This window comes from Silurus aristotelis, assembly GCF_946808225.1.
Source record: "Silurus aristotelis genome assembly, chromosome: 21".
NCBI classification, from domain to species: domain Eukaryota; kingdom Metazoa; phylum Chordata; class Actinopteri; order Siluriformes; family Siluridae; genus Silurus; species Silurus aristotelis.
Window position 1 is genome coordinate 11,258,456 of NC_139594.1, and position 70,008 is coordinate 11,328,463.

A 70,008-nucleotide genomic window follows, 5' to 3' on the forward strand; every position below is an offset into this window, starting at 1 on the left:
TCGTAATTTTATTTGCAATCATTGACAGACATGATTGTCACACGTTAGTATCTGAACAGTAGGTGGCGCTCTTACTGCACCACATTACTGCTACAGAGGCGCACCCATAAAAAGAAAAGCAGCGAGCTTTCTCCATGTATTCACGGTTATTCATAGCACCACACCTCAGCGGCCTCCTTCTCGAATTTCTCGATGGTTCTCTTGTCGATTCCTCCGCATTTGTAGATCAGATGGCCGGTGGTGGTGGATTTGCCGGAGTCGACATGGCCAATAACCACGATGTTGATGTGGATCTTTTCTTTACCCATGTTGGCGATTTACTGTGGACAAACACGGGCATAAGGGGAGAAGTAGTCTGGTGCTACCAAATGACCTGATCCCTTACATCTTGTCAAAATGATCAAGTATTCATACACAGTCCAAACATTGGTATAAAAATCGGTTTAATTTGTGGTCGTTTCCACTATTATAATACAGCTTTTAAAAACCACTACATAGAATTCATAGAGCAGTTTATTTCTGTCGTTTCTAACCACATACTCTGCCAAGATCACACTTTCAGTCAACACTTAAACTCCGGTATTAGTCTAATCGTGAACAGGTTATTTGGCAACCCGTGTCGTGTATAAGCGGTTTTGTGAGGACGGTGACTCAGCCCGATTCCCTCCTCCTCCTCCTGATCCTCCATGTTGAGCCGGTGGAGCGCGTGTGTGCCGGCCATGTTGTTTAAAAAGACCTGACAGCACAGCATGCACGTCTCAATGACAAGAGGGCGTTAATGAGTCACTAAAACTAGACTATAGATAAAGTAGCAAGGAAGGATTTAAAACCCTTTCGACATTAGTAGCTCCTAAAAAATATCCTGAATACCTTCAAGAATCTTTCACCAGGCTTTCCTGCTCTCTAATCAAGAAACATGTACCAACTCATAAAAAGTTAATTAACCTGGACCATGCAACTTACCAACTCCCAGCACTGGCAGAACACCCCTGGATAGTAAAGCTGGATAAAAAGGAACGAAGCAAACCAACCACCCAAATTTATACTGCTTCTGTAGGGGTGGATGCCAGAGTCTGGACATTTGATCTATGATGAATATAAAACTGATGTTCCATTGGTAGGCACCTTTGGCACCCACAGTCATGATTGGATATAAATTTAACCCCACCACACAAGCGGCATAGTAGAAAAGGAGCAGTGACGTACAGCTGTGTGAGCTGCAAACACTGTCTAAAAAAATCAAGCTGACACATACTGCAATTTTTTTAATACCTTTATTAGTTTCTCAGCAGCTTTCTTTCCAATTTAACTGTGGCAACAGGTGCAGGTCTAAACCATTCAACTCAAATAAACAACTGAAAGATGCTATCGGTCACACATGAAGCCACAATTATCCTTTCCTGCGAAAATTTTTTCGATGAGTTTTAATCAGCATTAGCCAGTCCTTAAGTAGAGTGCCCAGATTTAGAGAAATTCCAGGAAATGGGGGAAGATGCCCCACCACCTTTAAAACAGCTGGAATGAGAATTCACTTGGTTTTGGCAGCCTTCTGTGCAGACTTCGTGACCTTGCCAGCACCAGCAGCCTTCTTCTCAACACTCTTGATGACGCCGACAGCAACAGTCTGCCTCATGTCACGCACAGCAAAACGACCTGAACACAGGGAAAACATTGGTTAGGTCTTAAAGCAGACAAATTAAACCAAACCTGGTGGCATGAAACAAGTGCACAATAGAACTTACCAAGAGGAGGATAAGTGGAGAAGCTCTCCACACACATGGGCTTGCCAGGAATCATCTCAACAATGGCAGCATCTCCAGACTTCAGGTTCTTGGGGTTGTCCTCAAGCTTCTTACCAGAACGACGGTCAATCTTCTCCTTGAGCTCAGCAAACTTGCAGGCAATGTGAGCAGTGTGACAATCCAGCACAGGAGCATAGCCCTGGGAGATCTGACCAGGGTGGTTCAGGATAATGACCTGTAGAGCAAAAAGCAATTAGTCTCAAGTGGAAAAGGGCTTTAGCCAAGATATTAAATAGAAATCGCAGCAGTCTTACCTGAGCATTGAAGCTGCCAGCCTCCATGGGTGGGTCGTTTTTGCTGTCTCCAGCCACGTTACCACGGCGGATGTCTTTTACAGACACGTTCTTCACGTTGAAGCCAACGTTGTCACCAGGGGTTGCCTCAGGGAGGGACTCGTGGTGCATTTCAACAGACTTAACCTCAGTGGTTACGTTGACAGGGGCAAAGGTGACAACCATGCCAGGCTTGAGGACACCAGTCTCCACACGGCCCACAGGTACAGTTCCAATACCTGGAGAGATCAAAAGTTACATGAGCAGGGTTTTTTTTTTTTTTTAAATAAAAAAAAAAATTTAAATGGGAGGGGAAAATTGAACAAAGTGCAGCCAACAATGAAAAATACAAACCTCCAATTTTGTAGACATCCTGCAGGGGCAGACGGAGAGGTTTGTCAGTGGGGCGGCTTGGTGGAAGGATAGCATCCAGAGCATCCAAGAGAGTGGTGCCGCTACCATTACCCTCCTTGCGCTCAATCTTCCATCCCTTGAACCAGCCCATCTATAAAGAAAGAAAAGCCCAAGTTAGCACATACATAAACAAAAAGTAAAAAAGTTATAAAAAAAAAAAAAAAAAAAACTCACATTTGTGCTGGGCTCCAGCATGTTGTCCCCATGCCATCCAGAAATTGGGACGAAAGCAACGGCAGCAGGGTTGTAACCAATCTTCTTGATGTAAGCACTGACTTCCTTGGTGATCTCCTCAAAGCGAGCCTGGCTGTATGGGGGCTCGGTGGAGTCCATCTTGTTGACTCCAACGATAAGCTGCTTCACTCCCAGGGTGAAGGCCAGGAGGGCGTGTTCACGGGTCTGGCCGTTCTTGGAGATACCAGCCTCAAACTCACCAACACCACCAGCAACGATCAGCACAGCACAGTCAGCCTACAGAAAGGGTTTTAATAAAAAAAAAAAAAAAAATAAATCACAAATATAAACTTGTTTAATGAGTAAGATAGCAAAGCTAAGCACATACCTGTGAGGTACCAGTGATCATGTTCTTGATGAAGTCTCTGTGTCCAGGGGCATCAATGATGGTGATGTAGTACTTGCTGGTCTCAAACTTCCAGAGGGCAATGTCGATAGTGATACCACGCTCACGCTCGGCCTTCAGTTTGTCCAGCACCCAAGCGTACTTGAAGGAGCCCTTGCCCATCTGAAATAAAAGTAACAGGTTTATTATATAACAATTTTCAATTTAAAAAGCTTAAATTGTTCATTAATCTTGTTTGAAAAGATTGAGTGAAAAAATGCTCTAAATTAAAGCAAATAAATCAATATCAATGTTAGCACAAGAAGCAGTGGGCGCCATTACAGCATTGCTACGTCATTGAAGCTGCGTAAGCCACACCCTCCCCCCCACACCCTACCGGCTCAGAACCCACTAACGCGTGCTTCAGGCGCCATCTTGGCTCGTGTGAGTCAGAACTTCGTTTTTCATGAAAAAAGGCTTAAAGCACTCACCTCAGCGGCCTCCTTCTCGAATTTCTCGATGGTTCTCTTGTCGATTCCTCCGCATTTGTAAATCAGATGACCGGTGGTGGTGGACTTTCCAGAGTCGACGTGGCCGATAACCACGATGTTAATGTGGATCTTTTCCTTTCCCATGATTTCTTAAGTTTCTGTTAAAATAAATTAGATTTTACTTATTGAGTAACATATGACGAACACGTTTGATGTTCAGTGATGATTCAGGAATAACGCCAGAGTAATGGCTGCCGAATGCCGGGGCCTGTAGGCCGGGCCACACGCCAGGGAGCGACACGTGTTTAGGGCCACGTAAGATTAAGGTTTAGAAAATACCCTTTTGAGAAAAGGCGAATTTATATCAACAAAAAGTCTATAAAATAATTACTTTAAATCTAATAGCGATTGGAGGAGTATATACACTGCCACACAGACCTAAGTGCCTTTGTTCTGAACCCCATTTACCGGCTATTGTCCAGATTAATCACATCCATCAGAACCCAACCAATATTTGGTCAGATATATTACCAAGAGTAAAATATTAAACATTACAATACTTTCTTTAAAATGTCAGCTTAGGAAAAGTATTCAACATTCCAGCACTCCATCATTTCATTAAAAAAAAAAAAAAAAAATGAAGCCGATCAACGAAAAAAATAAATATCGACAAATTAATCGCTAATTTTAGTTATGAAACGGAATTTTTTCTTTCAGGTTCTTCCAAAAAAAAAAAAAAGGCCACTTACCAAGATTTGGCGAATAGTCCGCAGCAGCTGCTCCCCTTTGCCAGGTTAACAGAAAGAGACCGAAAAAAGCCTTGAACACGGAATTTATATGAAGTAGGCGGTCGAGTTTCCTCCCTCCTCCCTCAGTGAACCGCAAATCACACGCATTTTCACTGCAAATTCTCCCCGCCTCAGCTCCCTGACGTCATCACTGTGCTTCATGCATTCCGGGCTAGACCATCTGAAACGTTCAATCTTTTCAACTAAACAATCATATAACGTCACTAAGATGTTTTTATTAATCAGTTTTCATATGTAACGACTGACCATGGTGATCAAAATTACTATATTGAATATAACCATGTAAAGAGTTAAACTGTCCTGTGCACTGATCCTATAACATGAGGCCATGAGATTGTGGACTTAAAAAAAGAAGACACCCCATGTATGTTAGAGAACTGTGTATATAAAGATTACATATATATATATATATATATATATATATATATATATATATATATATATATATATATATATATATATATATATATATATATCACACACTGAGCTTTGGCATTAGCAAAGATTAAGGGATAGTAAGTGTTTAACTGTACATTGTATTCACAAGAAGATATTTACATCAGAATCACCTGGCTGATAGTAGAAGATGAAAGACCATTGTTTGCCCCAGACCTCCACCCAATAGCTCACCTATTCACATTCAAACATTACCTATAGACAGGGCACTGTAGGGTTCTCCTCAATCAATACACCTTATTCAATCAAGGCCAAAACCGACTATCCTTTGCTTTAAAACTATATTAGGGCACAGTTAAAATAATATATGTCTTTTTGGATTTTTTGCTTTATAAACACCCAAGATACCAAGCTCCAACATATTAGCCTACTGGTCCCAGATTATGCTGAGGGCCTTGTAGTCTCCATCAGTTTTTAATGGGCCTATATCCAGCAGCTGGCATCCCTTCAGAGCCTCATCTCTACTCCCTTTGCTCCCCCAGTTCAACACACCTGCTTCTTTCAGTCAGACACTGTTTGGGCAGATAGACACACACACACACACACACACACACACACACACACACACACACACACACACACACACACACACACACACACACACACAGATAAAGATACAGATACATATCCAAGGCCTAGACAGAGGCACTATGAAACTAGCAAACATTCCTCCATGGGGCATAGAATACAACATATTTTTTGTTGCTAACAGATGACAAATTATTAATCCACAGACACTTTGGTTACTGTAAAATTTGCTGATAAGGTTGAATTTAAGATTTAAACCAGACATGAAATGCATCTTATTTACAGACCTTAAAAAAATTATGTTGTTTACTTTAAATATTAAAAAAATATGAGTGTTTATCAAAACCAATAGAATTTAAATTGATCGATTTAAACTGAACTAAACTACTAGTTTAATCTAAAATGGCCAACTATGAAACACTCAAGCAACCTTATAATGTCTACAGTTACAGTATGTATGCAAAGTCCTAACTGTGAATATGATTTAAAATGCAAATCTGTGCAAATAAATTTGTTGGTGTGTGTGATCAACTTTAACAATATAAAAGCTTTTCTCGGTTTCCCAAAATGTTGAGAGTGCATAGAGTGCTTCAAGAAAGCCAACAGTTAAAGGCATGTTTGAATTAAATGCTGTTAAAGGAGTTACTTGTCAACTAACCTGAGAAACCAGATTTCTTTATGCTATAATATTGTACTCATAAGAACAGTCATCAACCCTGCAAAGCAAAATGTAATGAAACCCCAAATACAGTAAACACTAAATATTTCCAAACAAACCTGGACAATATTACAGTAAAAGTGTATATAGGAAAGTGTGTGTTCTTACCCAAAGTGTAGTATATATATATATATATATATATATATATATATATATATATATATATATATATATATATATATATATATATATATAACCCAAATATAACTCAAAGGCTGTTTCCATAAACAAAACAATTCCTTGCCCAATATACCTATATTATTTATATATTTGTACATATTTCAACATGACAATATATAATCATTATTTAATTTTTATTGTTTTTCTTATTTTTTAAATTCCATTACCAATCATTTTTTAGTAACATTTATACATCGTTCAATTTGCTTTTGTGCCTGATTTAGACTTGGCTTCTGCAGAGCTTCACTTTTTAGGCATTAAATACAGTGGGTACGGAAAGTATTCAGACCCCCTTAAATTTTTCACTCTTTTTTATTTTGCAGCCATTTGCTAAAATTATTTAAGTTCATTTATTTTCCTCATTAATGTACACATAGCACCCTATATTGACAGAAAAACACAGAATTGTTGACACTGTTGCAGATTTATTAAAAAAGAAAAACTAAAATATCACATGGTCCTAAGTATTCAGACTCTTTGCTCAGTATTTAGTAGAAGCCCCCTTTTGATCTAATACAGCCAGGAGTCTTTTTGGGAAAGATGCAACAAGTCTTTCACACCTGGATTTGGGGATCCTCTGCCATTCCTCCTTGCAGGTCCTCTCCAGTTCTGTCAGATTGGACGGTAAACGTTGGTGGACAGCTATTTTTAGGTCTCTCCAGAGATGCTCAATTGGGTTTAAGTCAGGGCTCTGGCTGGGCCATTCAAGAACAGTCACAGAGTTGTTGTGAAGCCACTCCATCGTTATTTTAGCTGTGTGCTTAGGGTCATTGTCTTGTTGGAAGGTAAACCTTCAGCCCAGTCTGAGGTCCAAAGCACTCTGGAGAAGGTTTTCGTCCAGGATATCCCTGTGCTTGGCCGCATTCATCTTTCCCTTGATTGCAACCAGTCGTCCTGTCCCTGCAGCTGAAAAACACCCCTACAGCATGATGCTGCCACCACCATGCTTCATTGTTGAGACTGTACTGGACAGGTGATGAGAAGTGCCTGGTTTTCTCCACACATACCGCTTAGAATTAAGGCCAAAAAGTTCTATCTTGGTCTCATCAGACCAGAGAATCTTATTTCTCACCATCTTGGAGAACTCCATGCGGGCTTTCATGTGTCTTACACTGAGGGGAGGCTTCCGTCGGGCCACTCTGCCATAAAGCCCCGACTGGTGGAGGGCTGCAGTGATGGTTGACTTTCTACAACTTTCTCCCATCTCCCGACTGCATCTCTGGAGCTCAGCCACAGTGATCTTTGGGTTCTTCTTTACCTCTCTCACCAAGGCTTTTCTCCCCCGATAGCTCAGTTTGGCTGGTCGGCCAGCTCTAGGAAGGGTTCTGGTCATCCCAAACGTCTTCCATTTGAGGATTATGGAGGCCACTGTGCTCTTAGGAACCTTAAGTGCAGCAAAAATTTTTTGGAACCTTGGCCAGATCTGTGCCTTGCCACAATTCTGTCTCTGAGCTCTTCAGGCAGTTCCTTTGACCTTAATGATTCTCATTTGCTCTGACATGCATTGTGATCTGTAAGGTCTTATATAAACAGGTGTGTGGCTTTCCTAATCAAGTCCAATCAGTATAATCAAAAATTTCTGGACTCAAATGAAGGTGTAGAACCATCTCAAGGATGATCAGAAGAAATGGAGAGCACCTGAGTTAAATATATGAGTGTCACAGCAAAGGGTCTGAATACTTAGGACCATGTGATATTTCAGTTTTTCTTTTTTAATAAATCTGCAAAAAGGTCAACAATTCTGTGTTTTTCTGTCAGTATGGGGTGCTATGTGTACATTCATGAGGAAAATAAATGAACTTAAATGATTTTAGCAAATGGCTGCAATATAACAAAAAGTGAAAAATTTAAGGGGGTCTGAATACTTTCCGTACCCACTGTAAATTAATGTTTACTTTAGGGCTTTGTTTCATTGCTAACTAATCTATATGCTAATGTCATGGGGTGGTTGTGAGGCACACACATCAGTGGGACAGACATAAGTATAAACAAAAGAGTTAAATAGTAGGGCAGTCATGTGATGGGCACTGATAAGAATTTATCACAGAAGTGGAGAACAACAGCAGGCTCATAAACGAATAATATATTAGTTTAAAAAGCAGATGAAAAGTTGCTTTCTCTAATTCTCCACTCTCTAATTCTCACCGACAAGTAAGAAAGTGAGCCTACAAGTGCTTCCAGTCTCTTCCCATTCACACACTGTCGCCTTATGCGTCCCACATTCTCTGCTGCTGTGAGATGTCACAGCTTACCTAACCTTTGTCCCATTTGGCTTCCTTTTGCTGCGACTGAAAAATCAGACCTTACTCTTAACCAACTTATCTCAAAAGTTTATGCCCTGTTAATGCATTTAAGGTAGGAAATGTGTTTCTATTCTTTCTGGCTTGGTATACGCCAGTGTAAACTTTGTCCTTTTGACTAGCATGTGGGAGGAGACATGGTATTCTGGATCTGGGTCAAGTGCTAGCAGGGCAGGGCTTCAATGTTGAGTCATGCATTTGGAGAGGAAGGGCCCCAATCTTCTATTTTCCTCCAGGATATACACATTAAGTTGGCTCATTCAAGCTTCTTTGTAAATTTTCTGTTTAGAAGCAACAATCAAATACATTTTTAATCAGTCTAGAACTTGTATTTATTCATAGTAAGTGACAAGAACAATATATAAGTTATGATTAAACTGTATTTATCAAATTAGTTATTCAGTGTGCCCTTCTATCAGTAAAGTAACAAGAAACAAACATGTGACAGTCACAAAACCAGTTATATAGAGAAAGAATTCCCAAAGCTTTTAAATGTAGCATAATTCCAGTTGGCCAACCACACCCTCCCATGCTGCAACAGCTAGAAACCAAATGCTCACACATGCTAATTTATTCACACATTTCATGAGAATTAAGGTGTAATGTTTTAGGGTGTAACACACACCTCCATGTGTGAGCATCCTAGGGTTCTGTCTGAGAACCTTAAGATGCAAATAAGTCTTATTCATGTGTAAAAGCGAGTTATTTCCATGTGTTTCACAACTATAGAGGGGTAAAGCCATTGCACCCCACATGGAAAGTCAAGAGGTACTTAATTACATCACAAAACAAATGCAGATGCATTCATATTAATTTATTCTTTCCAGTATTACATTTTGTTCAAAAGCTGTATTTTTAAATAGAATATAAAAATATAGCAATGTATTTCTTAGATAAAATAGTTTCATAAAGTGAGATTAATTAGTTCTTAAATACAGTACAAATTTTATGATAAAAAAAAAAACCAGAGAAAGGAATATGGTGGTCTAATTATAGACAATGTGTCAACCATATACACAAAGATTACGCAATTAGATAATTTTAGAATTGTAATACTTTATTTAATGCAGTTCATACTATATTGCTAATATAAAAAATACATTGTCTAGTACATACTATTGAGTGTGCATTACATTTTGTGGTTACACACCTCTGCTGAAATTTAACCAAATGGTTTATTTCATTAATAATGTTTAATAAAAGGGATTTATTTTGTATATTAAAAACTCTAATATCATCGAAATAAATCGGCAAAAATTCCAATCATCTCACATCACAAGAGAATACAAAATTCAAAGCAATCATGATTAGCATTCAACTATTAATAGTAACAATAGTCAGTTCTATTAATATGTGCCAGCTTTTTCTTTCAGATAAAAATATAAATAAAGATATTCGCCGATAAAGCAAAAAAATCCAATGTGTGCTTTTTTTTTTTTTTTTTTTAAAGTGACGTAACCACATCCAGAGACAAATTTGCAATAGAAGTGTAACGTCTATAAACATGAGTTTAGTGTTTATTTCAGGTTAGAAGCCCTTCGAAATTAAACTAGTGATGGGTCTATATGAAATACATTATGTATTTGGTTGTACAGGATTTTAACATGTAAATGCTCGGTGTGGATCCCTACAGCAAAAACATTACCATTTCTATAACAGTAGGACCCTTCATTAAGAAAATAAAAGAGATGACAATAATAATAATAATAATAATAATAATAATAATAATAATAATAATAATAATAATAATAATGAAATAAATAAATGAACAATAGTACACATTTCAAAATGTGTGAATTGTGCTATTTTTTAGGATTTAATTGAACTAGAAATAAAAAAGTCGGACATTGCCGGATACGAGAGGTTTTTTTTTTTTTTTTTTTTTTTTTTTTGAGTGACGCGTTTTTCCTGCGACGAGCTTTAGGTCTAGTATGGGAATTTCATCTTTTTTTCAATGAGTCATATCAAGAGTCGACTCTATCGGCCCTCGATATTTATTTTCTCTGACACTAATATCTTATCGTCTTACAAACTACTAAAACAACACGACTTTTCAGTCACACCGGTCCATAAACACATCCAACAGTCATTTGGAATAAATTTAATGTAATAAAAATGACAGTATCCATGTGTTTAACGTGTGAACGAGAAAAAGGCTTAGATATGCGACTCAGCAATCAGCGCTCACCAAAAATATCTGGCTCGAAGAGTCGACTATTCGTGAACGACACGTCATTATTTAGTTCTTGTGTTTAAAACGTTGGCTATACATACATTTATAGAGAGTCAGTGACAACTGCAATAAAAAGAAAATGGATGGAAATTGGAAGGACCTGAAAACGACAAGAGGATGGTTTAAAAACTGAAATAATTTGGGTCATATATAAAATGAAGACCCCATGAAAGGTGGGAAAGTCAGACTGGTCGTATTTCATTATACACGGGGATATGGAGGTTCTGCAATCCCCTTGGCTTTACTGAGTCCTTTAAATCCTTTAGACCTTTCGAGAATAAGTCCAGCAGGTTAGTTGATTACAAATAATTATAAAGCTTCCTTCTGACACGTGTATATACAGATGACTAAGACAAACATCTCAGGCAACAATTTTCTTATTTAATCATAAACTTTCTTTCCATGGTTTCCAGCATTAAACTAGAAGTGAAGACAGTTATAGTGTGAAGGATTTACTTAAAAAGATTATCTTTATTTTGAAATAAACACTTACATTTCAATCATTTGTATAACAAGGTTTGTAATGTGGCAGTCAGTATTTAATTATCATAACTGGACCCCTGAGCAAAGGCCCTTTAAACCTCAACTTCCTTTTTTTTTGTTCAGCGTGTGACTTGTGTAATAATTGCATATATTTTACAGAGGTGAATTTGTTGAGGTAACAGGGGTGGCTCATTATTAAAATCTCCTCACTCACCACCCAATAAAAGTACCACAAGAGAAAAATGAAGCACATGAAAAAGTTTTTCACTGAATTGGATCGAAACTTTGTAGAAAGAGAACGCCTTCATCTCCTGGAGAAGAATCAATATAAAAAGTGCTTATAGAAGGAGGTCATCGGCAACATCACAGCAGCCTTGCACATCTAAAACAACTGTGAACCTGAAACATCCTAAAATGTTGCAAACATCCTATAAACAAAGAAGTGTATAGAATTTGGGCCAGTAGGTCTGGGGGACAGTTGACATACATTAGAAAGAACATCATCTTTTTGCAAATAACAAAAAACTGACTTTATATTGTATGTGTTATAATCCCCTTATTCAGCCTTGCTGTTGAATGCCTGAATTTGATTGGTCAGAACATGTTGATTAATATTTAAAACAGCACAGACTGTATTTATATTAATGTAATCAATGCTGTTTTTATAAAGTAAGAGCTCACAGGGGTATGCACCACATAAATGGAAATTGTCGATATGGTGAAGGGAATCATTTATTTAGCAGTTCTTTTTTTGTCCTTTTTTTTTTTTTAAACAAATTAGCTGTATCATTTTTAACACAGAATTGACTAGGAATGTTTTCTGGACAACATTACAATCTGCATTTTTGTCAATTACTTTAAAAGAAGTAAAAAAAAAAAAAAATACTGGTGACAGAGCAACCTAGAACTGATATGTGATAAGTAGCTAACTTATTGCACTTTTAATAATTATTGTTTTTTGCACTTCTTTATACTTTTTACAGGGTCAGCCACAACAAAATACAGGTGAGAAAAAAAAGACATGCATTTACATTAAGGGTCCCTTTTATATCCCATAAATGCTTGTATTTTTTTATAGCCATGCATTATTAAATATTACTAAACAGAAAATGTCTGTTTAGTTATATTTAATGACAAATAGTATGCAGCTAATGTTCACTTGACAAAACATCTTCAAACTCTTTAGATTTTAGAATACTTAATTTTAGTTCTTGAAACAAACAATCTGCTGTCTTTATGTGGTTACAATACAGATTGTACTACACAATATGTTCTGAACATATTCTCTAAACATCTGCTCTGTAAATTTGACATAGGTTGGAAGTGTACATCAGTGCCAAGTTGCTTGTTTTATTATTATTATTATTATTATTATTATTATTATTATTATTATTATCTTTTGGTTAATATCGCTCTTAAAAATAACAGCACACAAGGAAACTTGTAACAGTACTAAATCTGCAGTAAAAAAATGACTTAAAGGCTAAAAAAACTTTCTACCTTATACAATTTTTCGTTATATGTTTAAGAACAATTCAGCTTAAAAAATGGGCGTATAATTCATGGCTGTTTAACTAAAAAGTGGCAAATAATTGAGATTTGTGAAATAAGTGGATTGTGGATAAGTGGAATGTTTCAAATACCAAAGCTATAGTTGCATGTAATTTTTGTCTACATGTTGTATAAAGAGGCTTAAAAAAAAAAGAAAAAAAAATTTTTATTTATATTTTATATATATATATATATATATATATATATATATATAGAGAGAGAGAGAGAGAGAGAGAGAGAGAGAGAGAGAGAGAGAGAGAGAGAGAAGTGTAAATGTTTTTAGGTATAAACATTGGATCGTAAGAAAAAATTTATATCTCTATAAATTAAAAAATTTTTGAGCACACAAAATGGTTTAAAAAAATGACATTGTGTAAATGCAAGATTTATAACAATGGTGCTGATGTATTGCCAATATCGTATGAGATAACAGTTCTTTCCATGGAATGTTTTAGATAAGCCTTGACTACATAACTGATTTTAAATGATTCTAAAATACTTTTATATACAAGTATATACAAATATAATTTTCCCTTATTTCCTTAATTTGTCTCTATTGAATAAAGAATATAAAATGATAAAAATGCCATAAAAATGTGTGTTCAAATAACTGCTTAGAATTAAGTCCTTTTCACAAGTTTAGGGTTTTCTTTCAGTCTCTGTTCTCCCTTGTGTCTGGTTCTCCCTTAGTGCCCAACTTTGGATCTCTCCATTGCCAAACAATGAGTAGTATAAGGCTCCAAATCCACTCACTCCTGCTGACACATAGAAGACGGTCCTCCAACCCATCAGTGTGTGCTTTAATCAGAAAGGAGCATTGTAAGGAAGGAGTTTTTACTAATGTGGTGCATTATAATTAGGTGTAAAAAATGTATGTACAAACGGCTCACATTGTTGGTAAGGTAACCCACTGCCATTGGTGCAGCTACACCAGGGAGAGTGCCAAAAGTGTTGGTGATCCCAAGTAGTATGCCAGCATACCTGAATACATGAGTTATATTAAGAGAAGAAGGAAGACAACAGCATAATTTTTAAAAGCTTTCCTGTCAATATACAGTAAAACCAACAACAGCACAAACTGTATAAAATCTGTTAATGTTTTGTTTGTAATAACGAATGTGTAATTAATGGCTGTTTAACTGATCAGTGGGATTCATGTAGTAAAATTTGTCCTCGTCATTAGCAAAGTCATCAGAAGATCTTAATGCACATACTGTGGAGCAATATCAAGCTGGTTAATAAAGACTCCAGCTGCACTGAAGCCCCCAAGAGTTGTGGACAAAGTAAGAAAGGTAACAGCTAGGACACCACTACACCCGGCAAATCCAACAGCAACTAAGAGTCCTGCTGGCAAGATCAAACCTGTAAAACAGAAAAAAATCCATTATCATGCTGAAGAGAATGCTTTTGTTCTCCCATGGTTTCTTTCTCATGTTATGTCACAAAATTTGTCCCTTATATTTCACTTACATTGTTGTACATTAGGGATCTAGAACGACATATGTAAAGCTGCATTGTGTGCAATCACTTTCACTAACCTGCAAAAGTAAAGAGTTTACGGATAGTCGTTATACTCATTAACTCCTTCTCCAAAAGTTTGTCCGCTAATGCACCAGAGAGCACAGAAAATAACCAGCCACCCAAGTAGGGTAACGCCGACAGGAAGGAGTTCTGCACGGCAGAGTAAGAGAATGTTAGACGACATCTAGTAGTTTGTCCAATTGTTGTTTAAATATTTATATATAGTGTTTGTATGCATGTATGTATATTGCAGAAAGACACTGGTCAGTGGGGGAAAACCCTTGAAGCTGTCTAACCTGGCGCAGGTCAAAGTGCAGCACTGTGTCCATGTAGGTAGGCAGCGAGGTAAGCAGAGTGTAGTAAGACCAGTTAGAACACATCTGTGTTAAGATGATGGCCCAGAGTGGGCCTGAGCACACCATGGACCTGAGGGGGACTGACCAACCATGGGAGCCTCCCTGTACAATACAGAAATGGGTGCCATACATTACTCTCAGCATCTTATAATAATAATAATAATTATTATTATTAATTATTATTATTTTTATTATTATTTTAGAGTAGGTAGTACTAATGACATTTAGGTCAAAAGACAGTGGTTTGCTGTTAAACAAGCAACTGCATCTACTTTCATTTAAAAGCAATTAGCTTTTAAAAAAGGAGTCAGATTTTAATATCAATCAGTCAGAGAAGTCAAAATTACACACATCCTTCACTCAAGTAGAAGTACAGATACTTATGTTTCAAAAGACTCTGGTAAAAGTTGAAGTTTGGGCTCGGACATGCACATAAGTAAAAAAGTAGCCATTACCACCTGTTTTAGTGTCCGATAGTAACTGGACCTCACATCATATTAATATATAAATACAAAAGAATTTCACATTTTGTTATCTAATGAATGTATCCAGCCTGAACAACCACCATATAGAACACAAGCAGAGCAAAGATGATGACCAGATATGTCTCTGTTCTCAGTCATGTTTACATCGCTGACTCCCTCTGTCTCATCCACTTTAGCCCCATACTTCTTGTGGCCTTCTGCTGTGCTTTTTTTAAATTTCATAGGCTATTCTAAGTTTGTGGTGCGTAATAGCCAGGAGATAACACACCAGTGGTGGGTTGAAAAAGCTGCGCAATGACAAGAAATAGTTTGAGGGGCTGAAAACGGCGTGCAATAAAAAGAAAAAATATCGATCATGTCAAATAGATTAAAACTAAAGTAACGAGCCTGGTTTAAAAATGTTATTAGTGGAAAGTACAGATATTTAAAAAATAGTGTAAAAAAAGTACTAAATTCCAGAATGATCTACTTAAGTACAGTAACAAAGTATTTGTAGTTTATTAATTCCCCACCTATGCACTCAGTAAATAGAATTACAAACATGTGCGGAGTAAAAATACACCACTTTTATAACTTTAGGTCCTATTTGACGAACGCACAATACCTCTGAACCTATAGACGTGATAATGTACTCTTTTTCTCGGTCACTTATTCTTGGATGTGTTCGAGGTTCATCGGACACCATGATGAACCACAGCAGTGCCCAAATACATCCTGCTCCCCCTGGTGGCGAAACAAAAGCATAGAGACCAACTGTTATTTTAGTGATCACGAACCAAAATTGAGTTACTGCACAAATCAATGCCTTGACAAGAAGAGAACATAACTTGTTATTTAAGCAATTGTGTAGTACATTAAAAAAGGAAAAAAAAAAATTGAGTTAAAAATATATTTAAGTTAGCTAATCACCACAGCAGTAGAAGACTGCAGGCCAGCCAAGACTGTGACATATGAAGCCTGTGAGAGGAAAGGCAATGAAAGCACCAAAATTTCCTCCTGCTCCTGAGATAGTAGTCAGACGACCTCGTTCCAATGGAGGAGCCCAGCATGCCCATAAAGCCATCATGGCAGGAAATGTCACACCCTAAACACAAAATAATACTTTGTTTAGGCTTAAAATAAGCTGTAAAAATGAATTGGGAAAATCATTCATTCATTCATTCATTTTCTCCCGCTTATCCGTAATTCGGGTCGCGGGGGCAGCAGTCTAAGCAGGCCCCCGTCTTCGACTGCTGCCCAATCCTCACAGCACCGTCACAGGTGAGCCCACGGGAAGTTGGGAAAATCAATTTATTAAAATAAAAAACATTTGAATGTGTACTCACTTCACCAAAACCCTCCAAAGCCCTCAGAGCATACAGCCAATTGACACCAAGCTGAGCAGCAAAAGGAGTGAGGATGGTGAGGATAGCTGTACCCAGCACTCCTCCTCCAAGGAACTTCCTCCCACCAAAGCGACCTGACAGGTAGCCCCCAGGGATCTGGGTGAAAAGGTACCCAAAAAAGAATGCACTCAGCAGGTATCCCTGAGTCTGAGGATTCCATGGGTATCTTGGCACCTGACAGACATGAGAATGAGTCAAGACAATGCGAAGCCGAACATTTTATAATGCTGCTGAAACCTTAGTGTGGGCTTTTATACAAGAATCAATCACAGACATTTCTTTTCACACATATGCTGTGGCTGGGAGTGTGGACTAAAAGGCTTACTCCATTTGGCTGATCTGTATTTTCACTGCTGCTGTTAGAGGTAGGAGAAGGTGCTGGGCATTCATTTAATTCACTGGCATTGAAAGATGGCAGGATGTCAGTTGTATTGACCATTGCTACCATTGCAACACTGAGATTGACCCGGAGCCCGTACACCACAGCAAAGCCAAAGAACATCATGAAGGCCAGGTTGTATCTCGCAGAGCAGCACTGACGAGGCGCTGTTACACACACACAACTTAAATTTTACATTTGCTGTTTGCAAGATAACAATAATACAATAACTCATCTATTATTGGGTGATATTCCTAATATTTTACAATCTTTGAGACCTTTTATCTTCAAGAAAAGATTTGGCAAAGTGCATCTTGAAATGTTGATATAAAATCAAGCCCACATAGAGTAATCATGTAAGTGACCTTTGGTTAAATAACAGGGCAGCTGATGTTAATCAAATAAAAAATGTGGCAGGGAAAAGTATTTCTGCTTTACCACTTTAGGGTCTCCAGTTCGGTCAAAATGGTAATTTAACTTTAGTACATTTTCACAACTAGCAAAATACTTCACAGAGGACAAGCACTGCAACAGCCCTGCAAAATTAATAGATAGTTTGTAAGCCCAAATGAATACGGTATTCCACATAAACAATCTTTACATAAAGAATACACAAATGAAATAAAAGTACAGACAAAACTTTAAAGGGAACCAACCTGTAAGTTGTTTTGTTTGTTTCTGCAGCAGTGGTGTTTCCTCTTCCTCCTGATTTTCCACAGTGTTAATAGACCATCCATCATGTAGGGCCATTGTAAATATTTAAGGGCAACAATTCTAAGATGTGCTCATTAAACCATAGTGTTCACAGGTCCTGCATGGGGAAACAATCCAGATATACATACAGTTTATTTGTGAACTCTAAACTTCAGGGGGACAAAAATGGAAAAGCGTTTTTCTGCTTGCTTCTAGGTAGGCAGAAACAAAGTATGGACAGTTTAAGACTACAGAGAAAACAGTGTTAAATGCAACGATTTCCTATTTCCTAACTTACCAAATACTGAATCTCCAAGCTGAGGTGCATTGTGGCTAGTCGTAGATCCAAAATGCTTTCAGAAATTTTTCCGTATTTGCTTAGTCACATGTGGAAGGGGAACTTGTGATTGAAATACAAATCACCATAATCCAAAAGTACAACTTTTACTGCTGTCTCCTTATCCAATTCAACATGTAACTGCTGTGCTCAGCACTAAAACTTTAAAGTTTGCACTCATGCTTATGTTTACAATATGGGTATTGAGCATGACTGCACAAGTTAGCACGTGACCAAATAAAGTTTCTCAAGAATTAGGACTCTGGTCAAGTCGGCTCAATTGAAACAATTGTTTTCAATAACTAATGTTGTTATGGTATTCACATAAAATTCATTCATTTTGCTTTTGAAGTAGATCTGCCAATTGATTTCATTATATTATATATAATTTCACTGTTAATTCTATGTAATGTTTAATATTATGTGGATGTTATAATGTACTGAATGCAGCCAATGCATTAAATGTTAATTGTAGCAAAATAAGATGTGGAATAATTCTTAAAACATTTTACTTAAACATGTATATTAATAGTAAAATATTCTGTGACATATTCAACTTGCATTATGCATTAAATGTCAATATTCCCATGTCTCTGGAGTTTCCAAAAAAACACATTTACCAAGCACAGGTACACATACTCATTTATGCAATTATGTAATCAGCCAAATATGTGGAAATTTTGCAGATGTGGGACAGTAGCTTTGGGTAATTGGATATCCATCCTAACCTGAACCTCTTGATGGAGTTCTCTTCAATTAGAGACAACTCTGTGCAGCTGAAGATGGTTCGAATGAACAGCCTGAGTATCCATGAGATTACTGAGCAGCTCAAGAACTATTAGGATGGATTTGGACTGTAATTAATATAAAGTCTAGTACAGTGGCTTTAGACATCCATCACTTAACAGCACCCCTCAACAATGATAAACTATAATGCACATTTGGTGGCACCCAGATGAGGGTGGGTTCATTTTTGAGTCTGGTTCTTCTCAAAGTTTCTTCCTCATACAAACTTAAAGAGGTTTTCCCTGCCGCTGTCACCACTGGCTTGCTCATTAGGCAACTTATAGGCACATATTAATTAATTTTATAAACTGTTTATCTCTGTAAAGCTGTGGGACAATGCATGTTGTTAAAAGCGCTATATAATATTTTTAAATTGAATTTGATTATGTGAATTTCCCACTGGTTGTGAATCTCCCTCCAGAGTAAATAATGTAATCAGTCAATCAATCAGTCTGTCTAACTAATTAAGGGAACAGTTGAAGACAGAAGGGAGATTTAAAATTCACCAAAAATCATAAAGCCATGAACTCAACATGTCGTGTGTTAACAGTCCAGGCTGGTGAAGGTTGTGTAATGCTGTGGGAAATGTTTACCACACACACACACACACACACACACACACACACACACTAGTTTAATCCAAGTTTAAGTGTGACAGTGACAGTATTTTTCAGTGGCTTTCCCCTGTCACCAGTTCTAAATCAATGTGAAAAAATAGAAGACTCCCAGCAATAAATTGTACCTAGAATCTACACAGCATTATGTTTATAGGGTTCCTAATATTACTTAAGGCCTCTATGACAAAATATACACCGCAAAGCTAAATTCAAAGCCATATTTTAAAACTCACAAAGCGATGCTTTATATAATTATTTTCATAGTGCAAATAGTCAAAAGGAAAAAATTACATTTACATCGTATTCTTTTTTTCTTACCATGGTGGATAAGCTGGTGAATAAGATGCTGGCGTAGAACAACACCTTCTAACTAACAAAGTTATTTTCTAATTTCTTATTTCTAAACACATAGTACATTGTGAAATGTCCACTTGGGTCCTGTGAAACCGGTAGTGTTTTTGATCAGTGTTTTGTTTTTTACACCGGTTGTGTGTGTTCGATGTCGCAACTCTTTATGCAGCTCTTGCTGGAAATCAAGGCATAAACAAAGCGAATAAGTAACTAAATGTGCGCAGCCGGTGCAGAGTGTGAACACACCCGTTCCAGCCCTGCTGCGTAGTCGATCATGTGATTAAAGAACCAGGAAGACGCGTCATTTTTAAATGCTTTTGAATGCATTCGAGGCGAAGGTGATATTTTTTTCTGGTTTGTGCGTTTTACTCATTCAGAATATTGATTTACTATTTAAAATTAATATATATATATATATATATATATGTATATATATATATATATTTTTTTTTTTACAGCCAAAGCGAAGGCACACACCGGTTTACCCCAAAACACTGACTCAGTGCTGAAACCAGGAAGTGATTCAGTATATATGGTATGAATAGTATTGCATCTTGAAATGATCATGTCCGCTCTGTGACTTGCCGAGTCACATTATTAATCTCGCTCTCTTATAAAAACCCACAGATCAAGGAGATTTGCTGGATTTAAAATTGCACCTCAATCCAAAGGGAAATCTTCATGACAACATATGACGTCATAACAATCTCCTCCCCCTCTTTGTAGCAGTATCTCTATTCCTTTATAGCGTTTCCTCCTTGAGCAGTCACATGCTTTCTCGTTGCCTCCTTGTGAGCTCAGTTGTTTTGTGTTGTGTTTTAGGGCGCACTCATCATGGCATCGCTGCTGTTTTTTGGATCACTGCTTTTGCTCTTAGGAGCAGTTCAAGGGTCCAATAACACCATCCCTCTGGTCATGTGGCATGGAATGGGTAAGACCACTACTATCTTAATTATTAAACAATATCAACCAGGAACACCTGATTTGCTATGTCAGGTTAGTATTTATATAAGGTGCATATGCATATTGTAACATAATGCAGTAATCTTCAGTAACTACAGTAAAAAGTAATGTATTTGTAAATATAAACCGTATATGCAAACAGAAAACTTATAGATTAAACCACCACAAAACAACTCATGTGTATTCTTGTTTGATTGTTTGTTGTTGACTCAATACTAATATCCTGTGGGGCATGGTGGTTCATCTTTGAGGTGGCACCTTATTCCTCTGGGTTCCCTAGCACAATTATGAGCTTGGGCTGCAGACTGTATGCAGGCTTAGTTTTCTTGCATAGGTTTTCTCTGGCTTTAGTCCACCAACCACAAACTAGCGGTGGACTGGTGATGCTAATCTGTCACTAGGTGAATGGTGCCCTGAGATGTACCAATGTCCCATCATGTCCCAGGGAAAGGTTTTGAATACCTTACCAGGACAAAGTGCTTGTAAACTGAAGTTGAATGAATGATTAAATTATATAAATATGAATGGCATGATTTTAAGAATAAAAAAAATACATTAGACATTAAATAAAACATAATATGACTGGCAGAGAGTCAAATTGAAAACTGAGGTTTGTACTATGTATGATTTAAAAAAACATCACAGAGATGGGAAATTACATTTATTATTATTATTATTATTTAAATTATACATTTAAATACATTTATCCAGAAATATTGATAACAAATCAAGCAAAACTCAGGAACCTTTCTCGAATCTTGCTTAAGTTAACTACAACCAATATATTTTAATAGGTGTTTATTTTACAAATGTTTTGTTAATTTGTTTGCAGGGTATCCATGTAGACATTTATTATTAGCTTTTCTCAATTAAAAAACGTAAAGATAAGTAAAACATACTAGCTATAAATTATCTTTTAATAGTAACAGTGCAATCAAATAAATAACGGACAGATTTTTTTTAATATTGTTTGTATAGGGGATAACTGCTGCAACCCTCTGAGCATGGGTGCTATAAAGAAAATGGTGGAAGAGGAACTGCCTGGTATATACGTGGTGTCGCTCATGATTGGAAAGACTGTAACACAGGTACTCAAGTTAAATAGCATGATACAGTCGTCTTTTATTATTATTTTATTTTATTATTATTTACATTTTTATTAGGTTTTTTTTTTTATATGCCAAAAAAGAAGTGACTGTTTCAAAGGTTTTTTTTAATTCTGTATTTGTATTTCAGGACACAGAAAGTGGATTTTTCATGGATGTTAATACGCAAGTGGCTTTTGCATGTGATAAAATAGCACAAGACCCTAAACTGAAGGGAGGATACAATGCAATGGGCTTTTCTCAGGGTGCACAGTTTCTGTAAGTACTGTGATACAGGAGTCAGTTTTGGATGATTTAAGTAAGAAGAAAACATACTGATTTTATTTCTCTTCTTTTTGCACGTTTGTTTTATTTAGACGTGCTGTGGCACAGAGATGTCCAAACCCTCCAATTAAGAATCTCATCTCAGTTGGTGGACAGCATCAAGGTAGTGAAACCACTGTTCGTTTGTTAACCGAAACATGAAAGTGTTTGACACTGAAATTATATAATAACAACAACAATATTATTATTATTATTATTATTATTATTATTATTATTATACATAAAGTATAAATAAGAGTATCTCTTGAGCTTACATGACACATTTTTAGCTATTTAAACTGTAACAACAGCCTGTATGAAATTTCCAGATAATACTGACTTGAACATATCAGCTTGTTTGTGGTTAATTATCAAGTCGTTTTCAGTTCATGTTCCTTTTCTTGGTTTGTTAGTTTTGTTCTGGTTTTCTGTTACTCAGGAGTTTATGGTTTGCCTCGATGCCCTGGTGAAAGTTCTCATATTTGTGACTGGATACGAAAAGCACTGGATTCTGGGGCTTACACAAATGCAGTGCAGAAACAGTGAGATTGTGATTTTCATTAATTAAATAAAAGTTGTTGCTTAAATATTGGTGTAGGTAAAGAAGAAATAACTTTACAATGCATTGTTGGTGGAAAATTATAAACATTTGTTGTTAATTCACACCACCAAAAGTGTTTAATTTCTTACTTAACTGTGTACATTCTTTTGCTTTAGCTTGGTACAGGCACAGTACTGGCACGATCCACTCAACAATGACCTGTACATACAGCGTAGCCTGTTTCTTGCTGATATAAATCAAGAGCGGGTATGTCTGTGTTATTCATCAAGAGAATTTTTTTCTGTTTTCAAAATAGTCTCATTAATGAATTTAAATTGTTAAAGTTTTTATGTGCTAGGTAATAAACATATCTGAGCATCTCTTTGCAATTTCTTGAAGATGGTGAATGAGACCTACAAGAAGAACCTTATGACTTTAGAGAAGTTTGTAATGGTAAAGTTTCTACAAGACACCATGGTGGACCCTGTGATATCAGAGGTAATTACAGGTCTGGCATTAAAATCTGCTCATCAAAAGCTGAACAGTTGAATATCTTTGCTTACTTTACTTCCTCTTTTAGTGGTTTGGCTTCTTTAAAATTGGTCAGGGTCAGGAGACTGAGACTTTGCAGGAAAGTACCTTATATAAAGAGGTAAGAATTATACAGATGGCTTTTTTCTAGGTAAATATAAACATAATTATATTCAATCCAGGTGAGCTTTTATCCTACTACCGCCTGTTTTGAGTCTTGTGATGTTTCATAGGATCGTCTGGGACTGGCAGAGATGGATAAAGCTGGGAAACTGGTGTTCCTTGAGTGTGATGGAGATCATTTACAGTTTACTCGAGAGTGGTTCAATGCCAAGTTAATCCCCTATTTGCAATAATCCCCCAGCAGGAACAAGAAGAGAGAACCATTATTTGGTATGCTGCAATGCTGAACTACTTATGCCTATTAATCTAATCTAATAATCCAAATGTAAATTAGATCAACTTTATTGCACTGAGGTTTTGTTTTATTAAGATGATCTGAGTTCAGATTTCACCTGATTCACAAGCTCAATTCATAATGCTTGAAAATAAAAATATCAATATCTAGATTGTAAATGTGTTATTACATTTAAATTCGGAAACACTGTGCATGCTAAAATTTTTAACAATAGCTGGAAAACCATTTGAAATATTAAGCAAGAGCTAATGAACCTGATGTAATGAAACTTAACACTCAAAATATTCTAGTCTTACTATAACGAGAGCCTTGTAATCTAAAAAAAACGGAAATTACATGAGCTCCATTTTCACAACCAACTGATTGTGGTTTTATTTTATTGTTGTAAAATCCAAATGTTACATTTTAAAGACGTGAATTCAGATTGACTACATGTAATTATTTTCGATTGTCGTTGAAAAAAATACTTGTTTGTTATTTTAAGCTGTATGAATTGGGTTTCAGGTTCTGGTGTATCTGATTTAGAGAACCAACTGATTTTGCACAGCTATTGGATTCTTTTGTGAATGTGTTTTATGTGAAGGCAACTAATAAAAGGTCAATTTTTACAATGCTCCACCATGCATTTGTTTCAATTCATTCTCTCAGAATGTGGGATTCAGTTCCTTAGATTTATTATTTTGACTATGTTTTTACATGTTATGGTTTCTCTCTCATGTGCATTGTTCATTACCTTGAACTTGAAAAATTGTGAAAGTTAATTTGATGATGATGGTGGCATACCAATGAAAGCACATATTTTTGTAAAGTTTTATTTAGCATTCTTTGACTGCTCCCGCAGCAGCCAGGTACAGAAACGGTGAGACTTGGTTTGATACCAAAGTGAGACAACAGTGCAGATTTGTAGACTTTTTTGTTTTTGTTTTGTGTGTGTGTTTTTGTAACTGTAAACTTTGCCATTCCAATAGCATTGGAGATCATGTGATAAAGAAGGCAGTATATGGGTGTGCACTTTGTGGTCAGGCAGTAAACCAAATGTTTAGGTTATTTACAAGTGTAATGTTTCTATTTCAAGAAACTGGAGAGAAAAAAAAAAGACATGTGACTTGAGAATTCTTTACTACAAAATTCAAAGCAAAGTTATGACAGAACAAAGTGGCATATTCATTGTCCTTATTTAAAAAATTTGATCTTACTAATAATGAGCAGAACTGTTGACCAAACTCTAACCTAAAAAGACAAATTACCAATACAAAGTAAGATTTTACATGGCTGAGTGCTATGAGTGCAAAAGAGTATTGAGTAAAAATGAATGACTGATATCTTAAGGATTATACTGAGCATCATAAGAAATAATTCAATAACTAATTCATAGACTGCCCAATTTGATGATGCCTGCATCTAGAGGCAAGCTGAATTCTGAAGCTGCATTTATGCCTAAACAATTCTTTAAGTAAAAGAAAGAAAAAGTTAAACAAGGATCTTTCTACATAAATATCCACCATCCTTATTGTACCACTTAATTTGTTACATCATGTAATGTTACTTTACAGTGCTTTAGAGAATGTGCTGCATGCTGGCATACATTAAGAAATGGAGGAAATTGGTTTATTACAGTATCTTAACATTACTTTTGTTGAAATAAATGCTAAATCCATCATTTGCTCCAGTTAGTCATCCGATTTCAGTGACACCACAAATCTAGGTTTTATTTGCTCTCAAAATGTCAGATTTTTTTCTAAGTGTTATGTGTGTGCTTTAGGACAGATTTGCATATATAGAACAGAAATTACCAAGACTCCCACACCTGGAAACAACTTAAAGCAAAAAAAAAAAAGGAAAGTCAACTCAAGGCCAAAAAATAGATAAAAATAACTAAAATATAAAGAAAATATGCATAATTTTGGCTGTTTGTTTTATTTTCCTTGGAATGCTTGAAAACAGCAAAACAACTTGATTGTTGGCAACGACGGAATTGCTATTAAACATCAAATGGAATGAAATGTTTCATTAATCTGCAGAAAGCAAACAGCCGTCTCACTGGTTTAAGGAATGTTCAGCCACCCCTTTGATTGGCTAATGGGAAGTGTGTTTATACAATTAGCATTTCAGGTTCATTTGTGATTGGCTGGTTGGTCAGTCAGTCAGGTAGGCATTGGCAAAGGGGGGTGAATTATCACAGGTGACACTTTTATCCGGCAATCTCCGTGGCTGAAGTGACCAGCTTTTTTCCATCCCATACGGTTTTAAATTGCTCAGGGACTGGGATCTCAGTCTGAAAGAAAATGAAAAAAGAAAAGAACAATACAATGAAACTATCAACAACTTACTTATTTGTATTTTTGGGGCATTTCTCTTATTGATCATATAATTAACTCAATCACTCACAAAGTCTCCATCTTTGCCAGGCACCAGCACATTCATCTCTGAGCTCTTGGCACTGACGATCTCGCACGACAGGGAGTCCTTACTCAGGTACACATGGCAACCATCAGTCTTATTGATGGAAATGGTTGGAACCTTGCCCAGAACCTGCATATATGGAAGACATTATGAAGAATATGCAACTATGAGAAAAGGTGTGCCAATGTCATGTAAAGTCTTATAAAATGTGAAATCTTGCATTCAAATAAATTTCAAATGTAACATAATTCTATATGTTCAGATAAAAAAAATATATTTTTGTTGCTATGTAGCTACAATATGCTATGTTTATGTAAGAAACCATTAAAAGGAAAAAGTTATGCCTTGCCCCAAAAGAGAGTTAAAAAAAAAAAAAAGATATGAACATGTAACTTAAAATTAATTTGGTTTCTACACAGAAATGTTTTCCTGTCAGTTACTAAATCGCAGCAAATCTCCAACAAATGCATGACGGAAAAAGTATATTTCCCCACATAAAAACTAACATATTGCCTATGTCTGTTTTGAAATAAAAAAATAAAGAAATAAAAAAAAGCATCTCACGATTTCACAAAGTTGAGAGGAATAAATGTGATTTGTTATACCCCATTCAGAATTCTTTTCTTACAAACAACAAAACACATTTGTGAAAGATAAGTTTAGAAATTGAGTTGTATAGTGTAGTGAGGGAAAGTATGACATAAGACAGCCCTAATCACGTGTTCCCTTCTTTGTGTCGCATTTATACACATGTACTCACCTGAATTTTCACATCCTTGCAGTTGATAAATTCCACAATACCCACAACATCATCAAAAACAAGGCCCAACTTCTTGCAGTTGTCTGTAGAGAAAGTGACATGGTAAAAACCAAGAAGCAAAAATAACTTTGTTGCACATTCAACTTTTCAAAAAATAAAACATCCCTTGTGAGGTGGGTGCAATGTTTCATCCGTACCTACAGTGATTGAGTTGATCTTTCCCTTTATCTGTAGTGTGCTGTTGCTGCACTTGAATGCATACACCACCTGTTTGAGCTCTGTCTCACTGATCACGAGACCCTGAGCACCATCGTGGTTCTCCTATAATTACAATGAAAAGCAAACAAAGTGTGAATTTGGAAGCAGGGAAGATAAACATTATGACCTTAACAGCAAAATTAATTTGCACCTACCACTCTCCATTTTTTGCCTTCTAGCTCCATCACTGGAGGCAGAGAGCGAGCCTGGGCAGCACTGGCAGTTGGTCGAGCAGATGAGAAAGGTTTAGGTCCAGAGTGCAGAGGGCCAGTCTGAGATTTTAGCTGAGGGTTCTTATGGGTCTTCTGGGTATCAGACACATGCTTCAACCCTGAATATGTATTAAACAGATAGGTGTTTAAGGCAATGACTATAACCATGTCTTTCTTTTTTTTTTTATTTAAAAGTTGCCTCTCATATCTGATGGTTCTAGCATTGATTAGCTAATGAATGTGTACATTGTACTTGTACAGCTGGGTTCATCTGCTCCATAAATATTTCTATGATTGCTACAGCTTCAAAGTACATGCTGATTAAGGTGACATTCAGAACCAAGGAGACTTTTTATAATCTAACATTATTACAACCACACAACAGTCTAACCTGTAGTTTTAATATTGCTGTAAACTTTGACATGTACCATTTGATTTTTTAACAATTTACTTAACTAAATTTCATAACAGCTAGAAAACAATTCATTCAGAATATGGTACAGTAAAAGCTTTATCTAATTTTACCTTTAGTTATATCAGCTCCTTTGTTAAGGGAGGCAAAGAGGGCATTACGACTGGTGTCTCCTGCATCTCCACCTCCTGCCTTGTCCAGAGCAGCAGGTGGAGGAGGGGGGCCAGGAGGAGGAGGAGGAGCACCTCCTCCACTTGGAGCAGAAGAAGCTCCAGATGCTGAGGCAACTGGACCCTGTGAAAGACACAAAACAATAAATTATTGTACCTAATATAATTAGTAAAAGACCATAAGTCAACACAGCAACAATCCCAACAATAAAGACTGTTAAAACTAAGCCCACAACTCACACTCTTGCTCCAGACCAGCCCAGTGGTGTGGTGCTGCTTTATGTATGCTTGCAGCTCAGTCCAGATTGACAAATAGGCCTTAACCCAGTCAACATGAGTTTTGTCCCTATAAAATAAAGTACAGTTAAGACAGTTAACAAATGGTTATAAGGAAAAAAAAATTGGAGCAATTAATTAAATAAATAAACCGTACTTGTCTTTGTAATCTTTCAGCACACGGTTTGTATAGAACATGGCAGCATCCTGCATTTCCTTGACATAAGGACCAGGCTTAGGGGCCTAACAAAATGAAAGAGGCGGCATTTAGCTTTTCCACCCAGATTTCTTTCTATGGAAATCTCAACAGCCAGTTTATTGGAAAATAACTAAGAACAAAAACACACAATGTTATAATAATAATAATAATAATAAAAAAATACCTGTAGTTTAGCCTATTACTGTTCAGAAAATTTTCAAGATACAAATGTCTGAAGTTGCTAGGCTAAAACACTGAGCCATTGTCATTAGATCACAAAAAAAAGCCATGCCACACTGCCACTGTACAGTAATTTTTTTCCGCCATGAATGAATGTTTTGTTTTAAACAAATACACACAGAGATTTAGTAAATGACCATTCATGCACACAAATACTGTGCTGATGGCACTCACCATGGCAACCCAGCCGAGTGCGGGCACACTTTCACTGACTGCAGAGAGGTGGTTGAAGAGAGGAGAGGAACGGTTCTGCTCTCTGAACGCCTGCACTTGCTGGATCACTTTAGACACTGGAGCCAGCAGAGATGTCAGAATGGCCTAAGACCCCCCACATACACAGAACAGAAGAGTTAAATTGCAATTAATCTTTATTTAATAAAACTCATAGTTGAGCTCTTGCTAGGATCTATAATTTACTTACATCAGAGGGTTTCTGAGAGCAGGAGGCAGTCACCAAAAGTTGCCTCTGACAGGTAAAAGCTTGCTTCATCATATCAGCCTGCAAGAAAATAAAATCAGATCAGTACAGCAAAAGAAACACAGCTACAATTCACAGAAATTTAATATGAAGGGTTAATTTAATTATTAGGGTTTTATTTTATGTATTTCTCTTTACATACATGCTTCAGAACATCACCACCTATCTTCTGACTCAGGGTAATGTACTCAGCAACAGAGCCTGAGATCAGGCCATCGAAAGCCTCCACATATGCAGATACAGCTGAAGACAAAACAAGGGTATGAGCTCATTACAAAAAAAACTGCACATGCAATGTTTTCACAATGTGTTTATTATTCAAAAACAGCCTGGTTCTGCCAAACAGTTGGCTGTTGCACTTCAGCAAAAAATATGGTTAGCACTAGATCAGTAATAAGGAATGAGGAAATGTTTAATTCCCAGTACCTCCACCAGCTACAGGACAGCCACCTGCACCTCCACTGCTGGAAATGGCCTCCAGACGACCAACCGCGACCTCCAACCTCTGCACCAGATTCGCCAGCTCTGCCATGCCTATCAGAAACACACAATGTTAGTAGTGATAACTAATCTAATGACTAACTAGAATAGACAAAACTTTACTCAAATATTCTAGTACATTTAATCTAAAGTCTGTATCATATACTGTTAATAATGAAAACTACTTCTTTATCCAAAAATGCAAAGAAATAATCAAAAAGGCACAGAAGATCAAACGTACAGTTCAGTCTACAACAATGTAATGAAGGACTCCTGAACAAGAGACTGGATAAGTCACAACCTGTCCCCCCCCCCCCCCCCCACACACACACACACACAAAATATGCATACCTCCCAGTCTCAGAACAACAATTGCTAAAATATTCTATTTTCAAAATAAAGAAATGTAGCCTTATTAACAAACAGGAAGAAAGAGAACATGGAGACAACAGTCAGCTACCTTGAGAAATAATTGGAGATTTTTAAGCAGAATTTTTACTTGCTCCCCCCACACACACACGTAAACCTTACAGCCTTATGCAAGAGAAACCTGATCCACAAATCCATGCTACTGACTCATTGTGTTCACCTGAGTGGTTCTCCAAGGAGAAAACACGTAACCCAGGTGTGTCACCAACCACCTGATTCTAATGATGCCCTGTGTATGGAAAACGTATATAGAAATAATATCTGCCAGCTAAAGTACATTACGTTTATTTCTGCATGCACACAAGACATTTAGAGTGTGGAGCTCTATTATCTTACGAGACCTCTCCTACCGATCAGGTACATACAAAGTGAGAAGGAGAGGGAAATTGGGAGAATTTGAATTTCAACGCAAATAACCTGCAGGCGTCCTTTTTGTCCATCCTCACCTGTTCCAACAGCAACTAACCCAAACCATTGCAATCCTTTTGATTCTCGGTCTGAGTAAACTGATAAATGTGCTGACATTGCATTATGCAAAGCTCATTTTGAGTTGATGTTTTAAACATTGCATAAACACAGAAATAAATATGTATTCTTTTAACTTAGTGTGATAAATGTCAATGTCACTGTTCTGACAATGACCATTGTGAAAAATAAACTCTGTGATAATTCGATCATGAAGATTCTAAACTGGTATTTTTTTTTTAAACCGATTTCTTTGTCTCAGTTGTTTGCATATGGGCAAGGCTTAACTCAAATGTGGTTCCTGTTTATATCATTCCCCTGCAAAAATGTTGCAGGCAGACAGCAAACTTTTAAAAGCGGTTGTAGAAAGCACACAGGACTCCACTTTCAGTATTGTAATCCTGAAGCTCTTTCCTAAAGATCTCTGCCATGGCCTGAAGAAAACTCTCACTGTAGACAGCTCAGGCATGTTATGAACGGTTGCACCCACCAACATCCTTGTTGGATATGTTTTCGTCTGACTTCAGTGTGTTGTTTAAGTTGCAAATATTACATTTCATCAGATCACATAAATTCCAATGAACTTTATAATGAACTGACAGATCAGATTTAAGAGCTTAAATGGGAGACATGGCCTGTAATCAAACATGGAATAACCCTGTCAAGTATTTAAAATTTTTGTAACAATTTGCAACCTGTGACAGAAATTGCCAGGATTAGTCGCTAATGTGAATCCAGCCTTGAAGGTCTAAAACCGCTAGGCTGTAATGTTCAGTAGGAAACAGTTCATAACTATGTGGTCATGGTTAAACAGCCTCAGGGTTTGAGCACATTTGCAAAAGACAGGAAGGGATCGCTCTTGAGCACAGCTAGTATAGACAAAAACAGGTCATCTCTGCTTTAGTCTTGGGAGAAGTAGGCCAGATTACATCCATTCTTAGAGCAGGCTGTGTGAACACTGCCACATTTAATGCAGTTGTAAAAAAAAAAAAAAAAAAAAATTCGAGATGCAGAAAATATATTATATTATATAATAATATACTGATATTAGGCAATTTTTAAAACATGATTAAACTATTCATTTAAGAAAGCAAATGTGAAAAAGGTACAGAAAGTGAAGGCTGAGGCTCTTCTGCTATTTCCTGGAGCTGCACACTGCACAAACAGCAGACGTGCAACACCAACAACTGGATTTAGTGAAACACTCAGATTTCTGCCTGCACACTGTGAAAAGAAACCGATCATTTCCAACTATTTCAGGAATCAGATCGGATAAGCTTAAAAAAACAACAACAAATTTGATAATTAAAATACGCTGAACTGAGCCGCTCTTCATGCCGTGTCATCATCACTAACTGTAAACTCAGGGCTGAAAGCCGCACCGCCGCTTTGTCATAATCAGAGTAACACCGCCGGTGTGCTCTGCTACAGCAATGACAAACGCGTTTCAAACTCAATTCCTTACCTTCACCTTCTGACAAACCCCAATATGTTTCAAGCGAGCTTTTTTTCCTCCCTCTCTCCAGTCTAGCTCAGTGGGTGTGTTTGGTCTCTCGGTTCCGTGTCTCTGGTCTTCCTGTATGTAAAAGTTCCCATCAGCCCCCGCGCCCCATTTCCGCCTCGGCTGAAGAACGCACCATTCGACTTCCTTATAAGGGCAGAGGAGAGGAGTGATAAAGTAAAGAAAGAAGAATTGTGGAGAAACAGGAAGCACGAAAAAAGAGGGACGCTAGCATAAAAAAAAAAAAAAAAAAAAACTATTTGGAGATAAGAAGGCAACATTCTTCCTGGCTTCTACAAAAGCATATTTGGGCTGGAGAACTATATTTAACGGCTTTGGTGTGAAACCTTGAACATCAGACAATCATATACATGTCATACAAAAGAAATGAACGCAGTGCACAACACATAGTCAACATGATGGAATTTGCTTCCTAGTTATAATATATTAATCCTTGAAATTATTATTTACATTCCCAAGCACACGTTAATTCCAGAAAAAAAATGGTAGAGATCTGTACTGTTGACTCACATGGGTGTGGCCGCGTGGGTGGCGCAGGTGTCCATGTCCACCTTTGAAACAAATCTGTCGACCCTGATTCTGTCTGAAAAGTCCACTACATCGATTCAGCAAAGAAATAATGACTTATATCTAGCTTTTGCTAAACATAATTGTTGTAGCATAGAAATCATGCAAGCAAACCACCATTTATGTATTTGAATCTACTGCAGAATTCTGATACTAGTACAGTATTCATTTGGCACTTATTTTGCACAAAAAAACAAACAAACCAGACACTGCTTAAATACACGTGTGTGTACATACACTATCTAATATTGGTACACCTGAAATTCCAGTTTTGTTGCTACAAAGGAGACCCAAACCTGTTCCAGCATAACAAAGCCAATATGCAAGTCAGATCCAGCAAGATATTAGTTGGAGTGGCCTGCTATAAAGCTCTGATCTCAACCCTATTGAACCCCTTTGGGATGAATTGGAATGCTGACTGCACCCCAGGCCTCCTCACCTCACCTTCAATACCTTCAGTACCTACTAATGCCCTTGTGGCTAAAAAAAAAAAAAGCAAAAAAAAAGCACAAATCTCCACACTCTAAAATCTGGTGGAACATCCTTCCAGAAGAATGGAAGTGATCACATTACATGTGGACTAAATGTGGAATGGGATGTTCAAAAAGCACATAGAATCTTATGGTCAAGTGTTCACAAACATTACCCTTTTAAAGACACAGCAATTTTGCAAAATATGGTGCACCAAATGACATTGCTGAGTGACAGGGTTACTGTTTGTAATATCAATTGCAAGTACAAAAATCCTGGTGGTGCCTTTTGTTGTTAGCCAATTTATAATGGTAGTCATGAAGTGATTGTGAAATCTAGTAGTGTAATCTTTGCTAGTTTGGGAGATCTAAACCGGGTGCATTATAAATTTAATTACTTTACAATATCTAATTCTTAAAAGCCTGATTAAAATTTAATTCTGCAAAATTAAATTAATATTTTACACACTCTGATAGTCCCACACCATTAAAACCACACTTTTCTTAGAATTACATGAATTTAATTAAGATAATCCAGTTTCGTTTGAGTATATCACATGACATAGGGAATCCTTCACTATAATATTGATTTTAACTGATTAAGTAAACCTCTTTGTTTTTCTTTTCCCTGCTTTAAATGGGGTCTAGATTTCCCATTTATACATTTGTAAGAACAGCATCAATAGAATTAGTGTACATGGATAAAATATCACAGTTCTTTTAGTATTTACCATGTGAACACTGAATTCAAGTAGTCCAGTTAATATATACATCATCACTAAGAGCAACACAAAAATAGGGGTGTGCTGAACACAAAAATATCACAGAAGCCTTTATCAAAAACATTCTTAATCTGAACAGTGAGCATTAACATCATCTAGAAAGAAACCTGTGAAAGGAGAGTAACAGGCAGATTGTGTGTAATGCAAATTGCACGAGAATTAAGTGACCAGATAAAAGAAATGAAAAAATTCGACAAGACGTACAGTAGTCATTCATGATCACATGGTCTATATCTTGAGCTGAGTACCAAGCTGTTTATTTGGACAAGCTTAGATGCGAAGCTGAAGGCGAGGTCCAGAGTTATATTCAGTCTATTTTCATTTTTACATTTTATTTTGCCTTTAGCTCTCTTTACTCAAGCAGATTGCAGACTTCATTGTTGTTTGCTGGTGATTTACGTGAGAGATTACACGCTGCCAAAAAGGCTAGACAATCCAATATAATACATGCAGTGTTTTCAATAAAATAAATCTTTCACCACACAGTCATACATGCAGTCATACAACTTGGCAAATACAGGTGCAGCACTGAGGACAAACTCTCTTGTTTGTAGTTACTCTGCAGTATTGCCACCAGTGTAGGAAAACCGTCTAGTTAATGGATGTTCAAGGCAGTGTTTAGAGAGGTTAGATCAGCAGTTTATCAAAGCATGATGGATGAAGAGACTGTCAGACAGGCTCAGGACAGGGATGGAGTGTCTCTCTCAGAGAGATACTTCATTTAGCTCAAGTTTCAAGTCTTTTAAGCAGCTTTCCCTTTTACATATTTAATGTCTCCTTCTAAAATATATTCTTGTTTACCCTTGGGGGGTGAATGGCTCTACACATCAAATTTCTTTTTTTGACAAGATAGAGACAGCAGCAAAAGAAGTGAATGCCCTAGTTACTAAATCAACATGTCTTCTGGCTCAGATTGGGCAAAGATTTAGCGTGGGGTGGCAGTTGAAGAGGCTACATTTGTTTCTGGTTTCTTTAACACCCAGCTATGAGGCTTCAAAGTGACATATCATTGTTGCATTCAAGGTCCATATCAGTGATGCTGAGTCACTATATAAACTCCTCCCTCTGTTTTTTGGTTCTCTGGGGCCCTTGGCCATTGCGTAAGGAGCCGTTTTGAGGGCGAAGCAGATGACCACGCTCTCGATCAGTCCAGGGAACACCTGCTTGTCCATCATCACTGTCTAGGTCTGAATCTGAGTGCATGAGGGCAGATGAAGAGGGTGCAAGTACAGGTTTCATCCGGGCTAATGGAGAGAAAATGAATACCTTTAATGATAATTATATTTTATTAGATTATTTCCAGAAAAATTTCTTGTAGCAGCTTTACCTGCCCTAGGTTGGTGCAGCTCCACACTGTCTTGATCTTCTCCCTCAAGCATTTTGTATCGACTTTTCCGTCTGACTTTTCCCTTACGTCTGCTCAAATCATGCATACAGGCAGGCACAGATATATTAATGTTTCTAAAAAATTTTTTTACAGTAAACATAATATAAAAATGCCCTTTTTAAATAACAGAAAAAAAATGTCTAATGTTGTATGAAATACACATATATGGTAGAAACAGTAGACATACGAACAGACAGGCGGACGGACGCACAGACAGACAGACAGACATGTTTTGGAAGAATGCAATTCACCCCTCTAGTATTAGTTCCAGAGACATTCAGATTCTGTGCAAGATGCACTGAAGCTGCTAAGGTGGCTCAAGAAATGTCCTCAAATCACTTGTCTGTGAGCTTTTGTACGTGTTCTTATGTGCCTTGTCAGGATACCGTATTTGTTGTTGGAAAAATAAGCATTTATCTGAGATTTAAATGTTGACCAATAATATATTTTTTAAATTATTTGTACTACTTAAACTATTCATTGGTATAATTAATGTATTTTGTGTGTAAGAACATGCTGTGTGTGTGTGTGTGAGCTTTGAAATTAAGGGTGATGAGAAGAATTATACTTCAATATGTGTAGCTTGATATGGAACGATGTTCATTGTAGGGTTATTAGCCATTTTAACTGGAATATAAACTTTTTGCCCATCCTAGTGACGAGTGGTGGTGTATTGTGTATGTACACACATCTCTCTGGGCTGCAAAATTGCAATAAAGCTTGAATTATTTGGCATATATTGGGTCTTGTGAATATTAATCTACTGAAGCTCTTCAACATTGCCCATAAAGAAAACAGTATCGGGTCCTATTTTTTAGGGTCCTAATATTTTAATTTTATAATCATATACCTGTTATTTGAAAAGGTTATTATATCAACATTTATTTCAGGATAAATGTTTCTCTGTAGAGTGACCTCATTAGATAAAGCCACAAAAAACCTACAATATCTGAGTGACCAAACAGAAAAAAATACATCCTTTCACTCCTCGTTTCTTGCTACTTAATCACAAAGTTAGAAAGCTACTCCCACTTTCCAGAAAGACCATGAATAATTTCAAGGTTTGTCTCATAAGCAAGTCTTATGTAACGGAAATCATTAGTCTCATGGTTATCCCATCTTTTACCTCTTACAACAGCAGACAAGGCCCCATACAATGGTTGCAATGGCAACCACTATCATGAACGATGTTATGGTCACATACAACACACTCCATTCTGAAATAGAAAAGAAAACCAGCACAGTTAACTAAATAAATATTTAAAATGTGTTGTTTATATTACATGATCTGTATCTCTTTACTTCAATGCTATCATATTCTCAGTATGTGTTCCTTACCGCAGTTGCTCTCGCCATCACCAAGCTGGGATCTGATGAAGTTTTCCATCCAGAAAGGGTGACACACACAGCGACGCGTAAACGAGTCACAATCTCCATGGCTTGAGCAGTTCAGCTGGCAAACTAAATACATAATCCACAAGCACAATAAAACATTTAGAGCCAATGGCATAAAGCTTTAACAAATGCAAAGCAAGAGCACACTACTACTAGCCAATGGCATAGAGCCTTCACAAATTGTATGCAAGAGCACACTACTACTAACCAACTGTGTCCACACTCCAGGCCTTAAAGATGAGGAAGTCGTTTTTTTGTTTACGCAGTTTGTTACGGAGTCCTGTGGCAACACTGTGACCAGACAGTGGTGAACGCCCGGGTCCTCCAGACACCAGAAATACTAAACGAGTGCTGAGGAAAGTCACATACATACACATGATCAGTAAATGGCACAAATTCGAGTTTTTTATTATTGCTGCAGAAACTAAATTAAAATTACAGAAATTTGTCTTAACCAGACAAACTCAAAATAATCTGAAAATAAGCTTATGGCCAGAAAAGTATCATATTAGATGCTCATTAGATTAGTTTTTTGTGACATTTATGCAGCATGACATATATATATATATATATGGTGTCTAGACAGACCTGTGTTCATTGAAGGCACTGATTTCCCGTACAGTGATGTCGCTGTCTAGTATGCCCAGAAGAACAGCTACTTGTCTTAACAGCATGTCTCTTTGCCTGTGAGAAACCTGAGACACAGCCACCTCCAGCACCAGCTCCACTAGGTCTCGCTCCCACACATCTATAAACAAGCAGTGCAGGAGAACTGAAAATAAATACTCTAGTCTTTTTTAACTTACTCTCTATTGCCTGTAAACAAATGAGGAATTAGTGTGGAATCATCATTTTGATGTTTCTAGTACCAGGTAAGAAAGGATTAAAAAGTCTAAGGGTAGAAACTTAATACAATATACAACACAATTTGCAAGTGTAATACAATAAATGTGTCAGTTCCAGAGTGGTACAACAGAAAAGATTATAGATCAAATCAAACGTTGACTTTAAATTTATGCCCAATATGGCTGTGCTGCATAACCACAACTTTGCCCTAGGATTTAAAAAAACTAATGATACAGATTTAGACATTAATTTATAAATCTCACTAAACATAACATAAAATCAACAACAACTGCCCATATATTAAAAATATTAGTGCTTTTCAATGAAATGGGTTTCCGCATCTTTTCTCAGTAGAAAAACAGTTAACAGCGCATACATTTTATGCATTAGCATTTTATTATTATCACTGAGATAATTAATTAAATACAAGTAAATATTTTAAAGTAATTGAACAAACTCTTGCATGCCCACAAACTCAAATACCCTAACACGCACATCCTTACACACACAAATCCTTACAGACACACTAACCTGGATGCACCTCCACAGTGCCTGTGCTGAAGTCACTTTGGCCCTTACTATCTGTGACAGTCAGAGTGAAGCTATACTTCCCTGCTACCAAGTTGCCAAGGAACAGCACCGCCTGGTGGTCAGAGTTGTTCAGGGCATCCTTTCAAATCAATCATATATATATATATAAAAAAGAGAAAACAAAAGAATTAATTTTTTTTTTAACTGGGGAAAAAACTAGCCTAAATAAAATTGTTTACTGCCACATAAAACAGTAGACAATTAAGCATGCTTTACCGGAAACAAAAAAATAATTATATATTATTATTATTATATAATTAATACCAGAAGAGTGCAATAACTAAACACTTTTACTCTTTCCCAATAAACATAACTGGTATAAGTGACATAATTAATGATTCATTTATAATTTTCTTCTCCAATGAGTAGAGCTTACCCCAGCTGCAGGACTGCTGTCGTCTCGCTTCCAGATGTAACTGCTTATTCCTTTGTCATCAAAGGACTGGGAGCCATCCAATATTGCTGTACGAACAGGTAGAGTGACCGGGAGGCTGGACTGCACTTTGGCCACAGGTGGCTTGTCAATCTCTGATACCAAGGAAAAGTAAAAGACTTTAGAATAGTGTATTTCATACTAAAACTGTGCTGTATATGCTTTCAGAAACTGGAGACAGATGGCCAGCAGGTGGTGTGGTTTTATCATACAAGCTACATACCTTCACGAGCAATCACAGTAACCGTGTCTGAACCTTGCAGATCCCGTTCATCTGTCACAGTCAATTTAAAAGTGTAAGTTCCCACCTGAAGCCCTGTTACTGTGGCAACGGTGTCATCTGCATTCTCGATCTTCACTCCATCTGGACCTCTGTGTCATCACATAGTTACATAATGAAGTCACATGAAGTACTGATTGAAATGCTGTATTTACATTAACACCCGTATCTATTGCTGTGATGTGTTTCTACATATGGATGAATAAGAAAAGGACAATTATTATGGTACTGACTCAGTTTTTTCCCAATGGTATTTGACAATTTTCTGGTCATCACTACTCTTGCTGCCATTGAGGGTGGTGTGATCCACAGGAAGTGTCAGCTCCTTGTCTGGCCCTGCATCTGCTACTGGTGGCTTGTTATTCTCTAAGGACAGATAATCCACAGCGCACATGATTAGGGATAAACACTGTAACTGGCTGAGCCTTGGTTTTAAAAAAATCTATAGTGTTCAGGATGTTATGAGAACTCACCTGGTTGCACAATGACCGTGACCTTTGCTGTGTTCTGCTGTCCAGATGAATCCGTGACAGTGAGCTGGAACGTATAATCTCCCTCCTGCATAGCAGATAGCTGAAGAGTAGGCGTTCGTACTCCCTAGATGAAGGCAAAAAATATTTATTAAAATTATTTACACAAATCAGATCTAAATACATTTGAAGATATTCACACACGTATCTGTTAATTAATTACTTTATAGCAAGATTTATTTTTATTAGTACATCATCCCTTTCCATTAAAGTTACTGAGTAAATATCTATACAAGGATTGTTACCTAAGGCAATATGTGTGTACGTGTGTGCACACAAGTAGATTGAGTGTATAAATAGCTCATAGGGTGAGCATAAGTGTATTTATTTAATCACAGCAGGTTGTATTCCATTCCTCTCCGGCTTATAATATAAAAGGTGTGTCTATGTAATACATTCAAAATAAAAGATAAGCTTCAAACTAATATTATTGTCACCATAGAATTTTTTATATTTTGTTACATGCATTTTTATAGTAAACATCATTGGCAGGATAAATGATTAATGTAATGAATTTGATTATTTGCAAGTTTCACAAAAATAATCAAATGGGAATGGGAGTTTTGCAAGTTGAATAGGTCATAAATGCATTATAATATGTATTATTATTATTATTATGCATTGTTAATCTGTTTATAAGTTACTAACCTTTTACTGTTTAAATTTAATAGATAAGTAAAACATATTGTGTTTTTTTTAAGTTAATAAGTGCACTGCTATCTAAATACTATGCATGTATTGCATCATATAGTGTGTGCGTACTGTGTTGCTTTTCTCTCACACTGTGTGTGTCTTAACCTACAGTGCTAATATCCTATAGAATTTACTATTGTGGTAAAGTGAATTGTTTTAAACTATGGGGCCTATCGATATTTCACTGTCATGGGAGTTAGGGATGCAGGTCGACTGTACATTACTTTTGTGAGGTAATGGCACACAGTAAAAAAACAAACAAACAAACAAACAAAAAAAAACATCCTTTTGTGTACCTGCATCTCCACCACTTTGCCCTTGCTCTCTGGGCTAAGAGACCATTCGTAAGCCAGAGGCTCATGATCGTCTGTGCTTTGGTTGCCATAGAGAGTGATGGAGTTGCGTGGGAGGGTGATAACCTGGTTGGGTCCAGCGTTGGCCACAGGCCGGTAGTCCGTTGCCTTGTTGACCGACAACATGGCCTGGGTTGAGTTTTGAGCACCATCCGAGTCAGTCACTGTGAGGCTGTAAACATGTACAAGTAAAGCAGTGCAATAAAAAGTGCAAGGAGCTTTTAAGGAGAAATATTTAACAAAGGTATATTACAAAGCTAAATTCTGCTCTAAATTACTCCCTTCAGCAAAAAGACAGCATTTTAGACAAGTGTCTAAAATGACAGTTGGGTGGGTTTTAATCTGGTGTACTATAAACCCAAGCACATTGGGTTACTCTCCTTTATAGTGTAAGCAGGTAAGTGATATAGCAAATGGCTTAAATTTCCTTACGTCTGGCATCAAATTTACAGAGTAACTCCACGTATCAGATGTGATGCTTTAAGACATATACTTTTGAAGACTCTTTAAATGCCACTTCTATTATAATTTAAGACGATGATGATATGGCAACAAAAAAAAAAAAAATTACATTTACACATATTTACAAAAACAACAGAAGATACGTTACCGTAAATAACGCTATTAAAAATAGAAGATGCTTGTCTTTGCTTTAACACCAGCAAGGTGGTGCACATTTTTTAATATATGCCCCATTTCAATAATATGGTCTGTTGTTGCACCTCCAAAATGACATATCTCCAGTGATTCCAGTGATTCCACTAAATGCAAGAAAAAAGCTTTTTTTGTACATATCTCATTAGAATGAAGACAGAAGTTTTACCTGAAGGTGTAGTTGCCAGGGACAAGGCTTGTAAGCGTGAGAATAGCTGTATCTGCTGAGACTTTCTCTTCTCTGAGTGGCCCCTTCACCTCTTCCCAGTGATATGTCACTATCTTATCATCATCAGTACTATCTGGAGGATGTATATGCACACAGTATAAACTATTCAACTTAAAAAATAAAATAATAAATGTTATATTTTTTTATAAATATAATAAACACTTTTGGTGGATTTTACAGCTGAAGAAAATTAGGCAAACAATAGTGCATTTGATTTGGTTTCATTTCTACCAGAAAAGGTAAAAATTGTATATTGTTTAGTTTTACAATGAAAAAGTGTCCAAAAGCTTTTTCCACTGTAACCTAAAACACCTTGAATAAATCTGTATAAAATATTGTTTATTGTTTAAGGACATTGGAACAATGATAATTGTAATATCTGTATTCAATTATTAATGCATCTGTATAGAATATAATATAAAAGCTGTATTACTTCTGGTCCAGATGTTTTTTGGTGCCTTGGAAGAAGGTGCCACAGTTTTTCAATTATTAAACTACATATGTTTAAAGCAGTTTATAACAGATTTACCATTTATTACATCATTATATTAAGGTTACACAAAAAAGTTTGGCATGTGACTAGATACACACATGAAGTCTGAAATCTAAATTATTCAGTAACCAGTTTTTGTTTAGGTTGTTTAGGTTGTGACAACCAGACAAAATGCTTTCAAAATGCTTTCAGGTCTCACTTTTCATGTAAAATCTAAATCAGCGACAGACCTTTGGCTCACAAACATATAAAAAGCAATACAGAAACATTCCAGCTTAATGTAAAGTATCTACATCCTGCATCTAGGAAGATCCTCATTACACACTGTTTTTAGATTCAGGACACCATCTTTCTATTAGTGTATTTTTCAAAAGAGCATAACTGTTACTCACGACTTCCATCAATCACAGTGGAGCTTGTAGGTAAGGAGATCTCCTGGTACTTTGGTAAAACTATAGCAACTGGTGGTTTATTGACTCTTGGTTCTGTGGAAAGAGGTTTCACAACATAAGATTGTAAGTGGCTTAATTGAAAGTGAAGTCGAATTCTATCAAAATAATTTTACGTAATAACCTGTAGAAACTGATTTCTAAAGTTCTCACACACACCACATTCATGGTGTCAGTCTCTAGAGAGTGATATCTGTAATAAAATGCCCCTCTAAAATGCTCTAATCAAGGCAGTGTTTCCTGTTGGGCGATCACTATCAGCAATTACTCTTCAGACTAGCTGTGGATATTATTATGACAAACATTTTAGTAAGAAGGCACTCGTTAGTTTTCTTTTTTCCTAATGGGATTAAAATGTATACAATGAAGGTGATGTAACCATAGAAACTAAATTTGAAAGACTTTCTAAGCATCCATCATGATTTTAGACACAAATGAATATACAATGTAATAAAAAAAACTTTTCAATTACCTCCCCTGACATAAAATAAAAATGCTTCTGAAACACTGTGGGTGTAAATTGGCCTGTTCTCTCACTGATCATTACAATTTGTATTATTGACACATTTTTGTATTATTTGTATTATTGACATTATTGTTGCTTTATCCTCAATAAGTTGCATTTCTCAACTAAATAAACAGTAAAAGCAGTCACCTGGTTTAACTGTGACATTGACATAGCCTTCACCATGTGCACCATCACCATCCACAATCACCTCAAACTCATACAGACCCACAGTAAGCTGAGGAGAAAAATCAATAATTCAGCCTCTGCTCTACAACCTTTGTACTGGAATAATGCTGGCATACTTCTTTTTTTTTTTTTTTTTTACCTTGCTCAGTTTGAGTGTGCCACTATGTTTCCCTTCCATTTCTCCACTGTAGTCTTTAGGGTGAGTCCTCAAACGCCAGTCAAAGGCATAGCTACTATCTAAAAGCAGAACAAAAAACAAACAATAGTCATCCAAATATTTAATAAAAAGGACATCATCCCAAGGAGCACACAATTGACTTAATTGCAGTAAGTTACCTTTAGGGGGTGCTGGCAGTACAAAAACATTCAGCTCCACCTCATTTCTTGGAAGAGTGACTTCCACATTTTTGCCAGCAGATACCACCAGCTCCTTCACTGTTGTGGAAACAAATCAGAATCTCTATATACTAATAAAACAAGTAAGATGCATTGCAAATATAAAACATTTTACCTAAGTTCGATGAATGAAACTAAAACACTAATTTGTATGAAGCCAGTGTCTGGGTACAGAATATGACAAAAATGTGAGATTTTCCACTGTATTTGTGATTACTTTTATATAATGTAATTGTTGTGTGATGCTGTCTAATAAAACAGTTGTCTTATCAGGCAGAGCTTTGACAGATATGAATACCGGTATTCCTTTAAATAAACAGGTTTTCAGTTTGAGGTGGGCTTTCAAGGCAATACATAGTATAACACTGCCATTACAAATACAGTATGTTTAAAGAAAGTACAAATAACTACATAAACTCTATGGACAAACCTATTGGGACAGCTGACTTATTTAGCCATTTGTTTGTTCCCTGAGATGTTACCAAAAAAATTACGCTATCTATTCCAGCATTACAATGAGCCTGTGCACATTTTCTTTTAGAACACAACATTTTGTGTCCTTAGTTTGTGACCAGTACAGATCCTGACACAATAAAGCCCCAGTACAATTTTTTTTTTTACCTTAATAGCTAAACTATTAACAAAAAAACTTGATTTAACAGTGTCTCTCATACCTGGTGGAGTTCCCGCTGGGGTGGAAGAATAAGTTGCACTTGTTGGTGACCCAGAACTGCTATTGGAAGATGAATGATCCATACTGTCTTCTGACAATGTTGAATTCTGCCAAGATGATGAAGCTGCTTCCTCTCCACTACCATTGACAGGCTCATTAATTTCTTTACTGGCTGACTCAGAGGATAGAATACCACTGACTGCACTTGCTGATGTTGTACTGATGGGCTGAGATCCCGAATCATCCTAGGTTAACAAAACAAAGAAAAACAGAATTCATGCACAAACATAAATATAAATATATAAATATATACTGTATATATAAAAAATACATACATAATTGCTGGACTTATGCTCAGGTCTATCATTAACATCAGTAAGCCATGTTTGCCGTGGGATTCTTCCTTTCTTGGATTTGTTCTTGTCCAGCAGCTGTAAGATGCCCAGAGAATTGATGTGAGCCAGCGGCAGAGAAGAGATTTCACAGCCGTTGGGCCGAGCGCACTTCAGCAGGACACAGTAGCCCCCGAGACTCCACACTGCACTGCACGAGGGCTCCAAACAGCATGATTCCCAACAACGAGTGCCACCCTGGTCCACGGCCAGCGGCTGCCAGCCTAGCCCAATAACACTACTGCAGGGGATCCCCAACACACCACCTGACACTCTGCACATACTCGCTACCACCCCTAAAAGAGGGAAAGTAAAGCAGAAAAAATGTATCCAGTCAAAAAAAAAACAAATGCTGGAATTATTGGCACCATTAATACATACATTATGAACAAAAGGCCATGTCTTTGTTGCTGCTGTTCTTAAAAAGCCAGTCTTCATCCATGTTCATGTTAATTGTTGAACTAATAGTTTAAATATTAATTTTTTAAGTATACCTCTTTTGTATACAATTGTATAATAACTTTTCACATCATTTTGTTTACTTTTTTCCACATGCATATTCTTCACCATGTTTCTGGATGACTAACCTCTTATTTTATCATACAGTAAGTAACAGGAAGGTGCTGGTCATTAAATTAAACATGGGTGGAGGTCAAGCAAGTTAATACATTAATAAATAAAAAAATTTATTATAAATAAATACAATTTGCATGGCAAGGAATAGTTTTCTAAATAGTCTGAAAATGATTTCGCTGAAGAGTGATTACTTAACAAAAATGAGTAAAATTTTTCAGAACAATAGAAGTCATGGATGGAGTAAGATATGGCAAAAAACAGCAGAACTCTAAACACTGAAGGCCAAGAAAGGGGAAATGAGGATTTTCCTTTTCATAACAGGACATGCTTATATTCATTACAGAACATTAACAACTGAATTTCTCTTCATTTAACTGGAGTTTGTAGCTAGTTCTAAAAATCACATGATGGGACTCTGCAGCATGTTTTCCAACTTCTTTATTTATCTAAACACACTTCTTACTCACAGTGCAGTCTAGCTAAACAAGCTCCAAGCAGCATATTATGGGATTGCTATTAAAGACGCACTGATGGCACTTAAGGGCCCCGGGGATTTTTTTTTAGAGATGGGACACACTGCAGGTCTGTTTTCCAATACCCCCTCTGTGCGAAAGCTTCCTTCTCATACACAAAGAGACTATTGTCCTTCCTGCATTGAACTCCTTAGTCCTTGTACCATCAGTCACTGTGACTGTAACAGCCAATCAAGTTAACAATGTAATAATACACAATGAAAGCTGATAGTGCAATATTTTAGGCAACACAGTAACAAATAAATAAAGAATTGAGCAGAACGGTGAGATTCCAGAAATACAAAGGCATTTTAATTACTTGCAAAAAACCTGTTTGGTCTGATTGTATTGCAAGTTTTGTGAGCAGTGGTATACATGTCTACAGAAGCCACTGGTTAGCATAGTTTCACATTTATTAAAAAAAACCATTTAATTGTTGAAATGATTGTAGATTACTACAACTGCCACAACCTTTAAAGCAAGTGGAGTCTCTGCTGGTGAATGGAAACACAGATAGCACATCTTTCTTATTCTCAGACATATTGCATTGAATTCATTTAAAGAGTAGAGCAGATGGAGATCTCACGTCAGATCAGCCGTCTGTTTGTTGTGGAGAGTTTTTTACTAACTAAAGGATGAACCATAGTTTTCCAGCTAGTGTTAGTTATTGTAAATTTATGTTAGCAGGTCAGCGATCTCTAATGACTACCTGTCACATTATTACACCAGAAACTGAGCTGCTTTATAGTCCCTGCCACACATACAGTACAAAAACAATTATTTTGTCTAGGTTTATTCATTAAATTACCAAGTAAATGACATGGCTTACAAAAAAATCTGAACATGAAAAACCACCGAAGAAATGTAAACAATACACTATGTTACTTGTGTATAAAAAAATATGTATACTGTTTAAAAAAAAAAAAAAAACATAAAAAAATAAAACTTATATTTGAAATGCCCCCCACCTCTTTTTTTATTTTACTGGTTCAAAGTCACAGAAAACGAGTCTAGGATGTCTATTTATTGCAACATATGGCATTATACGAGTCAAAGCTTTAGAAAATCTTAAAGTTTAAAGGCTGCATAAACCATGTTAACACCAGAGAGATGAGATCAGCTGCATATAAAATGTACAATAATTTGAATATAGCTTACCAGCAGGAGGGCAAAGGCAAAACAAACAGCCTAAAGCCAGAAGAAAGCGCTGACTGGATCTAATCCACTGTGGCAAACCACAGCTGTGTGTTCTTTCTATCGCTTGCAGCATCTTGACACTAAAACCAAGGAGGATAAAATCAATTTCAAAAGGACAAATGCAATGCAAAGGAAAATGTTTTAAGTGCAACTAGTAAATACAATACAAAAGTACTGATGGAAAAAAAACCCTCATGAGGCTGAAAATACCTTTTTCAAAATGGAAGACAAAAAGAGGAGGATGGTGGGAGGAACAGGGTGAGAGGTGAAGAGGCGTCCACACCAGCACCTTGAGGGACCACAGCAGCATTGCACTTTGCAGCTTGACAAATATCTGAAACAACAATCCATCAGAAGTTCATGAGAATATGCATATGAGGTAAAATGCCCCTGTAGATCATAATGCTGAGATCTAGGAGAATAGAAACTGCTGTGTCTAATAAAGTCCCAGTTAGTTAAATGATGACCAAGTTGAGCTTGTTTACCCAGTGCAGCTTCTGCAGCTCTATAAAGTCCTACAACCTCTTTTGTATCTTGGTTGAAAATGTCAAGTTTTAAAAGACACCAAACAAACATCAGGTAACATCAGGATAATACAATGACCAATTCAGTCTCATGGTAACATATGTATGTATTAATGGTAACACAACATGGAACAGGAAAATTGAACATTAAAAAAAAATACACAACGAACAAATGAAGAAAATGGAACAAATTGAGAAATAACTGCTACTTGTTTACTTCCTACACAACAGGATGTGGCTGTGTTATTAGATTACAATTTAATCTTCCCCCACCACACACACACACACACACACACACACACACACACACACACACACCAAAAAAACTTAATATTCTTATAAATCTTAATGAAAAATAGTTAATATTGTTTTAAGGCAACTTACAAAATCTGAAACTAATATTGATGATCTTATTGCTAACTTTTGAAACACATCAAATGTTTTTTTTTTTTTTTTTGTAATGCCATGCCAGCATCGGTGGCTATTTCCATGGCAAGATCAAGGTATTTTGACATTTTCAAAGTTTTGACTATGGTAGAGTTTAGTAGTTATATGGAGTCCTTCAGTTTAATGTTCCGTAAGTATTCTAGCATTTTCTTTGTTGATATATTTTGGAAGACTCCTATATATGAACTTTCTGAGTAGAAAGGCTGTCTTTTATTTTTAAGTGTAATGCAGTCCATTAATGTGTGTTTTAGTCATCTTTGTTTTACAGGAATTGCATGTTGGGGGTTCTTTTCCGTTTATTAGAAAAGGGTTTATGATACTGGAGTGTCCAATATGGTATCTTGTATATATGATCTGGTGGTGTCTGGATTAAAAATTAAAGTTGATTTGTCTTTAGTTTATAATTAAGTTGATTTGATGTAGCTTGTCATATGTGCACTGGTCTTATTCTATTTGCCTTTTTTTTTTTTTTTTGATTTACTTTTTGATGGTGGGATTTTGCAATCTGTGACTCATTTCTAAAAGCTTTCTTAGCAGTACTGTCTGTCTGTTCAACAATATGTTTTTTTTTTATAGTTTTGTCTCTATCGGGAGTCCACTTTGAGTAGGATGTTGGCAATTATGGGATGTTTCGTTTTTCGGGATTCGAGTGTTTGGGGGATGATTTTGAGTCTGTGCAGATTAGAAAATGCCGTCCTTGAAACTCATGATATCAAACCACAGCAAAGTTGGTTTCTCAAGTAGAGAAGACACGGATTAATTTTAATAACAGCACCATAGATCATGCTTAAATATAAATGACTAGTTAACATGAATGTAATAATTCTAATATATTCCAATAAAGGAAGAGAACATTTGTCAATAATTGCTATAACATTTGTAAAAATAGGAAGAACCTTGTTTCACTGATGTTCCATATTATTAAATATAACAATAAATGGTAACGATCATTTATAAGTTGACAAAAATGTCAAATTCTGTGAAAATTGTGGTGATTTAAGAAGAATTAAATACCTTTTCTATGTAACTGTATCCCACCATCTGACAAGGATATTTTTCTGTAATGGACTGGCCCATTTTAGTTAAAACAATATACAGTTTCAATGGAAGCTTAATTATACACTAAATCTACACTGCATTACATTAATGTTTCTCATATAACCAAAAGTAAATACACTAAGCCAATTGGTAAGCTAAGTTGTTAAGCCAATTTTGCATAAGTAAGCAAAATCCAAATTTGCATAAGTAAAAACAGAACGAGGAATTTACAAGGTTGTATACTTTTACAGTTACAAATAAAAGCTCATGTTCACATACACTATATGGCAAACGTTTCTGGACACCTAACCACATTTCATTCCAGATTTAGTCTTCTCTTTGCTGTAAATAAAATACAGTTGAGTTCCTGTAGAGATATCTAGACCATAAAAAAGACATACTGTACAATTATATGCTTTCCAACTTTGTGATAAACGTTTGCATAAGGTCCACATTTTTGGATGTGATGATCGAGAACCCACATATTTTTGGCCCTATAGAGTAGATTTATTAGAATAGGGTTTGGACCCACCATAACCCTGGTAGTGCAGTCACAGAAGATGTGTGAATGAACTAAATTGAATTCTACTAAAGCTGTTGTAGTCTCAGAAGGTTTTCCTCATGGTACATATTTTCTCAGTTGTGCCTCATTTTTGCATTACCCTTGTAAGAAAACCACTGTGGAAATGCACCATCTGGGAGCGTAAACTACCCCACATCTGAATATGTACTCCTGACAAAAACAGACAACAACAGTGCCTTTTAAACCTACCACATTCACTGTCAAGGTGGCATTATATTGTCTAATATCTAAATGTTTATAGGTGACACCATGTGAGCTACATCCATATAACTAAAATCTCCATGTACAAGACACTTCAGGTGCATGCATATGTAAACAAGGTTTTTCTTAAACCTGAAGTCCAACAGTCAGTTATGCTTCAGGGGAGACACTGCGTACAGAATAACTGGCTTAGACAACTGAGCGTAAAAACTAAAAACAACAGCGGGTTAAGGACAACACTAATGATGTATAACAGATCTGTCATGGGTGGATAGGCCAATCCCTTCCCTGCTGCAGGATAAGTTAAAAAGTCCACATCCTGCTCTTTTGGGGGACTGAGTGATCTAAGAGCTCCACACCACTCTAATGTAGATCTAGACTAATGAACACTTTGTTAATCACTGATCAGGACTGAGCAAGTCTGGGTTTTGCTTGGACAATATAAGAACAATGACAGCGTGAGACAGTCAGTTATACAGTATTATTATTTTTATATTTTATTTTATAATCATTAGTTTGATTATTATTATTATTATTATTATTATTATTATTATTAATTATATTAAATGTATAACAAATTCAGTGTGTTAAAATGGTTGATGTTTATATGATCATGTAAATACAACCTGCATATACAGGTGCTTATGGAAAGTTACAGAGAAAAATATATAACCTTATGTTAAAACGTCACTGACAACACAGAGCATATGATCAGTCGTTATTACACAACATCCCGAGGGACATACATGATCTGGCACAACAATAATCCGATCAGATTATGGGTACAACAGCTGTTTTGGTGCATGGCAATAAAACACCTCACTGCGCAGATACAGGTGATAAAACATCATCATTCACCATGTACAAATCACACTACTTCTCATCATGACCTGGTAAAAGAGTGTCACTTACCTCCTCGACGAGATCCCTGCTACCGGTTACGCTCCAGTGCCATTTGTGCTGCAGGTTTTCTCGACGCCAGTATACGCGTTCTGAGGTCACGCGTTTCTCCTGCCTGCACCTTCACACGGAAATGCACACATTCCGGAGAGGAAGCTACTTCCGCCCTCACTTCGACCTGCTGTAACACCCACAGTTTAACTTATACGTCTTAACAAATTGCTAGCGATGGGAAGCAATTTTGGGGAAAAAATTATCACGCTATTTAATATTAATTAACATTTATATATTAAAAGAAAAAACATTAATTTAAATAGATTTTACAAGATCGGGGGACGACTTTGCCCATGACAAACATGGCGCCGTGAGTCTTGCTTGTCTGTTTTTTTTTTTTTTTTTTTAAGTCATATTATTATATTATTATAATATATATATATATTATTATTATTTTACGCCGTAAACAGTATAATTTTCAGTTGTATATATCAGTATAATGTTTCTGATATAATATTCTTAAAATTTTTTACATAGTTACATTTTAAGCTAAATAAAACGTTTGCAGTGAATTGCGCTCACAGAACTCGTTTTCTGGGTCTTTTGTGCCCCCTAATGGAATGTGCTCATAAATGCACATCATCATCATTATCATCATCATCATCATCATTATTATTATTATTATTATTATTATTATTATTATTATTATTATTATTATTATTATTATTATTCAGAAGAGATGGCAGTGGAGTTTTTAACAAGATTGTTTAGCAGGATTTTGGAAGGTGAGAGGATGCCTAAGGAATGGAGAAGGAGTGTGCTGGTACCGATTTTTAAGAATAAGGGAGATGTGCAGACCTGCAGTAACTACACGGGAATTAAGTTGATCAGACACACCATAAAGTTATGGGAAAGAGTAGTGGAAGCCAGGCTGAGAGAAGAGGTGACCATCTGTGAGCAACAGTATGGTTTTATGCCGCAGAAGAGCACCTCAGACACATTATTTGCTTTGAGAATGTTGATGGAAAAGTATAGAGAAGATCAGAAGGAGTTGCATTGTGTGATTGTGGATTTAGAGAAAGTGTATGACAGGGTGCCTAGAGAGGAATTGTGGTACTGTATGAGAAAGTCAGGTGTGTCAGAGAAGTATGTGAGGGTGGTGCAGGACATGTATGAGGGCAGTGTGACAGCAGTAAAGAGTGTAGAACCGACACACTGGTTCAAGATGGAGGTCGGACTGCATCAAGGATCGGCTCTAGACCCTTTCGTGTTTGCAGTGGTGATGGACAGGTGGGCGGATAAGGTCAGACAGGAGTCTCCATGGACTATGATGTTTGCGGATGATATTGTTATTTGTGGTGAGAGTAGGAAGCAGGTTGAGAAGAGCCTGGAGAGGTGGAGGGACATGGGGTATATTGGTAGGAGAATGCTGAGGATGGAGCCACCAGGAAGGAGAAAAAGAGGAAGGCCAAGGAGGCAGTTTATGGATGTGGTGAGGGAAGACATGCAGGTGGTTGGGTTGAAAGAGGCAGATGTAGAGGACAGGGGAGTATGGAGACAGATGATCCGCTGTGGCGACCCCTAATGGGAGAAGCCGAAAGAAGAAGAAGAAGAAGAAGAAGAAGAGGATTATTATTATTATTATTATTATTATTATTATTATTATTATTATTATTATTATTATTATTATTATGTATAAAGACATTTTACCAACATAACCCTATACATGCTCAAACCATTTTTAAGATAAACCCTATTCTCAACTTTGTAGAAAAAGATGAAACTGACATTAGCTCTCAGATTAGGACTGGATCATATAATTCAACAAAGCAGTAACTCGGATTTACAACTGTAATAAATAAACAATAATTATACAAAAATATATTATATTGATTATATAAAGAAGTCATTATAAACAATAAAATTACAGAAATTAGAGAAGGATGTATATATGTGTGTGTATACTGTCTTTGTGTGTGTGTGTGTGTGTGTGTGTGTGTGTGTGTGTGTGTGTGTGTGTGTGTGTGTGTGTGTGTGTGTGTGTAAAACATACAGTGTGCGCTCTCTGTCGTCTCTGTTTCTGTCATCTCTCTTTACAGACACATTATTAAAACAACCTAAATCTAAAAAAAAAATACTTGCCTCATTGACATAATAAATACACCAATAGAAAGCTTGAAATGTCTATTTTTTAAATAATCCACAAAACGAATGTTCTCTAAACATGTAATCTGTATGATCCATAGGTATGGACTAAGAACAACACATTTTATATAAAAAAAATCTAACAGGTGTTAACTTGGAGGTACACATGGAAGCAGTGCTTTTGGCACCATTAGAAAGTGAATTTGAGCTATGTTTCTATCAATATCTCAACATTTTAGCAATACGCTCGAATAGACTGAGCTAAATGTATAGTGTTGTTATGTATGTCTGTACGTTTCAGAGTCACTAACAGCTGGAACCAAATTTAATATGTGTGTCAACACACTTTGCCAATAAACCTGATTCTGAATATGAGGGAAATAGCGCCACTGTGTGGTGTTTATCCTTTTCAATAATGTACAATATGTTCCCCAGTAAATTTTCTTAGAGACATTTTTAAATTGTAAAGTTTCCTTTTCAACTGATTGCTGTGAACGTATGCATTTATTAGTATTGTCTGCTAGTATTTTTAGGGTCCCTGGTTCAAGGGGAACAGGCTCAGATGAATGTGTTTGTGCATTTTATTGTGCTCTCCTTATGTACTCAAGGGTTTTTGTTAGGGTGCTCATCTTCCATCCCACCTACAGGTATGTTTTGAATTGGCTATTCTAAATTCCATGAATGTGTAAGAAAGTATGAATAAACATGGAGCCCAGGGTTAGAGTGGCATCCCATTCAGTATTCACATCCATTGTGACCATGAGCAGGATAAAGCAATTTATTTAAATAAAAACATGCTATGTTTCTTTGTCAGAATAAAAATGTCTGTCAGAAGATGACTTTAATAAGAAAACCTACAAAGAAAAATTATTGAAAACTTGGTCCTGTCACTTTTTATAGTGACAATTGTAGTAACATAATTCAATTAAATAGAGTATAATATGACTAATAGAAAGTGTTGTAGTGTAGTTTTGCAACATTGATAATGTTTATTAAAGCTGGGGACTTTTACATCCTAAATCCAAGCTTAGCTCATTTGGTATAAATAACTGTCACAAAACAAAATAAAGCTCCATAGAATATCCCATATGTTTACTACATTCTTCTCTCACTTTGGTTATCTGCCAATTCCCTCCAGCCAGTACCCTGTCACACAACAAGTAAGGAAGGTCAAGTCTGTCATGTAATTCCTCTGAGACACATGAATCCTTTCACAATGCATCTTTTCCAGCTGCTGCTTAAATATAACACTGAGAGGAAAGCAGTAACTTCCTAAAGCTATATGCACCACATCCGCGTACTTGAGCTCACACTGTAGGGTAAGAGAATAATAGCAGTTCTCTCATTCTGAAAGCACAACCACTTATTGTCTTTAGCACTCAAACTTCTGTCATCATTGGCATGTAAACCTGAAACTTTGATCATAGTGTGAACACTATCATTGATATCATTTACAAATCTCATAAACCTATATTTTATTCACAATAGACTAGAGATAAAATATCAAATGTTGAAAGTGAGACATTTTAAAATGTCATGCCAAATATTGGCTCATTTTGGATTTCATAAGAATATTGGCTCATTTTGGATTTCAAAAAAGTTGGGACAGGTAGCAATAAGAGGCCGGAAAAGTAAAATGTACATATAAGGAACAGCTGGAGGACCAATTTGAAACTTATTAGGTCAATTGGCAACATGATTGGGTATAAAAAGAGCCTCTCAGAGTGGCAGTGTCTCTCAAAAGTCAAGATGGGCAAAGGATCCCCATCCCCAATGCTGCAGCGAAAAATAGTGGAGCAATATCAGAAAGAAGTTTCTCATAGAAAAAATGCAAAGAGTTTGAGGTTATCATCATCATTATTATCTACAGTGCATAATATCATCTGAAGATTTAAAGTATCTCGAACAATCTCTGCGTGCAATCTGCAATCTGTGCGTAAGGGTCAAGGCCGAAAAACCATACTGGATGCCCGTAATCTTCAGGCCCTTAGACGGCACTGCATCACATACAGGAATGCTACTGTAATGGAAATCACAACATGGGCTCAGGAATACTTCCAGAAAACATTGTCGGTGAACACAATCCACCGTGCCATTCGCTGTTGCCTGCTAAAACTCTATAGGTCAAAAAAGAAGCCATATCTAAACATGATCCAGAAGCGCAGGCGTTTTCTCTTAAAATGGACTGTGGCAAAGTGGAAAACTGCTCTGTGGTCAGACGAATCAAAACTTTAAGTTCTTTTTGAAGTAGTTTTTAAGAAGTAGATGCCAAACTCGCAAACATCCTGAACCATCTAGAGACGTACCAGTGCCAATTGGATCCCACTGCATGTGTGGAGTTTGACATTGGACCTCCTGGAGTGTTTAAAGTCTCTGGCATGGAGAAGCTGATGCTGGATCTGTGATGATCACAAATGTTGAGCTCAGTAGCTTCTACTTTTATACCAAAGACTGTAGAAAGGACATTTACTTATAATCTTATACTCCAGTGCTCATGTTAGTTCTCACTCTCCTGTGTTCTGTATTGTTGAAAGATTTATGATCAAACTCTTGATGTCACCCAAATGAGGATGGGTTCCCCTTTTGAGTCTGGTTCCTCTCAAGGTTTCTTCCTCATATCATCTAAGGGAGTTTTTCCTTGCCACAAGCTTGCTTATCAGGGATAAATGCACACCATTCACCTTGACTGTTGATTTCTGTAAAGCTGCTTTGAGACAATGTCTGTTGTGAAAAGCACTATACAAATAAACTTGACTTGACTTGACTTTTTGGAAAACTGGGACGCCATGTCATCCAGACTAAAGAGGATAAGGACAAACCAAATTTTTATCAGCGCTCAGGTTAGAAGCCTGCATCTCTTATGGTATGTGGTTGCATGAGTGCGTGTGGCATGGGCAGCTGACAGATCTGGAAAATCACCATCAATGCTGAACGGTATATCCAAGTTCTATACAACATATGCTCCCATCCAGACGTCGTCTCTTTCAGTTGGATGTTTCTAACATGACAATGCCAGACCAAATACTGCATCAATTACAACATCATGGCTGCATAGAAGAAGGATCCGGGTACTGAAATGGCCAGCCTGCAGTCCCGATCTTTCACCCATAGAAAACATTTGGCGCATCATAAAGAGGAAGATGCGACAAAGAGACCTAAGACAGATGAGCAACTAGAAGCCTTTATTAGACAAGAATGGGACAAAATTCCTATCCCCAAACTTGAGCAACTTGTCTCCTCAGTCCTCAGATGTTTGGAGACTTATAAAAAGAAGAGTGGATGCCACAAAGTGATAAACATGGCCTTGTCACAACTTTTTTTTAAATGTGTTGATGCCATGAAATTTAAAATCAACTTGTTCTTCCCTTAAAATTATACATTTTCTCAGTTTTAACATTTGATATATCATCTATGTTGTATTCTGAATAAAGTATTCATTGCAATCTGTTTTTATTCACTGTGTCACTCTGTTGGTGTGTAGTTTTGACATATTACTTGAATTTGTTATAATACATACAAAGTCAGAGCAGTTAACACTTTAATTCCATTGACTAATTACTGCATTCTTCTCTGATGTGCCTTAGAGGACCTGTTGTACCTGTCCCCTCATAATGAACAGATCTAAAACAATGTACAATTCTTAACATCACCTTTAGAGGCATTTCTGCACTGGCCACCTGTTGTAGTGTGTTATTGTGTTTAGACTGCTAAACAACAGGAAAAACAGGGATTAAGACACTCCTGCCAATGTAATGTGACAGTGAAAAGAGTGAAATGAGGGACATAAAGGCAGGTTTAACTGGTTAGCAGTTAAATCATTATTATTTTAATAATAATATTTTATATGTAAACCCATTTGAACCCACAATTATTAATGACTAATTTGGGGAAAAAGCCTAATCTTACCAAATGCACCCTTAAGGACAGGTTTTGGGCCAGATAAGTTTATGTTATTGATTTGTTTGCAGCGCCAACTAATCTATTTTTGCCATCTTTGCTTGCAGACTTGACAACATACTGTTTTACATATACAGTGAGGAAAATAAATTTTGCAAGTTCACCCACTTAGAAATCATGGAAGGGTCTGAAATTGTCATCGTAGGTGCATGTCCACTGTGAGAGACATAATCTAAAAAAAAAATAAAAATCCAGAAATCACAATATATGATTTTTAAACTATTTATTTGTATGATACAGCTGCAAATGAGTATTTGAACACCTGTCTATCAGCTAGAATTTTGACCCTTTAGAGACCTGTTAGTCTGCCTTTAAAATGTCCACCTCCACTACATTTATTATCCTAAATTAGATGCACCTGTTTGAGGTTGTTAGCTGCATAAATACACCTGTCCACCCCATACAATCAGTAAGAATCCAACTACTAACATGGCCAAGACCAAAGAGCTGTCCAAAGACACTAGAGACAAAATTGTACACCTCCACAAGGCTGGAAAGGGCTACGGGGAAATTGCCAAGCAGCTTGGTGAAAAAAGGTCCACTGTTGGAGCAATCATTAAAAAATGGAAGAAGCTAAACATGACTGTCAATCTCCCTCGGACTGGGGCTCCATGCAGGATCTCACCTCGTGGGGTCTAAATGATCCTAAGGAAGGTGAGAAATAAGCCCAGAACTACACGGGAGGAGCTGGTCAATGACCTGAAAAGAGCTGGGACCACCGTTTCCAAGGTTACTGTTGGTAATACACTAAGACGTCATGGTTTGAAATCATGCATGGCACGGAAGGTTCCCCTGCTTAAACCAGCACATGTCCAGGCACGTCTTAAGTTTGCCAATGACCATTTGGATGATCCAGAGGAGTCATGGGAGAAAGTCATGTGGTCAGATGAGACCAAAATAGAACTTTTGGGTCATAATTCCACTAAACGTGTTTGGAGGAAGAAGATTGATGAGTACCATCCCAAGAACACCATCCCTACTGTGAAGCATGGGGGTGATTGCATCATGCTTTGGGGTGTTTTTCTGCACATGGGACAGGGCGACTGCACTGTATTAAGGAGAGGATATCCGGGGCCATGTATTGTAAGATTTTGGGGAACAACCTACTTCCCTCAATTAGAGCTTTGAAGATGGGTCGAGGCTGGGTCTTCCAACATGACAATGACCCGAAGCACACAGCCAGGATAACCAAGGAGTGGCTCTGTAAGAAGCATATCAAGGTTCTGGCATGGCCTAGCCAGTCTCCAGACCTAAACCCAATAGAGAATCTTTGAAGGGAGCTCAAACTCTGTGTTTCTCAGCGACAGGCCAGAAACCTGACTGATCTAGAGAAGATCTGTGTGGAGGAGTGGGCCAAAATCCCTCCTGCAGTGTGTGCAAAACCTGGTGAAAAACTACAGGAAACGTTTGACCTCTGTAATTGCAAACAAAGGCTACTGTACCAAATATTAACATTGACTTTCTCAGGTGTTCAAATACTTATTTGCAGCTGTATCATACAAATAAATAGTTAAAAAAATCATACATTGTGATTTCTGGATTTTTTTTTTTTAGATTATGTCTCTCACAGTGGACATGCACCTACGATGACAATTTCAGACCCCTCCATGATTTCTAAGTGGGAGAACTTGCTAAATAGCAGGGTGTTCAAATACTTATTTTCCTCACTGTATATAAAAAAAAACCTTGAAGCTTGTAAATGAGCATTAAATAAACCCCATACAACAGCATCTACTGAGTTTAATATGCATTAGGAAGAATTTGGATTAGGGTATTAAAACAGGCAACATCGCAACCCCTTGCTTTTCATTTACCATAAGCATGGTAATTACTTAATTATTCATTATTTACTGAGTAATTAGAGCTTGTTACAAAACCTGAGCCAGGCAGAACAATTGAACAAAGTTTTTTTTTTGCTGTAAAATCATTTCTGGCCATCATAATGCATCCTGTTCTACATGATTTTTGATTGTTTTTTATTTCATCTTTCCATGGTTTGAGTTAATATAATCAGTTATTATTATCTGCATAATAATGAACTGTGTAACATAATGAGTGCCCTGGCACAACTGCAGTTTCTTTTTTTTTAGTGCCTACAGTATGTGTAATCGCGTTTTGTGTTGTGTTTCCAGTCTGAAGGCACCTGATTTTGGCAAATGCTCCCAGTACACAAACAAGCACAAGACATCTGTGTATATGGACAATATATTTATATATATTTCTTAAAGGGATGTATTTACCAGCCTCTTAAATCATAACCTTAACAAAAAAACACACAGCAGTGACACAAGCATCCAAAGGAACTAAGATAACTAAGACAACTAGGGCCCTTCTAAGCTTTGCATTCAGATAAAAAGTGCCAGACTGTTTAAGAGAGAGTGACCTGCATGTCACATGAGACACAGGTGTACTATTACCGCAGGAAGAGGTGTGTGCATAGAAACACTGCATCAAGTCTATGACAAAAAACAGGGAGGGCACATTTTCAGCCCTACCAGAGTTCCAAACTTAAATCGATCACTCCAAAAAAACAAAAAAGGAAACAGATTAAAGCTACAATCTCCTAAGGCTTTGTTTTACACCTCTGGAACTTATTAATACCCTGTATTTATATATAATTTTCATTACGAGTCAGGTTTAAACGCATAAAGCCCATATACGCTTTAAGACATTCACTGTTACTTTTAAATCTGTATACAAATCTGCTTAAAAGAAGAAGTTAACTTCTAATTTCTTCCAACTGCACTGGCGTAGACACACACACACACACACACACACACACACACACACACACACACAGGCACCAAACAAACAGCACATTCAATCTCATTTGTTCTATCAAAGGTTCTGTCCTCAGGCTGGAATTTTTATTTCCTGGCTGTCAAGTCTAGGCTCATGTTTTCAGCACAGTCCATTTCACAATCACAAAATATTAAAAAAAACAACTCATAAATGTGTAACCATGTCTATGTTTGCATGTGTGTGAACACCACAGCTGCATACATATACATACAGAGTCAGTATAATGATTTTGGGACATTTCAGAATGTGAATGTTTCATCTGACAGTTTTGTGTACATAAAATAAAGTTAGTCTGTGAGTAAGCAGAGAATGAGTGAGCGCTGGGTGTGGTGTGTGTGTGTGTGTAACTCCTTTACTTGCACTGGCACATTCCTTCAAAGGCCGCACCCTTCCTCCCCCTCTTTACCTGCTAGATGTTACTAAGTGTGCTGACACCAGCGCGCGCGCACGCGCACACACACACACAATGCATTAGTATTTGGAATACATTACGGACGTGACGAAATAAGCTTCAAAAAGTAATCCGAGTGTATCCAGGGAGTGCATGAGTACTGATACCGAATGATATATGTGTAGAGAATGTGTAAAAAACGAATGGCTTTTCTGGGTCAGGGTGTGACCGAGGGTCCTGTAATACTCCACCCACATACATAAGAGCAACCAGCATGACTTATTGTATTGTATTGTATCAACACATTAGCATACACAGAAGCAAATGTGGCACAGGGTGTGTATTTATAGAGTAATAAAAGTATAGCACACGTTCTAATAGGGTGTAGAGGCGTAAATTAAGGAATTGGATATATTTATAAAGCGGTTGTGTCACATTTATTACTCTGATCTAACTTATATATCCAATATATTAAATGCATTGTAATTATTAGCACTAAAATGAATAATAGACATTTTCATAAGGCTGTCTGTTTTTTTTTTTTGACAGTATCACAAAGGAAGTTAGAAAGCAGTGCAGTCTGGGATATGGAGTGCTTCTTTTGAAACACACACTATTTGCTTACTTTGAAGATAATCTCGAACCTGGCCCAGTGGGTGGAAAAACAAAAGAAGCTTTGCATGTTGTTTGAGTTTTTTTCGGCTTGGGGATTCATTATGGATTTGTCTGTTGAACGCCAGGTTGAACGTTGAGGCTCTGGGAAAGTTGGGAGGAGTTAAATGGTGGAGAAAAAAACCTGGAAGGAGGCAGTAGTTCCTTTTTCAGTGAGTGAGCACTGTTGGCTGTACACAGCGAGCTGAACGGAGCTCGAACAGGTTTTGCCGGGGCTGGTTTTGGCCTTAGATCTGAACAGGGAAGGGTGGAGACCAGGAATGTGACGCGGCGCCATACCACACTCGGTGGACTGGGGGAAAACGAGTCTTCCCGGCCGGAACATCAAGTTATCTTAGCGGCGACTCCATAGAAGCGCCCTGATAAAGACCCAAAGGTAAGATACAAAGTAAAGACCTCCAGCGCTCGATCACCTTCCAAGTTTGTTCATAAAGAATATTGGAAACAACTTTTCCGGTTGGAATGACACTATTCTGTGTACTGGTTTTGGCAGCAGCAGCCATTACACTAATTAGTAGTCAAGATGATGTCGGGTTGTGCTCTTTATACATTTATTTGAAAGCATATTAAAACAGCGAGCACACATAAACAAGACTAACAATAGGGGAAACAATTTTGCCCATGTTTTCCTGCATAGCTAAAGGTATGGATCGTCATTATATTTCATTCATAGATTGAATTTATTTCTTTATTTCATTTGAAATTCAAGCCACGTAATATCATTTGATGCAATGGTTAAAATGCTTCAACTTCTCTTATAGGAACAAAAATGGATGCACATTTCACATCCCACACCCAGTTTGTTCAGATATTTCAGTCTAGGAATCATCTTATCTAAGACATTACTTACATGTTGCATTACAGAATTTCATGCCTAGTCTTGTCTTATCTGTTAGGACTTTGGTTGACACTTAGTCCTAATAGTCTGTTCATGCAGTTCTAATGCGTCATAACTAACACAGAAAAAAGCAATTAGATTGAATAGAAATATTTAGAAATACTGAGAGTTAGGGTTCAGGTATAACTATAGTTTAACATTGTGTGGTGACTGTATTTTGTGTGACTGTGAGCTCTTGTATTATATTTTGCGTATTTCTGATATAGCCGGACATTGTTATGTAAAAATCTGAAAAGTAAATCTTACAAAAGTGACACAGAACTGCACCTTCTGCAACTGTAATTTCTGATGGTTGGAGAAAAGTTAAATAAAACAAGGAAGGTATTTAGAAATAACAGGCCTTGGCCTGACTTCACCCAAGGCAATGTAAGGCTATCAAGTCTCTGAGATGTCGGTGTGTGTTAACCTGGAAAACATAAAAAAGACTTGGACCTGGAAGACTGCTTTACCTTATCTTGAAGTAATACTTTAAATAAAGAAAAACAAAACAAAACAAAAAACCCTGTAAAAATGTGTGTGAAGATCATTAGTTTTACACCATGTAATGTTATTCAGCACACAATTTTGTAATTGTAAATTCAAGGTTTTTTTTGGTTTTATAGTATTACATTAGTTTTTTCCACACTGGTGAGACACTGAGTGGACTCTTGAGGTTAGAATTGACTGGTGTTTTAACATCTTATTTTGAGCTGCAAAGTAGAAACAATTCATTAACATACATTTTTATTTAGCGTTCAAAAGGGAAATGATTCAAAGAGTAGCAATAATAATGAACCTTGAAAAAATGTTAGGCACATTATTACAATATATACATTTTATACAACGGATATAAGAAGTGTGCTATTGTAAATAAAATGTAAAAAAAAAAATTGAAAATAAAAAGAAGGATCCCAGATAAATCATGCTGGAATGTTTTCCCCCTTCAATGTAAAATGGAAACATAAAAAATGTAAAAAAAAAAAACAATAAGAAACACTCTGTTAGGGGAAAAGGAACAATAAACTTATAATATCTTATAAAATCCTAGTTACATAAATTTAAACAACCCATAGACTGAAGCATCGTTTGATTTGATTACACTGCTCAGTCTTTTCTGTTAAGGCATCTGTGCACAGCAGCCTTCAGGTCAGATTTTTCAAAGGTCTCTGGCGAGGCCATTCTTCTGGTTAAACCATTACTTTGTTGTTGTGAATATGTGCTTTGGGTCATTGTCATGATGAAAAAGCTGAAATTATTTTTCATATTCAGTTTACTAGCAGACAGGTTGTTAAATAAAAGTTGATAATCCCAGTTCTGGCTGAAAAAAGCACTGCTAAAGCCTGGTGGCAATGGCATTGTTTTTACCCGGTCAAAACATATTTGGCCACATGATTTGTAGTATTTTAGTTGAGCTTGGGTGGTTTTTTTTTTTTTGTAAGAAAGAGCTTCTGTCTACCACCTTACCCCACAGTTCAGACATGAAGAATAAAGCAAGATGCAGAAAGTAATCCGTACTCGTCAGATATTTCTGTAGCTCCCACATTGTTGCCAGAGGTCTTTAGGAAGCCTCCAAAGTAAGCTGTTAATATTTATTGTAATAGTAATTTATCTTATCCTTTTATACATTTGGTGGGACGTCCTGGTTATATCAGTGGCGCTCCATTTTCTCTTTTTGTTGATAATAGCCTTTAGTGGCCTAAACAGTGTCATGATACTTTTAATAATGCTTTGGAAATTCTTTTATCACCCTCTCCTGATTACTACCTTTTAGCTGATCCATAGCTTATCATCACTTGGGCTCAATGAAATTAATTGAATTGATGACAGCTGATTAACACTTTTGAACGCAAGATTGATTGTGGTTCATTCTAAACCCATCCCCAGTAACTTACACTATGTTACTGTAAACTATGTTACTGTAATTTGTTTATGTATCCCTGAAAAAAGTCTTTTTTATTAAAAGTGTGTAGTGGAAATTATTATTGTTATTATTATTATTCAGAAACTTTGGATGTATAAAAGGAAATGCAAATAAAATAGACTAATTTCACAATCCGATTCATTTTATATATCTGTATTGCAGATCCGCAGATATCTGTAATGCATGACTGTCATATTAACACATGGAAAAACCAGATAAAAAAAAAAGTGAAAGCAGCTGCAAAACCTTAAGTGTAATACATTTCTCTGAAATGAATTCTTTAACAGGTAAACATACCTCGAATGCCAAGTCAAAATATTTTTTGTTAATGGTAAAAGTAATACCTAAAAAAAAAAAAGGCATGTATAAACTTAAATGACTTAATTACCACAAAATAAATGTTATATCAGTGTAGGGCACCTCACAAAGCAATGTCAGTAAAGAATTTGTACCAGAAAAACAGAACAGTCTAACAGAGATGGACTTGTTCATACAAGGAACAAACAATGTTACTTAAAGTTCCTGAAATAAAAAAAGGTGTTTCCATGTTTTTGTGCTTTCCATTAGCGTTATGGACACCAGAATGATTCTAGATATTTTAGAAATAGGAAATGTTCTTATTTTAATTGCAGGACAGAAATTTTTGATTATTCATATTTAGGCAAAACTCTATGATTTGTAAATACTTTGTAGAGACTTTCTATGCCCAGAGGCAGGCTTTTCTCTTGCTGTAGCATCTTGTTAGCAATAAAGATGGTTCTTCAGTGTCAATTAGTCTGTGTCTTCCAACACACTATTCACTTCCAATTGCTGTGTTGAGAAAAATAAACCACAGTTGATTCAGTTTGAGAATTGTGAAGTTTATACGAGGTGGCAGTTTTGCTACAGATACTACTCAGAGGTGTTTTCCCAACTTCAGTTGTGGAATACGTTGCTTTTGCAGACCGAAGGAAAACTCCTTGATTAACCCTTTTGGGCTTTTCAGTAAAAAAAAAAAGGTCCTTTCCTGTTCTCTGTGTTTAACTATCTCGCTAAGCTATGATCAGATTTGTGATGTCCTATATTTTGGACAATAATGGCTGTTGTTTAATTCAGTCAAGCACGTCGGCACATCTCTCTGACCTCCTTTTTCAATAGGAAAAACTCCTAAAACACATCTATGGATTCAATTCACAGATAAGAAGCCATTTCACAGAGACTTAAATGACAGCATGAAAATATGTATTTAAATTAGAAGCTAAGTTTATTTAGCAAATTAGTATTGATAAAGTTTGTAAAGAATGTAATCAATTTAATGTTCTTATAAAAAATATATCACCATGCAAGTTTCTTACTATACATGGAATTTAAGACTATTTTTATATAGGGATTCCATCAGCTTCATCTCTTGATCGGTAATTACACTAGAAGCTTGAGGTGGTCGTAGGTATTATGAGTATTGCATGTAAGAAATAATATTGTAAGTAATAATATGATCCTTGGGTATTACATTTAATAAACCCTCAGGGCCTTAGCAGTAACCTTTCACTCAGTGTTTCCCAACACCCTGCACTGCGCAATGTGATGGGTCAGGCCATTCATTTTCGAGTTATTTGAGACTTATTATTATTATTATTATTATTGTTATTGTTATTTTACATGACTTAAAGTCTTAAATATTAAGTTCAATAAACCGCTTCACAATTAAAATGATATTGTATTTATAAAATAAAACTATTACAACATATAAATAAAATGCAGTGTTGTAATAGGCTTATTATATTTAGTTAGGATACTGCTGTGTGTAAGTATTGCGTTAAAGCTCCTTTTTTTTGTTTTTATCAGTATTGACATATACATTTCATTTGAGTGACACTTTTATCCAAAGCAGAATAGAAGTCAGAATAGAAAAACAATCTTAGTGAACTGACAGTGATAAAAGTACAACACGAGTTTACGAGTAGACTACAAACCCGTGAAAGGTATCATTAGGCAGAGCAGAAAGCAAAACAGCTACAGTATACAAACAAGTGGCTTTATTCAGGAGTGACATCTTTTGAACAGTGTTAATAGATGTTGCAGCTATATCTGGAAATGTTTCATGCCTCGAAAGAAGCATGAGTTTTTGTTTGTATATTTAATTTAAACTCTATTCATTTGAAGGGTGCGTTTTACAGCATCGGGTCAAGCAAACAGGTTTCAGAAGCTATGGTGAAGCTCAGGAGCCAATGCATTGTAGTACACTGAGACCGGTTTGCTTTGTATTAATCTGTATTCATTGTATTGTAGTCGCTATATTGTTAGTTTGGTATGATTAAAATGATCAAGATGGAAGAGATTTAGCAAACAGAGTTCAGCTTATCAACAGAAGTGGTGATAATCAGCATGAAGATGAATTTAAGTAAGATCTTGAACGATAACAACAAAATCAGTTACAAAACCCTTCTCTTTTCGCTTATGGTAAACACTGCAGCATGCCTAAACCTCAGTGGTGAAACATTAGGAAATATCAATGCCTCATGCCCAGACTTGCACATGCTTGCTGAGACATTTTTATGTAGAAAATTTGCTATTGAGATCATTAGGTTTAAACATCTTTAACACACTGAAACAAAACGTGTCTGCTTAAATTAAAAAGGCATGAATGCAAATTTTAAAGTAACAAGTATTAATGTCCATGTGAATGAAGCTAAAAAATGACGGGTATATGAAAAGAATGTTAAGACATTCTTCTTTACTGGTATGTGAAAATCTTTTAACACTGAATCTGTTAAACTTGATAGTTGTGTATTCAAAAACAGACAATCTGTTGATGACGATCTACTCTAAATAACACAGAATTTCTACAAAAAACTGCCTTTGTGTCAAAAACTTTTCCTTCTCTTTGCCACCCTCTTTCCTTTACCCACGATGACTCATTCAAAAACCCTCAGACTATGTTTCCATGGTGACAAAGAGTACAAATAAATGCACGCACTCGAAGGCAAGCCACAAATAACATATTGGAACTATAACTGGCAAATTGCACCACCAATAGGAATTTCTATTCAGACCCAGTCCTTTCCTAAATAAAAGCCTATATGTTTATAGTTAAGTTTTTCAGTATGAAACTAAAGACAGTAAACAAAACATTCAATATTATTTTGTGTGTAATTTGTTTTCTTTACTCAGATTGTGCCCCCTGCTACATCATGGCCCACCGCTCCCAGTGTTCGTCAGTGGGAGATAACCCTCTGGATCCTAACTATCTGCCACCACATTATCGGGAAGAGTACAGACTGGCAATAGATGCTCTGGTGGAAAATGATCTTGACGGATACTGTAGCTTTTTGCAAAATGCTAATGTCGTTGATTTTCTATCGAGGCCAGAGATTGAGCACATTAAAAATACTGTGCAGTTGCCACAAAGTTTTGCAACTGTACCAGAAATGACATATCACGACATGGATCCGGATGGTTCATCAGACACATACTGGCCACTGCACTCTGACTTGGATGCACCAGGTTTGGATCTTGGTTGGCCATTGCAACAACACAGTTTTGTAGGACCCACTGAAGTTACAACACTGGTAAATCCCTCAGACCCTGAAATGCCCAGTATCAAGGAACAGGCCAGAAGGCTCATTAAAAATGCACAGCAGGTTAGTACCTAAGAATACAGTAATAAATTAATTGAAATAAAAAAGTGATCAAAGACAAATAGCATAAAATCCAACACATGGTCTTGATTAACTGCGCAACTAGCAGATAAGGATTTATGATTGAACTAATATCCAAATTATAATTCTTTTTACCCACTAGGTCATTGCAGTGGTAATGGATATGTTCACAGATGTTGATATATTTGCTGATCTGCTTGATGCTGCTCAACGGCATGTCCCTGTGTATATTCTACTGGATGAACAAAATGCCTCTCACTTTGTTGCCATGGTGACAAGCTGCAAAGTTAACCTGGATATGTTTCATGTAAGGCCTTCCTGTTATAAGTGACTACTTCTACAAAAATGGAATGTTCTTGGTTTTTTTTTTGTGTTATTCAGTGGCTTCCTATTGAATATGTTACAGATGATGCGGGTGAGGACTGTTTCTGGCATTACATATTTCTGTCGCACAGGAAAGTCATTTAAAGGACAGGTGATGGACCGCTTTCTTCTAGTTGACTGCAGAGCAGTGCTCAGTGGGAATTATAGGTGGGTTTAAGCCACTCTACACTTTAACAAACAGGCATTTAAAATAGTCTAACAGTAGTAGCCCAAATCAATAATGATCACTTTTCTAATTTCTGAAATGTTTTCTTCAGTTTTATGTGGTCGTTTGAGAAGATACACCGCTGCATAGCTCATCTGTTTTTGGGAGAACTTGTGGCCACTTTTGATGAGGAATTTCGTATTCTCTTCGCTCAATCCCAGCCCCTTGTTGTTGAAAATTCTTTGGTACCTATGCCACCTGACAGCACTAGTGGCTACTTAAGCAACCAGTTTGGATTAAAAAGATCGCAGTCTATGAGGAATCCTCGAGGATTTCTTCAACACACTGAGCTTTTGGGATTCCCATTTAGAGGAGAACGCCATGATACTGCTCTGTCCTTCAGAAGGGATGAACCATTCCGTCACTCTCTTGAGCCAGCAGGTGCTGCTTTGCAGGCTAGCAAGTTCACTTCACATCAGATGAGAATGCAACAATCCTTTTTGGAGCAAGGCAGGCCAATAATTGCTTCACGTCAGCTAGAAATGAACACATATAAAAGGCATAGCTATGCTGAAGGTACACGTGAGAGCTACTCTTCATCTCGACAGTACATGAAACATCGCGTAATGAACAATCTGGATGAGATGGAGGCACACTATCAGAGAGACCAACAATTCTATCAAGAAGGTGCAGGATCAGAAACTGGACGCTTTGACCCTCTCCGGAGCTCTGGTCTTTACCAGCTAGATCAATACTCTGACCCTATTTATCAGCTTGAATTAGAGGAACCAGAAAGTCAAAATGTCTTATCTTCAGATGATCTTGGCCATGATCCAGAAAACAGGCTTCATCCGGGCGTGGCTCATTTTGGTCAACCAACCCAAAAACGACCAACTCTTAGTCATGCATATGCCTGTCAAAGCTCACCCACCCAAATTCATCCTCCAGACCATAAGGAGGTGTTCCCTGCTGGAGAACAGGGAAGACAGACCGAAGACCCAAGTGTTAAACAGGGATTGCGGAGCTGGAGGATCAGCTCCTATCTTAATACCTATGAAAATGCTGGGGAGGAGGGCTTGCAACAACCTTTGGGACCAGATGCTTTTGATGAGCCACAACAACCTGAAATTAGACAGTACAACCCTGAGGCTCCAGGCCTTCGCTTTAACACAGTAGAACCACCTACCATACCAAGTAAACCAAAACTTGATATACGTCCTCGCTATGGTAAACCTATTTTACCAGACAGGAAGCAAGTAAAAGATGTAATCACTGATCAGGCTTCTGCAGGAACAGATTCCCAAAAGAGATCAGCTAATACAGCTACAGCACTCACATCAGCAGAGACAGACAGTGAAAAGGAGATGGAGTTAAAGGATTCTAAAAATTCAAAGGAGATTAGCATCACCAAACACGAGTCTTTCCGGAGCCGAATCAACCCAGTGCTGCAAAGGAGCTCACGGTTACGCTCCTCCCTCATCTTCAGCTCCTCTAAGGTAGAGCAACACAGTTCTGCAGTTTCTGGAGAAAAGCTACAAGAGGATGATGAGGACAATGCAATTAAAACCTCCTCAATTGTAGCAGAGATTTTAGAAAAGAGGAGGTCATTTTCTAGGGAGCCTTTTATATGGAATAAACATAAAAAGGCAGATGATAAAGAAAGTACGGAGATGGTACAAGAAGAGGTAACATCTACACAAGGGGACCCTGCTAAAAACACTAAAGAAATTGAAGAGGAATCTAAGAATCCTGTTAAAGAAAAAGACATTATAAAACAAACAGAGTCTTCATTGCCAAAACTGAAAACCCCCTTTTTTGACATGAACGACCCATTGAGTCGTCTGCAGTACTTTAAAGAACTGTCTGTAAAGAGAAAGAACATAAAAGCAGAGGAAGCTTTAAATAAAAGTCAAGAGCCACTTTCAAAAAAGCCAGATGCATCTGATACTCAACATAGCACAATGGCAGCCACAATTCCATCTGTTTCAGTTAGCCCTGCATTGCCCTCCACAGCATCAGCAATATCAACATCAGCCGCAGCATCAGCCGCAGCATCAGCCGCAGCATCAGCGACATCAGCCACAACATCAGCGACATCAGCCACAACATCAGCCACAACATCAGCCACAACATCAGTGACATCAGCCACAACATCAGCCACAGCACAAGTAGCAACAACATCAGTGCAAGAAGATTCTGCTGTACCCTCTGTGATCACATCAAAGTCAAAGAAATGTGAAGAGAAAATACAAATTGATAGCCCTGTGATAATGGAGGAGTTCACAGATGCAGTGAAGAAAGAAACGATTAAGGAACCAAAGTTACCAAAACCATTTCCTTCACCTAAGTTTACACTAAAGCCTTTCAAAAGTTCTCACATGCGTCGTACCTCGTGCGGTGATGATATTCTCACAGATGCAACAGATGCTGAAAAAAGTGAATATAAAAAGTCTCGAAGCCTCAGCTCATCAAGCATGTCACAAACAGATTCCAAAGATAGTGCTAGCTTGAGTCGACAGGGCTCCACTGTGTCCCTAAATGTTATAGGGTCTGAAGTCAAAGAAACAAAGGCTCGTGATTTTCTGAAGAAGCAAACACAAAGAATAAAAGGGTTACTTGCACCCAAAGGAGATAAAAAGCATGCAGGGGGGTTAAGTACTGCAGATGAAAAGAAAATGAAAATTGTGCCTGAAGTATCAGAGGAAACTTCATCTAAAGAGAAAGAAACAGGGTCAGATTCAGTGTCAACATCCACAACTGACAATTCTAAATCAATTAATAAGCCAAGCCCATCTCGCTATCAGGCTTCTACCTCAACTGTTCTATTCAGTAGCAACCTCAGGGATGATACCAAGGTAATCCTTGAGCAAATTTCAGCAAACAGCCAGAAGAATAGACAGGAGCTGGCCAAGCAAGCTGATGAGA

At 36.9% G+C, this 70,008-nt stretch overlaps 7 protein-coding genes across 14 annotated transcripts in view; 2 read left to right on the forward strand and 5 right to left on the reverse strand.

Annotated features, from left to right (window-relative positions):
- The window catches only part of LOC310716310 (elongation factor 1-alpha-like), a 3,884-nt gene extending 2,780 nt beyond the window's left edge, over positions 1–1,104 (reverse strand). The window contains exons 1-2 of the mRNA XM_083523358.1: positions 964–1,104; positions 165–320 (exon numbers count right to left, since the gene is read on the reverse strand). Of these exons, the coding sequence (XP_083379484.1) occupies positions 165–308 (144 nt within the window). The 5' untranslated portion in view covers positions 309–320; positions 964–1,104. The remainder of the gene's footprint in view (positions 1–164; positions 321–963) is intronic.
- A 151-nt stretch (positions 1,105–1,255) lies between these two features.
- On the reverse strand, positions 1,256–4,443 carry LOC310716308 (elongation factor 1-alpha). Its single transcript, XM_083523356.1, has 8 exons — positions 4,288–4,443; positions 3,539–3,696; positions 3,051–3,230; positions 2,663–2,959; positions 2,429–2,579; positions 2,057–2,313; positions 1,743–1,977; positions 1,256–1,653 (listed from the first exon to the last, which is right to left on the reverse strand). Exons 2-8 carry the CDS (start codon positions 3,680–3,682, stop codon positions 1,529–1,531), a joined length of 1,389 nt encoding a protein of 462 aa, XP_083379482.1. The 5' UTR covers positions 3,683–3,696; positions 4,288–4,443; the 3' UTR covers positions 1,256–1,528.
- Positions 4,444–13,333: 8,890 nt separating this feature from the next.
- On the reverse strand, positions 13,334–19,823 carry LOC310716687 (sialin). Of its 2 annotated transcripts, none has more exons than XM_083524070.1 (11): positions 19,674–19,823; positions 17,579–17,733; positions 16,869–17,089; positions 16,484–16,639; positions 16,068–16,242; positions 15,763–15,881; positions 14,614–14,775; positions 14,335–14,467; positions 14,011–14,158; positions 13,687–13,777; positions 13,334–13,594 (listed from the first exon to the last, which is right to left on the reverse strand). In XM_083524070.1, exons 2-11 carry the CDS (start codon positions 17,670–17,672, stop codon positions 13,436–13,438), a joined length of 1,458 nt encoding a protein of 485 aa, XP_083380196.1. In that variant the 5' UTR covers positions 17,673–17,733; positions 19,674–19,823; the 3' UTR covers positions 13,334–13,435. The 2 variants fall into 2 exon arrangements, with proteins under 2 accessions (XP_083380196.1, XP_083380195.1); XM_083524069.1 differs by having other exon boundaries at positions 16,484–16,717.
- Positions 19,824–19,929: 106 nt separating this feature from the next.
- ppt1 (palmitoyl-protein thioesterase 1 (ceroid-lipofuscinosis, neuronal 1, infantile)) lies at positions 19,930–24,184 on the forward strand. 3 transcript variants are annotated; one of them, XM_083524087.1, is made up of 11 exons: positions 19,930–20,044; positions 20,165–20,241; positions 20,529–20,637; positions 21,648–21,757; positions 21,906–22,033; positions 22,132–22,202; positions 22,518–22,620; positions 22,796–22,886; positions 23,019–23,117; positions 23,200–23,271; positions 23,384–24,184. In XM_083524087.1, exons 2-11 carry the CDS (start codon positions 20,239–20,241, stop codon positions 23,504–23,506), a joined length of 909 nt encoding a protein of 302 aa, XP_083380213.1. In that variant the 5' UTR covers positions 19,930–20,044; positions 20,165–20,238; the 3' UTR covers positions 23,507–24,184. The 3 variants fall into 3 exon arrangements, with proteins under 3 accessions (XP_083380213.1, XP_083380212.1, XP_083380214.1); XM_083524086.1 differs by having other exon boundaries at positions 19,979–20,060; XM_083524088.1 differs by lacking the exons at positions 19,930–20,044; positions 20,165–20,241 and having other exon boundaries at positions 20,322–20,637.
- Positions 24,185–24,751: 567 nt separating this feature from the next.
- cap1 (CAP, adenylate cyclase-associated protein 1 (yeast)) lies at positions 24,752–32,599 on the reverse strand. The gene is made up of 14 exons (XM_083524073.1): positions 32,383–32,599; positions 31,816–31,998; positions 29,403–29,510; positions 29,119–29,219; positions 28,920–28,997; positions 28,673–28,816; positions 28,217–28,302; positions 28,024–28,129; positions 27,727–27,907; positions 27,145–27,320; positions 26,929–27,052; positions 26,732–26,814; positions 25,957–26,100; positions 24,752–25,843 (listed from the first exon to the last, which is right to left on the reverse strand). Exons 3-14 carry the CDS (start codon positions 29,506–29,508, stop codon positions 25,760–25,762), a joined length of 1,413 nt encoding a protein of 470 aa, XP_083380199.1. The 5' UTR covers positions 29,509–29,510; positions 31,816–31,998; positions 32,383–32,599; the 3' UTR covers positions 24,752–25,759.
- Positions 32,600–33,408: 809 nt separating this feature from the next.
- kiaa0319l (KIAA0319-like) lies at positions 33,409–50,332 on the reverse strand. Of its 5 annotated transcripts, none has more exons than XM_083524040.1 (22): positions 50,170–50,332; positions 46,675–46,798; positions 46,426–46,544; positions 44,123–44,475; positions 43,789–44,032; positions 43,055–43,153; positions 42,858–42,955; positions 42,680–42,767; positions 41,968–42,060; positions 41,023–41,155; positions 40,143–40,371; positions 39,097–39,220; positions 38,857–38,989; positions 38,567–38,715; positions 38,287–38,438; positions 37,851–37,989; positions 37,062–37,221; positions 36,682–36,824; positions 36,417–36,539; positions 36,205–36,295; positions 35,019–35,152; positions 33,409–34,935 (listed from the first exon to the last, which is right to left on the reverse strand). In XM_083524040.1, the coding sequence occupies exons 3-22, from the start codon at positions 46,535–46,537 to the stop codon at positions 34,739–34,741; spliced, it is 2,994 nt and encodes a 997-aa protein (XP_083380166.1). In that variant the 5' UTR covers positions 46,538–46,544; positions 46,675–46,798; positions 50,170–50,332; the 3' UTR covers positions 33,409–34,738. The 5 variants fall into 5 exon arrangements, with proteins under 5 accessions (XP_083380166.1, XP_083380169.1, XP_083380167.1 ...); XM_083524043.1 differs by having other exon boundaries at positions 35,019–35,107; positions 50,170–50,327; XM_083524041.1 differs by lacking the exon at positions 50,170–50,332 and having other exon boundaries at positions 43,789–44,014; positions 46,675–46,808.
- Positions 50,333–59,730: 9,398 nt separating this feature from the next.
- fam83hb (family with sequence similarity 83 member Hb) overlaps positions 59,731–70,008 on the forward strand; it is a 12,033-nt gene continuing 1,755 nt past the window's right edge. The window contains exons 1-5 of the mRNA XM_083524026.1: positions 59,731–60,494; positions 66,067–66,536; positions 66,697–66,861; positions 66,961–67,085; positions 67,196–70,008. The exon at positions 67,196–70,008 is cut by the window's right edge and continues 179 nt beyond it. Of these exons, the coding sequence (XP_083380152.1) occupies positions 66,087–66,536; positions 66,697–66,861; positions 66,961–67,085; positions 67,196–70,008 (3,553 nt within the window). The 5' untranslated portion in view covers positions 59,731–60,494; positions 66,067–66,086. The remainder of the gene's footprint in view (positions 60,495–66,066; positions 66,537–66,696; positions 66,862–66,960; positions 67,086–67,195) is intronic.

Coding starts and splice junctions, on each gene's coding strand:
- LOC310716308 (XM_083523356.1), bottom strand. CDS start 3,682: ATGGGAAAGGAAAAGATCCACATTAACATCGTGGTTATCGGCCACGTC. Junction 2,580..2,662: donor TGCTGGAGCCCAGCACAAAT/GTGAGTTTTTTT, acceptor CTTTCTTTATAG/ATGGGCTGGTTCAAGGGATG. Junction 2,314..2,428: donor GGATGTCTACAAAATTGGAG/GTTTGTATTTTT, acceptor TGATCTCTCCAG/GTATTGGAACTGTACCTGTG.
- LOC310716687 (XM_083524069.1), bottom strand. CDS start 17,672: ATGGCCCTACATGATGGATGGTCTATTAACACTGTGGAAAATCAGGAG. Junction 14,468..14,613: donor TGCACTTTGACCTGCGCCAG/GTTAGACAGCTT, acceptor TCTGCCGTGCAG/AACTCCTTCCTGTCGGCGTT. Junction 14,159..14,334: donor TAAACTCTTTACTTTTGCAG/GTTAGTGAAAGT, acceptor TCTGTTTTACAG/GTTTGATCTTGCCAGCAGGA.
- ppt1 (XM_083524086.1), top strand. CDS start 20,018: ATGCTTTTGAATGCATTCGAGGCGAAGGTGATATTTTTTTCTG. Junction 20,242..20,528: donor GAAGTGATTCAGTATATATG/GTATGAATAGTA, acceptor GTTGTGTTTTAG/GGCGCACTCATCATGGCATC. Junction 23,118..23,199: donor TGGACCCTGTGATATCAGAG/GTAATTACAGGT, acceptor TTCCTCTTTTAG/TGGTTTGGCTTCTTTAAAAT.
- cap1 (XM_083524073.1), bottom strand. CDS start 29,508: ATGGCAGAGCTGGCGAATCTGGTGCAGAGGTTGGAGGTCGCGGTTGGT. Junction 27,908..28,023: donor GGCTGGTCTGGAGCAAGAGT/GTGAGTTGTGGG, acceptor TGTCTTTCACAG/GGTCCAGTTGCCTCAGCATC. Junction 26,815..26,928: donor GATCAACTCAATCACTGTAG/GTACGGATGAAA, acceptor CTTTCTCTACAG/ACAACTGCAAGAAGTTGGGC.
- kiaa0319l (XM_083524040.1), bottom strand. CDS start 46,537: ATGCTGCAAGCGATAGAAAGAACACACAGCTGTGGTTTGCCACAGTGG. Junction 44,033..44,122: donor AGCATAAGTCCAGCAATTAT/GTATGTATTTTT, acceptor TTGTTAACCTAG/GATGATTCGGGATCTCAGCC. Junction 41,156..41,967: donor CACTGTGATTGATGGAAGTC/GTGAGTAACAGT, acceptor TACATCCTCCAG/ATAGTACTGATGATGATAAG.